The sequence below is a fragment of the Parus major genome, chromosome 4 (assembly GCF_001522545.3).
Source record: "Parus major isolate Abel chromosome 4, Parus_major1.1, whole genome shotgun sequence".
Taxonomy (NCBI): Eukaryota; Metazoa; Chordata; class Aves; order Passeriformes; family Paridae; genus Parus; species Parus major.
In genome coordinates, this window is record NC_031771.1 from 31,011,513 (window position 1) to 31,083,601 (window position 72,089).

The following is a 72,089-nucleotide window of genomic DNA, read 5'->3' on the forward strand; positions in this document are numbered from 1 at the left end:
TTTGTGGACATCTGCAATTCCAGTTTCCAATTAAAGAACATATATCAATTCTACATATCATCCTGTCGTGTATTCAGAAACAAGAATTCATGCTGGAACTTAGTAAACAATAATAAAACAAACAGCATGCTAGGGTTGTAAAAATCCATTCAGGATCATGTTTAGTCTCAATATATGGAAAATGTGCATATATATTAAATAAATACTTACTTACACCTGATCAATACCAAAAAATAATTTTCAAAATTTCATTAGAATTAGGACAAAAACTGTAGATTCACAAAATTATAATGGAATTTCATTGGATTTTTTGTTGTTTTGTTTTTGTATTTTATTTATTTTTATTTTTAAATTTTTGGTTTTGGGTTTTCTTTGGTTTGGGTTTGGGGTTTTTGGGGTTTTTTGTTTGGGTTTGTTTGTTTGTTTGTTTGTTGGGGATTGGTTTGGGGTTTTTTTTGGTACAAACATATAATCATATTTATAGACTTAAATTTGCTACACGGCAAAAAATAAAAAAGAAATTTATGGCAGAATTTGCGTTGGCCACAAGTGAATTTTAAGAAGACCCCAACTCAGAAAGCCTCTATTCCTGCAAATGAGGATTGATAGGTGTTTTACTCTCAGGCCCCAAGTCAAGGAACCAATAACCTGGGATATGCTCTGGCATATATTCACCTCAATTCAGATATATTTAAACCACAGCAAATAAAGGCATAATAACACCTGAATTTACAAACTTAGCTCATTTAAAAATAGGTTTAATATTGGAGCTGGAGAAAATGTTTACCAAAGTTACCATGTTCAAATAGGGAACACTATGCAAAATTGTCACTATTTTTGAAGTGGTTTCACAGCAGAGAAAGGTATTAGTGCTTACAACAAAGCTGCCTTCCAGGCAAAAGCCAGGGCATTAGTATTCAATAAAGAAAAAAATAAAAGGTGCGGATGGATTCATTTAGGCAGAGAGTAAGAGGCTGAGATGGGCATAGCTCAAAGAAGTGGTACAGGTGTGTGCTATACTAAAAGTGATTTTGTACTCTGCATTTGCAGATCTTGTGCCAAGTGCTTGTATTACTGATATGGAATATATAGAGTGGTGTAAATGTGTGAGAAAGGACTCTGTTTAAAATTTTGGCTCCTATAATGAAAGTCTCAGAGACTTCCCAGGGCATTTGGGCCACACAAAGCTGATGTTTCATATTTACATCAGAGGCTGTTATGCCCTGAGTGCTTTCTATGATGTTTTTAATGAAGAGAACAGACAAAGGCAGCACTGTAAGTCAAATTCCCCTAAAGACAATGTAACTAGGCCAGCTGACACACTGAGGCCTTGCTGAATAGAGACAAGTGCTGCTCATCCCCCTCTACACACTAAAAGCTGTGTCAAATACCTAAAAGCTTTATAATGCCCTTGCAGTCTTAAAATAGCTCGTGTCTGTGCATGCACTGTGTGCTTGTCTTTGATCAGATAGACCCTTCAGAAGGTCCAGCTGCTGGAAGATGACATGTACTTTATTTGCAAACTGTGCTTAGTTTTCCCCAAAAGCTCAAAAACTTCATGAAATGTAGTGTACTTCCAAAGAAATAACTGGAACCACTTCCTCATAGAAACTTGTCTTCCTGATCCTGACTGCAAAATATCTAGTGCGTAATCCTGACCCTGAAGCTGCTATTCCCCTTCTAAGGGATTTGGGAGAAAACTGGGTGAAATGTTAGAGAAATCGAACAACAGACTGCCAGGGATCTCCTGTGTCTGTGTCCATGTGTTGTGTGCATATGTGCAGTTCTGTTTCAGCTGTTCTGAACTGATTAATGAGTTTTCTCAGTTACTAGACAAAATTATCACTCCAGGACTAAAGATGCTGGTTCATTTCTGTAGGAAACAAAATGTGTCACTGAGACTTACCAGAGTAAATGCAGCAGAGTGCAGCAAGGAGTGCACCCCACTGAGTTCACTCTCGGCATTTCCTAAAGAGCATGTATTGTAAAAATAGAAATGTACTTTCAACTACCCTGGGTTCTGGTAAGTTCCTGAAGGGTGGGGACTGTGCTTCCACTGTTTTTGCCATCAGCTTATTTCAAGAACATACATTCAGAGCAGGAACTCTGAAACTAACTCCTTAATTCAAAGTGCACAACTCTTACAGGGCTCATGGCAACATGTTGTACATCCTTAGTTGTAATGAGCAAGGTGCTGATTTAAAATTGTGTTATGATTTCTATGATTTCAATGTAATCCAAAATGCTATACTCCAGTTTTCATGGTCTGGCCTGTGCCACACCACGGGATCACAAGTTCCTAGCTGACCCTAGATCTGAATGTAGGACTTCTGCTGACAGCTGCAAAATCTGGTGTAACATATGATAGGACTAAAGACAGAGGGTAGATTTAAAGTGACAGAAGTTAGGTTTAGATTAGATGTTTGGAGGAAATTCCAACCCAGACCATCCTATTATTCTATATTATCTATATTATTCTATAAATTCCTTGATTAGAGCATAAGCAATAAAGGGTAGTGAGTATAACCAATGCAACTGAAAAATCTGATTTGTTTCTGTGGCAGTGACCTAACAGAGTGGTACAGAAATGAATCAATACTAAAAACCTGCCTGTTTATGTATGTATTATTGCATAGAGGATATGTTTTACTAATATCCTTGGCACAATGATAAAGAGTTTTAAACTGCAAAAGGGAACTATATATTCAACAACATAGATATAAAAAGGAATGGGAAAGTTTCTTTTAAAAGCCTTGGGACAGAGCTGTAAATATGAATAACATCAGCAGGTTAGATGCATTTTAGAATCCAGATTATTGCTGTGCCATGCCTTAACCAAGCAACTTTAAACAATGGAGTTTAGAATCTTAGAGTTGTTTGAGTTGGAAGGGACGGGAGTTTCAAAGTCTGGAGTTGTTGTAATCAGAAATGGCTTTTTAAAAATTTTTTTAGAAGTTGTATATAATCTATCAATTTTACTGGGTTTCACAATGTACCCTAAAGCTCCACTTTTTTATGTAAGCTACTGGTTATATCCTTCTTCATCAAGGTCTATTTTACTATTTTTGCTAGTAGTCTTAAAATTTTCTTCACTACCAAACTCAGATATGACAGGGCTTGTGTTCAAGTAAAGCAATTTCAAAGAGAAAACAGCATTATTAACCTCTGACCAATGTGTAGCACTAGAGTAACAAAGATATTTGTAGTTGTATTAGTCTAATTTATTTCTACAGTAATTGAATTCTTAAATTTTCACACTGACAGAGGGTAAGACCTATGCCAACATTTAATCTGAGATTTTCAGAAAAATTGAGGCTAAATTTAAACTTTGATGTATCTTATGACATTCCAATTCATACCAAATATTCACAGCAGTCAAAAATAGCTCCCTAGGACTACAACAGGACAAGTTCCATAGCAGCTGTCAGTATTGCATAGCCTAAAAGGGTTTGGCAAGGTGACTGTTCATCACCTCTAGATTGGCACATATTAAGACTCCTGACAGTGAAATACACTCAATTTCACTAGCTGACAGCATGCTCCTGGTATATATCAGCAGAAAAACATGAGTAATATGTAGAGACTTTTCAAAGATTGGCATGGTTTATATTTTCCTTAGTATGTAGTTATTATTTTAAAAGAGGTAAAATGCTGGAAAGGACTCAGCAAAACAGACCAGAATGGAAAAAATTATTAAAAAGGACAATAATTTGATAAAGGAAATTACTGAAATTGGATATTTACCATTGAGAGAAAAATCTCTGGGGATATGGGATAAACTACTCTGCCTAGGGTTAGGGTTATGCTAAGGCCTGGGTTCAGAAAGCCCAGAGCTCAAGAAACATTACAGCTGAAAAAGGCATGCCAAGGGGAACACAGGACTGCCACAACATGGATGGAGAATCTAGGTGGAGACTTGGAGAGTCTTTTGCAGGTGCAGTGTGTCTGGAGCTCTGGGCTTTGTGGTCTTCTAAACCCTAACCCTAGGCGTAACTCTAACCCTAGCTATAACCCTAACCTTATGTATAACCTTAACCGTAGGCTGAGCAGTAAAATTAGTATTGGCTGTGGCTGGTGCCAAGAAAGTATTGCAGGGAGGCATGTGCTGGCAGTCTTTTTTTCCCCTTGGCATGCCTTTTGTTACTGCAGTATTCTTGGAGATCTGTGCATTGTGGTTTTCTGAACCCTAAACCTAGGTGTAACACTAGACAGAGCAGTAAAAGCTGCAAGGATGTGTGGCTGGTGCCAAGGAGAAAGATGTGGAGGGAGCCACGATGTGTCAATCCTGTGTTCCCCTTGGCGCTTCTTTTGCTGCTGCAGTGTGTCTGGAGCTCTGGGCATTGTTGTCTTCTGAACCCTAATCCTAGCCATAAACGTAACCCTAGGTATAACCCTAACCCTAGGCTGAACAGTAAAAACTAGTATTTGCTAAGGCTGGTACCAAGAAGAAAGTAGTGGGAGGAGGCATGTTGTGTCAATCCTGTTTTCCCCTTGGCATGCTTTATGTAGCTGCAGTTTTCCTGGAGCTCTGGGATGTGTGATTTTCTGAGCCCTAAACCTAGGCCTAACCCTAACCCTAGACATAGACCTAAGCCTAGACAGAGCTGTAAAATTCTCATGGTGTGAGGCTGGTGCCGAGCATAAAGGTGTGGACAGACCCATAATGTGGCAGCCCTGTGTTCCCCTTGGCAAGGCTTTTGCAGCTATAATATGTCTAGAGCTCTGGGCTTTGTGGTCTTCTGAACCCTAACCACAGGCGTAATCCTAATCCGTGGCAGAGCAGTAAAACTAGTATTGGCTAGTGATGGTGACTAGTATTGGCACAGATGCTGATGCCAAGAAGAAAATAGTGCAGGGAGGCATGTTGTGACAGTCTTGTGTTCCCCTTGGCATGCATTTTGCAGCTGCAGTGTGACTGGAGCTCTGGGCTTTGTGGTTTTCTGAACCCTAACCCTAGGTGTAACCCTAACCCTAGGCGTAACCCTAACTCTAGGGGAAACCTTAGAAGTAGCCTTGGCTGAGTCTGGTCCAAAGCAGAAGGGTATGGAGGGAGCCATGTTGAGGATGTCTGATGTTCCCCTTGGCACGCCTATTTTTAGTACTCTGTAGTAAAAATACTTTAGACCAGCCTCAACCAAGGTTTTTTTAAATACACAGGAAGTATTTAAGGGGGTGTCTAGGGCATGTAGGAAAAAAATATGGAGGTGAAAGCTCAATTTGAAATTTTTTTGGCAACTTTTGTAAAGGGTAAGATAAATTGTTTTTATAAATACATCAATGGGAAATGGAAGGACCCAACCAACCTTTTTTCTCTATTGGATAAAGGTGGGAACTTAGTAATTGGAGATGAGGAAAAGGTACAAGTGCTTAATGCTTCCTTTGCCTTGGTCTTTAGTGGGAGAATGGCTTGTCCCCAGGACAATGGTCCTCCTGGGTTGGCAGGTGGTGTCAGGGAGAAGGATGTTTCCCCTGCTATCCAGGAGGAGGCAGTCAGAGAGCTGCTGAGCAGCTTGCATGTTCACAAATCTAGGGGCCTGGATGAGATCCATCCATCCCATGGTGATGTGGGACCTAGCAGATGGGCTTACAAAGCCACTCTCCACCATTTACCAATAGTCCTGGTTCATTGGTGAGGTTCCAGATCTGGAAGCTGGCCAATGTGATGTCCATCCAAAAAAGGGTGGGAAATAAAAAATAAGGCTGGGAAAGAGGATTTTGGTAACTATAGGCCAGTTAGCCTGACCTCAGCACCTGGTAATGTAATGGAGCAGTTTATACTGAGTGCCATCATGCAGCACTTACAGGATGGCCAGTGTATCAGACCCAGCCAGCACGGGTTTAGGCTGGGTAGGTCATGTTTGACCAAGCTGGTCTCTTTTGATGACCAGGTGACCCATCTGGTGGATGCAGCAAAGGCTGTGGATGTTGCCTGTTTGGACTTCAGCAAGGCCTTTGACACTGTCTCCCATGCCGTACTCCTGGAACAGCTGGCAGCCCTTGGCTTGGGCAGGAGCACTCTGTGCTGGGTTAGGAACTGCCTGGATGGCTGGGCCCAGAGTGTGGTGGTGAATGGTGCTGCATCCAGCTGGGGGCCAGTCAGCAGAGGTGTCCCTCAGGGGTCTGTACTGGGGTCTGTTCTGTTCAATATTTTTATTGATGACATGGATGAGGGCACTGAGTCTTTCATTAGTAAATTTACAGATGACACTTAGCTGGGAGTGTGTCGATCTGTTGGAAGGTAGGAGGGATCTGCAAAGAGAATTGGAACAATTGGATGGATGGGCGGAATTTTAATAAATCCAAGGGCCAAGTCCTGCATTTTGGCCACAATAACCTTTGCAACATTATAGGCTGGGGACAGTGTGGCTGGACAGTGCCCAGGCAGAAAAGGACCTGGGGGTGCTGCTGACAGCCAGCTGAACATGAGCCAGCAGTGTGCCCTGGTGGCCAAGAAGGCCAATGGCATCCTGGCCTGGATCAGGAATGGTGTGGCCAGCAGGAGCAGGGAGGTCATTCTTCCTCTGTACTCGGCACTGGTGAGGTCACACCTGGAGAGCTGTGTCCAGCTCTGGGCCCTCAGTTTGGGAAGGACGTTGAGATGCTTGAGCATGTCCAGAAGAGGCAATGAGGTTGGTGAGGGGCTTGGAACACAAACCCTGTGAGGAGCAGCTGAGGGAGCTGGGGTTGTTCAGCCTGGAGAAAAGGAGACTCAGAGGTGACCTTATCACTCTCTACAACTCCCTGAAAGGTGGTTGTGATCAGGTGGGGGTTGATCTCTTTCTCCAGGCAGCAACTGACAGAATGAGAGGACACAGTCTCAAGCTGCACCAAGGGAAATATAGGTTGGATATTAGAAAAAGTTTTTTACTGAAAGAGTGATCAAGTACTGGAATTGTCTGCCTGGGGAGGTGGTGGAATCACCACCCCCGGATGTGTTTAAAAAAGAATGGATCACCCAGTCATGGGTGACCAGTCACGGTCACCCAGTGCCATGGTTTATTTGAGGTGTTAGGGAATGGACTGTACTCGATGGTCTTGAAAGTCTCTTCCAACCTAGTGATTCTGTGATTAGAATAATAAGGCACAGTGTGAACTGTGAACAGAATCCTGTCTTCCAACAATGCTGTGATACTTCCCCCCATGACAGTAGAAGAGCACAAGCATAAAATCACTACACTGTATTTATCAAGAGCACCCTGACAAAACAGTGTAATACCTCAAGGGAAATTGTACACGGGTACACAGAGACTCAGATTCTATTCAGAATACTGATAAACTGCACTGCTTAAATTAGAGTCTACAACTATTTTAGCAATCAGGAAATTTGTTGTGAAAACCTTGGCCTGCACATTGCAGCAATATGAAATTCAGGAAGATTTTCCAAATTAAATGATTGGATTAGGTTACTCACCCTCAGAAAAAACAAGCCAGTGAAGCAATAGTACCACAGGAGAAAATTATGGTGGCAGATAAATAATTACCATCATTCAATAGTGTAATATTATAGCACAGAAAGAAGACATTCTTCTAAGGTGTGTTAACAGAGCTGCTATATATAATATATGTCTGAAAATTTCAGAGACTGGGAAAAAAAACTCCTTTTCTATAACAGCTCTGGCTTTGCTCAGTATTGAATAAGAGTCAGTCTTCTGTGCAGTGAAAATGTGTTCCTCTGTTGTACAAGTGTCATACAACTAAACTATATACTGAAATGTTATGGAAAATTTACAGTAAAGCTAAACTGAAGTTTTCCTAATGGGGAAATTCCTACTTTTCAGGATATAACCCCAGGAGGTCCACTTATTTGTAAGGACTGGATGACATTTTTTATTCAGGCAACAGCACTATATTAATGGGAGAAGTTACTCTGTGTAATAAGGACTGAACTATAGTCCAGAACAGTCACTTCCCCAGAGGGGCACACAGTAGCAATATTTTTAATACCATATAGATTATCATCACAATGCATTAAATAGCTAGTGATGGACTGCTTTATCCATAGAAAAACTGTAAATAGGACAGCTGGAAGCTGACTGTCAGTGAGTCAGGAGTCACAGAAAACTTCATAGTGAAAGACAATTAGAGTCCCTGGCTCTTAATTTAGCCCTTATTAATGAATCACATCATAAATTGCCTTAAAAATGAAATTTTAAAATCAAATATAACTGCTAATGTGTATCTCATTTTATGTTGCAAATGAACTACATGAGTCTAAAGCAACAAGGTTGCAGTTTAGGTGCAGTTTAGGTGAAAAACAGGCTGTGATACAGAAAGGCTGAAGTTATCTTTAAATACTTTCAGATGACTCAGATTGTTAATTGAATGAGTGTTTTGCTGCACATAATTGACAGGACTTTTTCAGAATAATAAAAATAAAGCATTTGAGAGTTCCGTAAAATGACCCCCTCTGGAGAACAGACCTAGCTTTTAATAAATGTCTTTGGGGGTTCTTGATAATCAATGGAAATGGGACTTTGGGGACTAACCTCTCTCTTTTTTGCTACTGACAGTGTAAATGTCATGCATGCTGCAATGACGTGTACAGAGAATTATGCTAGTGTCTGACACACTTTCCTAATAGGAGCTAAGCACGTGGATGAGAAATGTTTTGCTTTCTCAGTCCCAGGGAGAGTAATTATTTCTCACTTCCTGGTCAAAATATAATCTTAAATCTGACCTCCTCAAAGCAGTGACAAAAAAGCCATTATAGCTAGCTTCTCCATAAATGACATTCAGACAAGGCTTCTTTTGGATCAGGTCATCTTTCCTTCAACAGACAAGTCAGCCCTCATGGGATATCTCCAATGCCACTATGTACACAATTGTATTTGAGCATTATTCAGTATTAGATAAACAGGATTCTAGTTAAAGTAAGGGGCAGTGATAAATGAATTGAGCCTGAGGGCCAGCTCCCCTCACCAGATGAAGTACAGGCAGTGAAAACCAAAAAATTCTTCCTATAATTCATTAAGAGTAGGGGACAAAGTTTTCATTGTTTTGCTCATTTTGCATGCTGCTGGAAAGGAGAAGATCACTTCCTACACAAGAGATTCAACAGAGATGACCTTTCTGATATGAAGTTTCCCTCTGCATTTAACAGGATTGGGAACCCCAGAGTATCAGTGGATCTGCTCCATTTTGGGTGTGGCTGCAGTAAATGACGATATGAGAAAAGACTCATACAAAAAAAGAATTTTTCTGGGATTTAAGGTATGTATCTAAAGCAGTTTAGGACTCCTGTCTGATATTCTCATAGGCATGTCCACAAGACACAGGTACACTTTAGATGTTGTGCTTATTTCCTATACCCAAATATAATTCTGCTACTCCTGTAGTGTAGGTACTCTGCCTCATCTGAAAGGATGGCTCACAACTTTAAAGGGCATTATTACCTCAGAAGTATAAACTTCATTATACCTACAGGGACAGTGCCAGAGATATGTGTATTTCTTTTATGAGGTTAATGGTTTCTGTAGTGATTATAAGTACCTAGTACAGCTGGAACAACAAGTACCTAATTGAAAATACACTTCCTGATTAGAGATTCTCATTAGTACACAGGAATCTCAAGTGCAGTGAAGCCAAGCAAGATAGTTGTGAGTTCCTTAAAAAAATAACAACAACAATCTTTTGAATAGCTCAGCTGTCATAGGATCTAGTTTCTCTATGGTTTATGAACTGCATTTCTACAGTTCATTTTCACAACACTGCCCATGCTCATGCCAAGCAGATCCTAATTGTGCTGTATGTAAGAGGCTGCACAGCTGAGGTTATTCCCACAGCAGTAGTCAGTCTACTGCATACAGGTATCACAAATTATTTCACACTTTCTTCACAGTCAGAATGTTGTGTTCCACAGTACTGGATATTCTTTTTAAAGCTTCACTTCATTAAGTGGTTAATAATCTTGTAAAAACAAAACTGCTATCTTCACATCTGTAAGGACCGCAAAAGTAGTACTACTCAGGAACTGCTGTAGGAACTAGGAGAAAGTACCAAAACAATACATATTTAATTTTCAATTTCATTACTTTTGAAAGAAGTGTACTGATGACACCTTTAAATAGAACATTTTCACTCTCTAAAATGAAGTACATTACGTGCATATATTGCTAATTCCCAACAGGTGCCTGCCAGTTTGATGGAATGAAAGAATTAAGTCTATATTTAGTTTGGAATAAATATAAAATGTTAGTACATCCATTCATAACTGAAAGAGAACAGTGGGGCTCTTTTGCCATTCAAAAAAACCAGTCATCAATGTTTGCAGATTTTCCAACACCTTATTTACTTGCCTCATTAAAGAGGACATCTGCTTTTGCAAATGATATTTAACCCTGTGACTGAACAGGTGGAAAGAAGAGTTAAAGAAGGAGGGAGAAGAAAGTCTTCCTTTCTCTCTCCCTCTCTCTCCTTTGTACTGATTCCCAACATATCTGGATTAGCAATGGTCTGATGGCAGTTCATACAGGTTGCCAAAGGCAAAGGAACAGAAAGGAGAACAGGGCTCTAAAACTACGCTTACAATACACTGATAACTTAAAAAAATCTGAAATGACTGGAGAAGGCAGCAGCCTTTAAATGGGATGTCTTGGCAACAACTTGTCCATAAACTACCAGTAGGTATGACCCACCTAATAGGATACTTATCATGCACTGTCTTCCTCACACATTTCTATTTAACATATACAATTACTTGTTTAAAATTTACACATTTTCCTTAGTAAAAGGCACTGTATGGCTCTACTGCTCAAGAAAGATGCCTGGGAAGCTGCTTTCTTTCCTCTAAATCTTCATTGTTACAACCTTTAAAAATGCTCCATGGGGAAACTGGCTGCTGTCTCCCCATTAGAGATATCCTCCAACATCTGCCTGCAGGGCTGGATGTTTTGTCAAGCTTCTGCCCATCCCTTTCCCTAGTCAGGCTATGGCTTTTCTCAGCCTTGTAACCTTTACATGTGCTGAGAACATCAAGCCCATCGCATTAGTGTAATATATCTTCTAGTAGAAATTAGACTCGACTAAACACCTAATACTGAGGGATAGTTTGTTCTTCTATTGATACCTAATCTTTCTGTGACTATCTAACAGTCTGCATTTTATTTCTAAAGTAAATTGGCCAGCTTTAGCTTCCTTCTGTTTATCCCTTTATACTATCTCTGTCATTATTTAAGTACAATAAACTTCTATCAGCTGTCTTCCCTTGTATGCCCTGGTTCACTGTGTCCAAGTTATCACCTAAATATTTTACGGCAAATTAAATAAATGAAATTCAATTAGTATTTATGGAACATATCACTCAGAAGACCTCAGAATACTCTTATGAATCATGTTATATTTACCAATGTCTTTTTGAAATTGAAGATCTCAGAACTGGATGCACTAATTCTTTCTACAGTTTCTGCAACCTTCCTGAAGTGTGATGTCAAGGCTTCATGATTAAGCATCTAATGATCAAGATAGAACCCATAACTTTCATGTAGTTTACAAGTCATGCTTGTTTAGAGAAACAGACAGCTCTACAATTTGATGTGATGATGTATACATGGCACAGACAGGGATAACCGAGCCAGTCTTAGTCTAGGCTGGGTAACAGTGAAACTGTAAAGAGAGTTGCTCTGCCTAACCATACTTATTTGTCTTTTGAAATCATGATATGGCAACTTCACAGCTTTTACTAAATGATCTGGATAGACTACATTTGGCTTTTCCAGTCTGACTTGATTTTGAAATTTGAATGTTAGAAATAATACTGCCACCACCTTATGCACATTCAGTGAGGGGCAGAAATACTGTGTCTCACATCACTCTGACTCTTTAATTTAGGGATAGGCAGATGAAGGATTATAGAGATGTTTTATCTATACCTTAAAATGAGGCCAAAATGCCCATAAAACGTTAACACTACATGGAAAATAACGCATTTCTCAATAGGAAAATTTAAGTATGCATAAAGAAGTTCCCTGTAAAGAATTGAGTCTTTCACCATAGCTTTGACAAAGGTAGTCACTAAAATCAATCAAATAAATCAATCACCATGTGAATGGTATGATTAAAATAGAGAGATGTCATAGGAACTTGAGAAACTACAAACAAAGCCTTTCAGTGCCTGCCTTTTTTTTTTCCTAAGTTCGTTCCTTTTTACCTTGTCTTCAATGGTTTCTTTGTTTTAGTATCTTTGCAATCCACAGTTCTTTTGTGTTCAGTGTGAGAGATTTACAGCTGCTATATATAAGAATTAAATGCTAAAGCTGCACAATAAGGTCCATTGTTAGAAGAAATTCAGATTTGTACTTCAAAACTAAATCATCAGTGCAGAGGTAGACATTAAGATCAATTATCTGATTGTATGTTGATTTTTTCATTAAATATTCAGCTCTGGCCAAATCCCCTCTTGGACTCCTTCATTACAAATTCTAATTAGTGAGATATTTAATGGCCTAATGAGAATAAGAATAACATTCGGTGATAGAGCTGTTGAGGGACTTATGCAATTCTCACCTAACACGATTCATGATTTCCATCTTGAAATTCTTTCTCCTCCCTACAGACCTTCGTCTTGGAAAGCTGAGGAAAGTCTCCATTCTTGACTAAGCTACCTAACTTAATGATGGTTTCCTGATTAGATCATTGCAGGATCTGCAAAATTTCGTGTTTGTATTGTTTTTTATGGTAAATCTCTTGCATTAAAACACCAAAACCAGACCGTTGAATTGATGTGTGGGGACACATCTGTGAGAAAGGAACTTCAGCTGGAATAAGAATTGTGTACAAGTTTTATACATCTCAATGACATTTACATCGCAGGCTCAGCTGTTAATGTGATGAAATGTCATTGCTGTGTTTTGAAAGGAAGAACTGAAAGTGCCTTAGGTTGTTTCTTGTTTTTTTTAAATAACTTAGGTCTCCAGCTTTCAGATATAGGATGTTAGGTTTGAGGAGAAATGCCTCTCTCATATCCTTGCATAAGGCTTTAGGGTTACCCACTATGCCTCTAATTTCCTAATTGCTTATATCCTGCTATAAATCCCTTCCTCAGGGACCTCATTTCAAGGCATATAGGGATCATGGGAATGTGATTTAGTTTGAGAAACTGGACTGTGACTGACAGGCACCTAAAAAGTCTAAGTATCTAATAATATGAAATTTGAGCAGTGAGTACTGAGCACTTTGCTTGACTCCAAAATTAATTTGTCCTCCTTTTAATGAATATGTAATTACTGATATACTGCTCAGCACAGTGTTGTAGGGAAGATTTTGCCCTTCATGGACCCACAGAAATTGTCTTTTGCTGTTCTATAAAATACTGGTTTGTGGAGCAGGAGAATTTTCTCCTATAACTCTAGTAAGTCTTCTTGGAAACTTACAGATGATTCTGAAAAATAGTGTTACTGAAAATATTCTATTCATTTTACTGTATAATATGCTGTATTCAAAGTCAAGAACAAATGAAAATGAGATGAACTTCTGTGAAAAAAGTAGATATATAGTGTGCTATTAATTTTATAGCAATAAATACACACAGTTTTCTTTTAAAAAAGGTGATTATTTTCTTGGATACATAGTTTTATCAATTTTTCAAGTTTTCTGTCTAATTTCTTTGTTTTTAAAAAAAAAGTTGAAACTTTAATTTGACAAATGTAACAACATTTCTTAAAATATTCCCCTTTTCTATTATCCAGTGACCGTCAAAGCTTCAGGAATATGATATCACTAAACATAATAATGCCACTATGTTTTTAATATTATACTGAAGGAATGGAACTGCATAAGACAGTACTAGTACTGCATGCTTCAACTTAATTTCAAATTATACTGACATTTAATTAACTCCAAGTTATTCCTGGAATATGAAATAATTAAGTAGTTCAAAATACTTAATTTATATCATATTTAAACAAAACAACTCCTCCTCTGTAGTTTAAATGAAGATGCTGAAAATAAGAAAAACCTGTAAGAAAGATTCAGATATTAAAAAATGTAATAGGAAATAAAAAGTTTTAAAAAATTGAAAGGAAATAGTTTGTAGAGTACTTCATAATTTTCTCTTACTATACATATTGACAGGAATAAATAAAAACTTCAGTGCTACACATCAGGAAATTTTAATGTGTCAGTCCTTAGAGATGAGTCCATCTAACTGAATGAAGAAAGTTTTGGAATTTAATGACTAAAAGTCAGATTTTTTAGAAAGGAAAACTTTCATCTCATGTAAATAAGTATCAGAAAATAAAGGTATTAATTTCTAAACTTCTAATTTCCCCTATTTTGGCACATTGAAAATTTCCATTTTTAAGACGGAAACAGTTGCCAAGACTGTCATTTGTTGAGGGATCACAGCAGATAGGTAAGGTCAAAGATTAAAAAATTTCATCAGCACCACTGTCCATAATTTTCCAAGTCACCAAGGACAGTCAGAAACTATGTTTAGGCTGTGCTGTGTTGAGAAGATAACAGAGTAGGGATTTTTAAAAGGTACCGTAGGGCCAAGGTATTAACAATCTTGATCAAATTGTGCATCAGCTGCACATGTGACCCAGTCTGTCCTGTGCTTTTTAAGGAAGATAGGTAACACATGTTATGCTCTGAAGCTGTATATAATTTTCTTTAGATTTCTGGTAACTGGTTTAATTCGTTAGAAATCTCAGAAAAATATTTTTCTTCCCCCCTTGCTTTTTCTTTTTTCTGTAGGAACAAAGGCATTTTTTAAAAATTCAGTTTCTACTTTTGAAAATTGTGATGAGCCATTTTGCAAGTACAGCCTAATATAAGAACTACAGTTCACAAAAGTGATTTTTATAGGCATCTTTTCCTTTTCTGTAGTGAAAACTTAAATAAGTTACCTCAGACTTGTTTCTTACTTTAGTAACAAAGACTGATGATTTTAGGTAAGGTGAAATAAGAAGCCTTCTCTATTTCAAATTAAAATAGCTCAATTTTTAATGTTTTATATCTGTCTGCTGATGAAAAATAAAGAACATTACATTTTAAATAAATTGCTTTCAACATAACAGCAACTTTTTGGCATGCAATTAGTATTGCTGCAACTAGTTGATCATTAAAATACATAGTGATTCAATTATATTTCTTTTGTACTTATATTGATTACATTAGATTAAAGTCAGACTGTATTTCTCTTCTGGAGTACACAATGTAGTCAGGTCACTGTCATGACCTAGTCATCATTTTATGTTTATGTCATTTAGTATTTGTTTGACATGTTTGTACCTTCTTGCTGTCAAAGTTTAAAGATGTTCTGCTAACCTTTCTGTTGGTATTTCAATTGAGGAATTCAGACACACTTCATCCAAACAAAAAGAGCCTATAGACCTGTATAAGGTCAACAGAGGAAATAGAATCTCCATGAAAGCAATTCTTTCTGAAAGCCTGAGCTTAGCTTACAGCAAAAGTCCTGTTTCTGCTCAGTTTATGTGCTTGGAATAAGCCCTATTTTTTGGAGCAATGTGCAGTCTGAATCTAACAGAAAGTCAAATCATTCTGAGTTGGCTTATTTTAACTGTAGCTCAATTAACAACTTAGCTATAAAAATATATAATGGATAGCTTATTAATTTTAATAATTGGTGACTGAAATACAAAAATCTATTTCATTTTTGTTAAGAATTCATTCTATTGTTTTCAAATTAAAACACTGGAAAACCCCACAATGGTCTTACTGTAGAAACATACCAGGGAAAATCTGTAGAAGTAGATTTAATGAAATCCTTTGGCCTGAGAGAAACAATGCAGCATTAGTTTCCATAATGACTGCTCTTTTCTGAATTCACTAGTGTTTAAACGTACCTCTGGGGCTCTGGAAACAGGATCAATACCCAACCTAATGAAGTAACTGAAGTCTGCATGTAGGATGAGATTTACCTCTAGAGTTGAAGAGCTGGCCAAAGGTCTCTTTTGTTTAGATGGAACCAAGAGTTTTTTCTGACCCTCCACACTGTATTAATCTAACCTTGAGGAAAACCTTTCTGCAGTCTTCACATTTCACAAGAGGTATGTATATTTTACTAAAAAAGCCTCAGGTGAACTCTTTTAAGATTGTATTTCAGGATTTAAATTTTATTTTCATATTAAAATAATTGATAAATTTAAATTGAATTAAAACAAATAGAAAACTCTTTTCTGACAGTGTGCAGTAAAGTTAAAACAGATCAGGATAATCATGAACCGTGTTTGCTAATATCTAGTAGCAGTATCTTGTCAATATCTGCCCCATTGAATGAATTCAGTGCTAATCGTACATAAGAATACAGAAATTACCACTGAACAACAGCTTATTTTCTCTCTTTAATGCCCAAAAAATGCTCAAAAAAACTAAAACACCTTACTTCATGGATATGGCTATCAGATGCCCTTGAACTGCACCATAAGGAAAAAATCCACAACCAACTAACCAACCAACCAACCAACAAATCAGCCAACCAACCCATTCTGTAAAAAGTCTTTCAAGTGATGGCTCCCTTCACTGTCAAAGTGACAATGGATAAGAAATGGCAATGGCTATTGCATTTGTATTTGTTTGGTTTGCCTCACTTTTCTAACACAAGAGGACCTTCGTTATTGTGTTGAGCAATCCACCAGAAGCCGTGGTACAACTGTTCCAAAGTGCTGCAGAACTTTTCTTCTGCTGCTAAATGAAGCACTCATCTTGGCTGTGGCCAATATAATGTTTGTCTGATTGCTTGGCCCCTGACTGAGGCATACATTTTCCATTAAATTCCACTGATGGAAGAGAAGGCATAAAACACTTTTTCCCTTCATCCACTGCAAACTAGCTAAGGCAGGACTCGGCTCACTCAGCCATGTACATTCCAGCCTAGCATGGAATTATCTCAGCTTGATTCCATTACTTTGCATGGGATAGTTGTCTTGAGTGTGTAGCTTGAAAAACATGGTTGCATATCTAGAAATACTTTTAAACTCAATATAAAGTATATATTTTATTAAATTAGACTTGTAAAAAAATCTATAGCTGACAGAAGGGATAATCTATCTGTATAGGCAAAATACTGCATACTTGCCTAAATACAATTTTAATGGTTTTCAGCAGTATATTTACAGTGCTAGTGTAAAACTCAGACTTAAAAGTAGGAGTAGATTGGTCCAAAACTAGGTTCAGAATAATGGACTGTGAAAACCATGAGCCATTATATCATGCTTCATGTAGCCATAAGGAAACAGGGAGAAAAAAAATAGAGAAGGAAAGGAGAAACTGGAAGAAAGTTATTTCTGGAATAAAGGAGTCCTTTGCAAAGCAAATACTGTTGCTGTTAAGGCAGCAGGAACATTTGCATTCATCATTTTTATTTAATCAAGGTCCTTGAGGTAGGTAAGAAAAGTAAAGAAATACACAAAAAGTGAGTAAGAGGAACATCTCTGTATCATGAGTGTATAATATTAAGGACATCAGCATAAATTGGAATAAAGGAGTAACTTTGGAGTAAGTTTATTTAGCAAAAAGGAAAGAAAGGGAGCATGAAAAAAAATGTGGCCTGAGGTTTTGTTACCCTTAAAGATAACTTTAACGTATATACATGAGCATGAGAAGAAAAGATGATAAGAAGGACTTCAAAGGGAGCTTAAAATGAACTGCAGTGGCTGTAAGTAAACACAACTATTATGAAAATTTCTTTGGAGATTTCAAAGATAAGTATGAGAAAATCATGCATCTTGTTTTCTATGTACTGAAACATTTTGCCATATAACAGATATGACAGACATCTGGTGTGACAAAGTGTTTGACAGCAGCTGAAAACAAGCTGACACTTGAACTGAAGGGCAAAATAATCACCTTATCTTGCTGCTTGAGCTTGTACAAGCTCTTTATTATGTTAGGGACTGAAAATTCTTGTTTGCTTGCTTGTTTGTTTTCTCAGTGAGAAATAGAGTGTGAAAAAATAGGTTAGAAGCAATGCCAAGTGCACAGGCTGTTCAGTCCTCACAGTCACATCTCATGTGGCTTTCAGGATTAGCTCTGCTTGCAGTGTATGAAAGACTAAGTGCCGCTACATCACAGCATAACTCAGGCTGCCAGCCACCATAACCCTGTACAATGAAGCAGTACTATTTACTATTTACACACCATTTTTAGATCAATTTCTTTGGAATCAGGAGAAAAACAGTGCCTTTAATAGAACCAAGATGAAATCTTGCTGCAGAAGTTTTCATGACTAGCCCTGTGCATTTTATTTTTGAGAAGATGGGTGACACTGTGAAATGCTGAGCAGGTTTGGGTAGACAAGTGCCATGTCTGACACCTGTCTAGAAAGTAATTTCCAGGAAGGTCTCCCCTGCTGAAATTTTCTAAGAATAAAATTCAAATAACTGTTTTAGCCCAATTTTCTGTTTAACTTTGTGACAGCAAGTATCATTAAGGTAGAGGAAAAACTTAAGTATTACCACATCAGACTACAGAGACCAAAAATGTCTGACTTTCCTTTTTTACGTGAAAATAAATTGAAAAATTACACAGAAATAAAAGGAATCACGGAAATGTAAAAGGTGTGCAAGGTAGAAGAGAATTAAAGTTTAATTTTGATAAGGCATGGTTATTTTGTTATTGACCCAGTCTTCAAATTGTGTGCACTGGCTGTATGACTCGTTAAAATGACATACTTTGCTCTCCATTTTTTTGCTAGATGGCTCCTGGATATTTGTCTTCCTGAAGTTTTGCTATGCCACCTGTTACCTGAATGTTTAAGTGCATCATGTTTCTCTTCCACAACAGCAGCTTGCAGTCTGCTAAGAAGGAGTAAGCAGTCTCAGTTTTCAAGATGGTACAAGTATTTTACTTGGTTCAGTTTCTAGAAAACGTATGACAAGTATGTCTTTTTGCCTCTCTTCTTTCTCCATTCAAGAAGAGGGAATAATCAAACTGCTAGGAATTTTCTCTGTGTTTTGTAAATATTCTAAATGTTTTCTTCTAGTACATATTGATATCCAATAAAAATAAATCATTTTTATAAATAATTAGGTACATATTCTGGATACAGTTTTTTTCAATTGAATTTCAAATTCAATTTTTGCTTTAACAGTTGAGTAGAATCAAAGACTCATAGCATATTCCTAAGATTGCCTTTAAAAATCTACAAATAGGAAAGTTAAAAGTTAGGGCACAAGCTTACTATTTTTATCTTATATCAGTTGCTTTACCCATTTTTGATATGATTTTTTAATGAAATTTCTAAGAGGCTGTTAAACGGTAGCTTCAGTGATACATAGAGTTGAAAAACAGGAAATCATTAATAAATAGCTGGAACTATAAGAAATAACATTGTCCTGAGAAAAACACGATTCCTCATAATAAAATATAATTTATTTAAATTATAACATTGTTAGTTGATACCAGCAGTGGAAAGAAATGATAGAACATTGTTAATACCTATGTTTTGTTTCTCTTTATCAAAGACACAAAAACACATTAGCTACGCTATTTCCGTGGTTCAGATACAAAATGTTATGGAATTTATGGGGCAGAAAATTATGCAGTAAAATGTTAGAATTGTTGTCTTCTGCCTCCTGTGCTCAAATCTGGTGCCAAGTTTTAGCTTTTAGTAATCAATTAGGCTTGAAAAGGCATTATTCGTATTTCTCTGATTGTTATATAGTTGATTTCTACTAATTCATTTTCAAATAAATGCTGTTGTTCTTTCTTCTATTCTGTTTGATGTTTTTGTTGTGCTGTATTTTTATGGTTCCAGGTCTACTTTGAACCTTGATCATACTCCCAGGCTTTTTTCTAAGTTTGTGAGGTTTTTTTCTTTCAAAAAGTTTCAAACTGCAAGCCCAAAGTGAACTCCTCTAGCAGCAAAAATAATTTTTTATTCCCATTCACTCCAAGTTGTCAGAAACACAATTTCTATCAATAAATTTCCTTCCAGTGTTTCCATTTTGTTTTGTCTTCTTTGCTGACATTGATTTTGAGAGAGAGGGAGAGATACCTCAGAAATTGGTTTAATTCTATAAGCATGCCATTTCCTCCAGCAGGACAATTTTGGCTCAGATGGAGATATGTTTTATGAATAGTTAGTGAAAGAGCATTTGCTTCATAGTGTCTTTAAGCAGAAGCAGAACTGTACCAAAAAAACCTAGAACAACCTGTACACCCCACCCTTTTTCATGTCAATCTGAAAAGCACCTGACAGGGAGCCAAGAATACAATAGGAGAAAATGGTAGTATTAGAAAAAAATGTATATATTTCATTGCTAGGGCTTTAGTTAAAGATGTTCTTTACAGTGCACAAAAATAGCTCCTCATTGAATTTATATAGTTCAAAATAAAATTTGAGCTGACTAGCGTCTCTAGTTAGTTGGCAGAGCAAAAGAGCTAGAAGACCCACAGCATTACAGGAGTATAAAAAGATCTCCCATCTATGAGACTTGCTGTTTGCTGGTCTTGTCACAAAATGTACTTGGAAAAAGGCTGTAATTCAATGATGTTGTAATTCCAGAGAATATGGCAAGGTGATCTCCCGCCTCCTAAGAACTTCTATGATGACCACTATGAAAAAGGCAGCAAGAGTTGCAGTGCTGTTTTGTGGGGAAAGAGCAATTCTATGTGGAAGTTGAATCTTTGGCTTTCAAGGCCATAAGTAATGCCATGCAGCTGAGAAAACAACTGCAGTACCCCAAGAGTGCAAAAACAGCAATTTTAGTTTTGGTCTATTTCCAGATGCCCAGGGGTACCAAAAGATTTCTGTACATTTTAAGCTACTCAGTCTGCAACTTCATTATGGTTTAAATAAGACAGAGCTGTAATTGTGGCAATGTCATATCAGAGATGTCATATTGGTTGCCCATGAATGCAGGAATCCAATCTTGCCATTGCAGATTGCATTCCCTACTTATTGCAAGTAAATAATTGCTTCCTCTTCTGCATTCTGATTCTCTAAGGTCTGTTGGGATTCAGTCCTTTCTTGTAATTTTTCATTTCCCTCACTAAATGATTTTCAAATGTAGTGCAGTACAGCATGCAAATACATGGGAAAAGTTGTTGTCAAATGACTATATTCACCAAGGAGAAAAGTCCACCATAAAATCACTCTGCAGGTTACTTTATTTTTAATATTTCTCCCTGTAAATATAGTGCCCCAAGACACTGAGGCAGCTGGAAGTAATGAAATGTATTTTTCATACTCTCACTTTTCATTTCAATGTATCAAGCAGCTCCTTAAACTGCTATTTTAAACTATTATGTCTTATTTTAGAAAGCCTTTATAATAATGGTGAATAATTAGAACTTAAAGTGCTTGCTATTTGTAAATGAAAATAAATGCTCAGCCCTTTTTGGAAAAGCCATTTAAAGCATTCTTTTTAAAAAGTCATCAGTTTTGGTTTGTACTACGGCTTTCTTTTATTTTACTCAAAGTATATTCCCATAATTCAAAATGATGAATTATTCAAAGGGCTACTGTAGGAGAAGTAGTGTTATGCAAAGAGGATGTATATATGAAAGAACAGGAAAATAATTTTCCATCTCTATTTTATTCTTTCTTGCTAATGGATGAACAGAGAAATGAAGGGCCAGATGCTATTATGCTCTTACTCTCTACTATCCATGTAATTTTGGGCATTTGTAACATCTTGGGGTGTAAGAAGTGCCAAAGGTCATAGACCAAAGTTAAAAAAACAAAACAAAATAAACCCAAATTAAGAAAAACAATAAAATGTGAAGTGAAAATGGTCTTTAGAAGAAAGGTCACCAGGAGACAAATTATCCATTGGTAATTTGAATAAATGTATGGAGATAGTAAAGAACAGATTCAAATGTGCCATTGGCATAGCTCGCCAAATAAACACAGACCATGTCACATTTAGTGGGAAGAGGCTTGATTCTGATCTGAGAAATAAGCCAGCAGGAACATACAAAACTTTCAGCAGTATCTGCTGAAATCCTAGGATAGATTCCATGCCCTTGGCCTCAGTGCTGCTAGTTCTAGAAGCAGGTGTTGCCACACACAAACTGGAGGCCTGTTTGAAGTCTGTTTTTTTACAGGACAGTCAAGCAACTGATACCATGACCAAAGTCATCACTTTATTAAGTAAAAATTTGAATATTTCATTCTGTCTGGGTGACTCCAGTGGCTTGTACCAGGACAGCACTACGATTCAGAGCTTTTAGAAGAAACTTATGCATATCCAGATATCAACACAGTCTTCAGAGATGTATGGGAACTAAACTAAATCATAGGCTATTAATTATTACGGGAAGCCTCCCATAATTCCCTAAAATAAGATAGCCTTTAACTAAATATGGCCCAACAAAAACAAGAGTGATAATCAGAGATAGTCACTTATGTAAAATTTAGAGAAATGCACTTTTTTTTTTTAAACCTAAGAATAGTAAATGTTCTGAAATCTAGACTAAAAGCCATGTGAAAGCCAACAATCTGCATTTGACCTTGCTCACATATTCCTTGTCTATAGAATTAGTATCTTGGTGGCATGCAGTAAATCATAAAAATTCTGAAAATAAAAATCAGGTTTAGGTTTACAATGGAAGTTATTTTAAGATATCCAGTGAAAAACCATAGTGTGGAATGACTGCATACACAATTTATATCATATTTGTAAGGAAATTTTAGTGGCATAGTTTTACATTTTCCATGTCTCTTTATTTTAAAGAAGCTTGTAGTTAACATATGAGCAGATCATTGCTGAAGCAGAAATTTTCTTCCAAGAACCAGTGGAAGAGATGTTATGGTACAGGAGAGTTATGAAGCAGTGTATAAATGGTACAGTAGGAGGAATAAAGTTGTCACTGTAAGATTTATGGTTCTAATTCAGGAGAAGTTAAGGCTTGTAAAAGCCAAATTAAAATACTCACCTATGTCCAGTGCAGCATTAGACAGCTAAGTTCTCCAAGGATAGAGAAGCAACTCAGATTCAGTCTTCACCAGCTGTACTTTCAGCACATTGGCTTCTGTAAATCTCTTCAGTTTTTCACTTTTCTGAATTATAGGAGGTCAAATGCCAAAAAATGGTTTGTGAATTGCTCATGGTGTGGCAGTGGCCAGTATTACCACGTCTAAATTCAACTGGTGACTCTTAACACATGCTACTTAACTTTGTTGGTTTGTTTGTTTGTTCACTGGCTGCACAACAATAGATCTAAAGAAAAGATGTAAGTATGTATATATATAGGATTTGGTCTTCAAAAATGCGTGGCTGTGTAGATAGGTTACCTTAGCTATACTATTTTTTTCTTAAAAGGAATTCACTGGGTAGGTAGACAGGTTTCAAAGCAGGAAAAAAGTAAACTAAAAACCATGGTAATTTGTAGCTCATTTCTGCACTTATAGAATGACAGTCTTTTCCTAATACAGAACACGAATGGGATTTTTTTCTCCAGATGTACCTTACTGAGTAGAGCTCTGAGATAAAGAGATTTATTTTTATGGGGTGCCAAAGACACATTCTAGCTTCCTCAATGGGCCCACAGTACTTCAGCTAGACATTAAAAGCACAGTTGTAGTAAGAAACTGCTTTGCTTTTTATCATCTTAGTTATTGTATTTTTAAGGTACACAGTTTAGCTCTGCTAGTCTCCTTAAAGACAAGTAAAGAATATAAAAAATAATAAGATAAAAACACAGCTGCATGAAAATACACAACAAAAGCAAAAATCAGAAATTCTAAAAATGAAAGTACACCTAGAGACACTACCAGCTGTAAGTCCTACACAAAATAAGAGTGTACAGTTATTTCTCAGAAAACTACTGTGAAAACATGTTTCATCAATGGACATTTTAAAGGATTTGCAAGTTGTTAAAGATCACGAGTAATAATCACAGTTGGAATTACTTGTGCATTTGGAAGTAATTTGTCTGTCTTAAAATTGTTTAAATTCTCTCCAAGAATTGTTTTTTTAACCAATTTTGCACATTCATAGTAAGACGTGATGTAAAAGTTAAAAAAAAAAAATTGAATAGTTTAATCCCCCCTGCACAAAAATTATTGCCTTCTATATTTCCTATCAATGAAATTTATTATATGCAAAACATGGGATAATAATAAGCTTAACAATTCTAATCTTGAAAGTTAGAAGACAATATAGATTTACAAGAGCAAATACTATATAAATTTCATATAAATTTGGGTTCTGGTATTGATGCAATATAATTTTAATATTTTAGTATTGTTTTAGGTAAGTTGATTTAGAATCCTTTGTATAAATATTTAAGTGCATTTAAATATGATTTACATTTACGTGGCATTCTGGGTTTTATTTTTACAAACTTTAAGAAACATTTTGAAATCTCACCTTTTTTTTTTATTATTAAATCAGTGCAAGATTATCCCAATGAAAATGCTGAACTTAAGTAATAGGATAAAAGGAGTAATTTCTTGTTTTACCTCTGCTATTACTTTTATGCAGGCAGTTTTCTATAGAGTGGAAAACTCAAGATAACTTGGCAATGAATGTAGACAGGTGCCTAAAAAGAAAGACAAAAATATCCCATGACTGCTTATAAAACTTTGGATGTGGTAAGGTTTTGGAAAACATTTTAGAAGTTTAAAATTAATTCTTTCTATATTTTCCTTAAGCTTAGACAAATTTCAACCATTCTTATGAAGTTCTTTTTTACACATTCTTTGTTTAAGTGTTAATTAGACACTTATTCACAGTTTATAGTTACGGGGAAATGACAACTAAGCAGTTTCACTGCTTCAGAAACTTTCAGCCAGTGACAATATTACACATAAAAACTCTACAGAGAGAACACATCTGTTATACAACTGCCATTAATACTGGTACCATTACTAGCAACATCCAGTTGAATGCCCAAGATAGATCACATTACCATTCATTCATCCATCTCAGATATATAGGCTAAACCCAAGACTGACAAATCAAATAATCAGCAATTTAATAAGGACTTCCAGACCCAAACCCATTAAGATTGTTAAAAATGGAAATGTCTCGTAACCTTGCTGTGACATTGTAATGACTGAAGCAGCTACACATCATTGTAATCAAACATTTTCGGTGCTTTTTTCTTCAATCATTGAACTTCCAACTATCTAATTTAAGTGGATGGGACCTGCTGTAGATATGTCAAGCTATTCATTATTTGAATAATGTCCAAAAGGTATAATTTTAATAGTAAGAAGTAGAATATTCACAACTGATTCTGCTATTCCCCCAGACTTTTGCCAGCACATCTTATGGTAAATACATGTGTAGTGGTTTCGGTTCACCAATTTGAGTTTCCTGGCTAATGCACCAAATAATGTAACGGGTTTAGCTCTGGCTAAAATCGCCAGTGCACCTACTAGAACTATTTAGCAATTTCCTGCTATGAGATATGAATTAGGAGGAGGGTAAAGTGGGTTCAAAACTTTATTAACAGAACTAAAAGAATAATAAAAATCAGAATAAAACAGTCAGATTACTTTTCCTCCCCCTGCCCGACTTCTTTTCTTTTCCAACTGACAACAAAGAGACAAAACCTGGGATTTTCAATCAGTTACCACCTCTACAATAGTAATTCATCAGTTCTTGTAGGGAGAGGAGTTTTCACTTAACATGCCATGGAGTCTTCTCCACAAGAGTTTTCTCATGGCTTTTTAATTTCCACAAAGCAGCTGTCTGGAAAATCTGCAATTGTGAAGCTCCTCCCATTTTCACAGCCTTCCCACAGCTGAGTTAATGGGACATGTCAGCTTATGGGGTACTATATTTAAGGAGGAGCTGTTCAAAAGCAAATGTTCTCTTCATCTATCTCTGCGATCATCTTTATCTCTGGGAACAGAGGTCTTCTCTCCCTGGGGGCAAAGGATCTTCGGTCTCATCTCTCTGTTCAAGCTTCCCATGGGATCACAGCTACTTCAGCATCTGCTTTGCCTCATTACGGATGCCTCTGGTCATGTCTACAGTTTGAACACTCCATCCCCCCATACTTTTTAATGAATTAAAGAGATATTTTAGTGTATCATAGTTCATCTCCATGGCCTTACCAAAAGACCTCTCAGCCCAATACTAAGGCTCATTCTCCTCATTCTCCTTCCATCTCGGACTTGACTCCTACTTAACTGAACTTGGTGTCTTCATGTTGTCCTCTACATGTCTTCACTTTGTCCTTTTCTCTCACTCAACAGAGGATCAAGGTTTTGCAAGTTTCATCTGTGCAGTGAAAGAGTTAATATCTTGCCCAGGCCCTGCAGATGGTCATGATGGTTTCTGCCGGGCAGCGGCTGAAGCAGATTTCAGGCCATGCTGGGGTTGTGCCAAGATCTCAGGGGGCCTGGCCAGAATGGCAGTGTCCATTCTGGCTGCATGACTGATCTCTGGCCTCCGCTTCCTTCAATTTCAGCTGCAGGCCAATGGTTTCCCCTCATTCTGCCCGGCAGTCGCCTGGCCGTGCAGGCCGCGGCAGAGAGGGCCTGGCCTGGCCTGGAGCCACTCCCAGAGCCCGGCACACCCCAGCTCAGTTTGGGCCACCAGCAGAGCAGAGCTTATTGTCAAGACAAGATGTTGTAGCTGCAGCCCAGCCCAGCCTTGGCCAGACCCCTGCAGCCTCCCATCCCCTGCCCAGCCACCGCTGCAGCCTAGCCCAGCTTCACCGGGCCACACAGGCCACAGTGGAGTGAGGCCAGCCCAATTGGCGCCCAGTTACCTCTTCAAAGCCAGAACCAAGAGAGATGGGCTTGCCTGCCTTTAAAATGTCAATCGCACTGAGGCGGACCCAGCTTCTAAATGGTTTAATGGGTTATCAATTCTCAAAGCTAGCCAACTATTGGTTTTTGCTAGGCACAGAGGAAGCTCTTAGCAGCTTCTCTCAAAAAGATCACTTCAGTGGGTGTCTTCTTCACTCCTCACTAAATATCAATTAAGATAAAACCAGCATAACATGACATTGTTCAAAAATCATTGAGGTGAAGATTAGCATCATCTAGTTTCCAAGTTTCTGAGATTTGGGTATATATGTTAGGTAGGAAACATCATTCTTCTGAAAACTTTCTAAATGTATGTGGAAAAGTGCCTTAATGCTTTTCCTTTTTGATTGAAAATAAATTTAGTTTTCTCTAATCTGTAGGTTGAGCAGATTATTGGCTCAGAGAATAAAATGGCATTTTAAAAAGAAAATAAATTAATATAAAAATAATATCAATAAGAAATATAAGAAGAGTGAGTGATCACCCAATTCATTTCTGCAAAAAAATACTCTATTTCTGACAGGCTGTCCAATTCTGCAAGTGTATAATTTCTTTGAAAGACTTTGCCTTTTGAAAGGTGCTAGCCGCAGCAAGATATTCACCTTAACAACATTCCATTTTAAGATTGAGAATACACAAGAAAATCTGATGTCAATTTTTTTTACATCATTTATAACTATAGCTAGGAGATCTATTTTCAGAGAACAGGTTTGACAGCCATTTCCCTTATTTTTATCTGCAGTTTGGTGAATACACTTTGGTTTATGGTTACTAGTCATCATTTTTGGAAGAACATTGAACATCATCATATTACTGGAAACACACTGCCTTAATTTTGCTTTTATCAAATGAACTAAATTATTTGTTAGTGTTATTTTGTGCAGAATAGCCAGAAACAAAACTGAAAATATAAATTTCATTCATGGAAACTGAAATGAGAATGGCAGGATTTGGGTAGAGATTTGAGACAACAGAAATGACACAAGAGAATCAAGACCAATTTCTCCAAAGTCCCCCTTGTTTGTTTGTCCTAGTCAGAGACTAGGAAATATTGATGTAAATTTTTTATCACAGGTGGCCATTCATCCATTTCTGGCAAGAAGATATATCAAAGAACAAAAAGTACAGCAGTAGCTAAAGCACAGATAATGTGATGGAAAAATACAAGCAGAGTGTGCAGTTAAATATAAATGAATGAGGCAACTCTCTGCAGAACTGAGTAGCCAACTGGGTTATCCCACTAGTGCCACTGTACCACAACATCTTTTTAGTTGTGCTTCTGTTTTTGGGTTAGCACTGAAGCTGTGCACTTATTCTATGGCCTTGGAACAACTGGCTATTACAATGGGCTTGGAACAACTCCAGAGAATGACCAAATCCTTAAATTCTGAAAGAGGACCAAAATGAGACATATTTACATTCATAAGTATCCACCTACAATAACATTTTGAACAAAACTAAGTGCTTATTGTGAAGTAGGACTAGGGCTAGCACAAAATGAGAGGCCAAGGACATGTTTGTCACATTGAAGGGTCTGACACAAAGGCAGGCAGGCACTTCAGTCTTGCCAGGCAACAACTTTGAGGGCTCTCAGGAATTTTTGTGAAGTGAAAAGATCAGGATTTCCCAGTGTATAGGGAAAAAGGCATGTAAAACTTATGAGGTAGTGACAAAGAGAGAGTGAAAAAGTCCTTTATCAACATCTACTTGTCTGCCAGTTCAGAGAGAAAACTGAGCATATAGGTGTGGTACGCATTTTACCCAGGAAAGAGAAGTCACAAGAAATAGTTTCCCTTCTCCCATTCCTCTTGTTCTCAGCCATACTCAGACCTTCACCCACCTTCCTATTCATTCTCCCAAAACTATATTATTTTGGGGCACTGTAAAACAAATCACTTAGCTGATCTAAATAAACAAATTGATTTTTTGTTGTCGTCGTTTTCAAGCAGGGATAATTTAAATTGCACTTTATATTACAATACCTGACAAGTTGTATTAGTAAATACATACACATACATTAGTAAAACATACACATCAATACAGTGAACAGCTGTTGAGAGTAGCAATGATGGAACAGGTTTCCAAGACAAGAGGTAGATGTTCCACCTCTGAAAACATTCCAGGTCAGGTTGGATGGAGCTTTAGTTAATGGTGTCCCTTCCCATCACAGAAGAGTTGGACAAAATGAACTGTAAAGGCCCCTTTCTACCCAAATCATTCTGTAATTCCATGACAAAAAGAAGAATAGGGAGGGCAGAAATTTTTCAAGCTATCTTCATTGCTGAAGGTTAAAATGCTCCATTTTTAATGCTTTCAATGCTATATGGCAGCTATCAATAAAGAGGTAATATTTTAATAGCTTACAATATGCAGATGACCCATGAAAACCTGAGTATTAAATCTTTGAATAAACAGACCCAAATGAAGTAAATTGCAGCAGAGAAACATCAGTGCTGAAATGCATTATATTTTAACTTTTGTACCAAATAGAGCACAGTTTGAGATTCCTTTGTCTTAATACCTGATACTGCACATAGTATACATACTTCTGAGTAGGTTCCCAAAGTTAATCTCTTTACTAAGAGAAATTATTAAGAAAAAATATGACATGCTCCCAATCATTAATTTTAATTTACCTCCAATTAATTTTTCTCTGGAACGAATTTTCATCATGTGAAATAATTGTAGTATGTTGGCATTTAACCATGTCTTTAACTACAAATTTAATAAACATAAATCATATTATCCACTATCAAATTGGACAAATTTTCTTTCTGCAAAACACAGTGTTTACATGAATCTAACAAATTGTATTTGAATAGTTTTGACTTTACAGAATTTCACTGTACAATCAAGTTGAGCTAATGAAATGAAAAATATGTTTTAAAATAGATGCTGCATTCATAGAGCAATTTAATAATGTTTCCCAGTCACACATGTAACCTGCCTAGGCAAATATTTTTAAAATACTTATATATATTTAAAAATTCATACTGAGAACTACAACATTGAAGCAAAACATTGCAGGAAACAATCTCTACATTTAATGGTAGTTATACGCAAGACAGGCAAACAAAAGTCTGGTACGAGTAGTTATGACTAAATTTTTCCTGTCAAATTCCTGGGCTGTCTAGCATTAGTGCTTTAATAATTCCTGCTATGCAAGCATGAGCAATGAAAGTGTGTATGAGCAATGCAATGGGTGTTGACAACTTATGCCATGGCCACCAGTCTGCCCACAACTTCCCTCTAGTGCCTCCATACAGAGAGTGAATGATGTGGGGGACCAAAGCTACCACTCTGTTTCCAGCTACATTTCACACTTCACACTCAAAGGAGCCCTTTCCTGTGTATGTGCAGTTTGTCCCTGACAGGTGCAAAAGAAATGAAAGTTCAGTGTTGTATTTGCCCTGGGTTTTTGTTTCATGAATTACTGCCTTTGAAAAAATAATATTGATAAAACCTAATGATCTTTAGGAAAAAAAAAAAAAGAGCTTTTGCTGTGGCCCAAACACCCAAACAATAATGCTTTCTATCATCACTATTACCTCCAGCAGGAAGCCAGGCACTTGGACAGATTGTTCTGTAACATATTTACTTTAATTAAATATCATTTAAACAAAGAAAAAGAGTAAAAAAGTGATGGGTGGGCCCACATACATTATATATAAATAGTTCCTCAGTTTCTAATGTCTAATGAAGTGATTAAATGTTCTTACTGTGAATGACTGGTCCTTTTTTATTCTGAAATAAACCATAGTACTTGTACTTCAGTTTTCCATGTATGTATTTAAGTCTGAAAGCGCAGAAGGCAGTAATAGATGGGGCAGAATCTCATGCTTCTTGACTTATGACCTCAGTGCCTTGCAGTCTGCCTTCTTTAAGATTTTTTTAAGTACAGGAGATGTTTCATAAGATTTTTGAGTCACTCTTCAATTCCAAAGTGTATTCCTACGGGAAATATTTGCACGCTCCTCTATGAGTGAGACTCAGTTTGCAGACTCCACATGAGACTAACAGGAAAGACTGTTAACACTGGATCTATTCTTTGTATTTACAGTGTTCAGAACTGCGTGGATGATTTAGAAGAACATCTGCAGTTTCACTAAAGCACAGACTTCATTTAGATAGAAAAATTTTCAGTTATTCATCACAGTCACCATTTTGGATTCATCATGTGCACTCTGTACTGCTGCAGTTTCAACAAATTCACAAATTTATGAGAGGAATGGAACACCTCTCTTGTGAGGAATGGCTAGAATTGGAGTTGTTCAGCTTAGAGAAGGGAGGGGTCCCAGGAAACCTTTTTATGGCCTTCCAATACCTTGAAGGGACTTAAATTAAAGATAGGGACAGACCTTTTAGTTATGCCTATAGGACATAAGGACAAAAGATACTTACTTTAAACTGAAAAAGGGTAGGTTCAGACTAGATATAAGGAAGAATTTTTTTACCATGAGGATGGTAAAACACTAGAACAGGTTGTCAGAAGAGGTTGTAGATGTCCCATCCTTGGAAATAACCCCTTTGAACTTTTTTTTTAAACAAGACTCTTTTGAATGATATTTTATAGCACAATGCCCCTAACAGTTGCACTAGTACAATATACACAGCAGTATCAATGAACAACAGTAAAGAAACTATGGCTGCTCAGAGAGGTGACAGATGCCCCACTCTATGAAAACATTCTAGGTCAGGTGGAACAGGGCTTTAAGCAACATAATTCTTTTGAAGATGTCCCTGCATATTGCAAGGGGTTGAACTAGATGGCCTTTAATGGTCACTTCCAGCCCAAACTACTCTATGATTCTATGAAGTTCAATTCAAATCAGGAGACATGGCAAGATTTTGTTTATGTCTCTCAATCTACATGTTGTGCTGTGAAAATTTTATTTCAGGAGCATTTGAGTAATTTTTTATTTATTTTTTTAATTGAGGATGACATCTTGTAGGTACAGGAAAAAACAGGAAGAAAACTAGGAAAAATCACTTTGGAAGAAATGAGAACAGTGTGTACATTGCAGACTGGGAGAGGAAGGCAGAATGAGAGGGAAAAGAAATGCAGACTTCCAAAACCTTCCACCCACCCAAACAGCCTAATATGTATCTCACACCCTGACACCTTTGCTACACCATGCACAGTCAACCCTACCAACTCCTTCTAGGAATTAATTGAATCCACATTTTCTGACTTTGAAGCCAGTATACTAAATTCTATGTAAAGAGTGGAAATCTAAAAAACTGTGTATTAATGTAATAATTACACTAAGTGCCCATGACCTGAGTATTACCAAAAGACTAAGCTCACTTAGAGAACATGATGTCAGCTCTAGGGTCCTTGTCAGCTTTAGCTGGAAAATTATCATGGAGCTAGGACAGCATATTGGGTCAATCCTGGATCCATGGAAAATTACATGCGTAGGCTTTCAGGGAGCCATGGAGCTGAATTAATACTGCCTAAGGCATGTTGGACCCTCCAGTTTGATTTTGCAACTTATTGAGGCCTTCACAAGTCCTTTTCAGCTTTATATGGTTGATGTCATCTCAACATCCTTAGGCCTCTATACTATAACTCTATACTTAGGCCTCAAAAAAAACTACCAGCTCTGTACATATTTTCCATTAATCTCTGAACTTTTGAATCTCTGAATTTCTTTAAAGATTTAGCAGAAAATAATTGGGTAAACCACTGGCATTCTTCCCTCTCATAAAGAACAGGCACAAAGATTCTCTGAAATGTTTGTCGTGCGTTCAGTGAAAGCTAAAGGGTATTCAAGCGTAGACTTCCTCAAGTTGGTATGACTAAGGTAGACCCACTTACGTCATGTCAGCAGCAGTTCTAAGACTTGTCTATCATTGTGCCAAGAATGTGTTTAGTCATTGTAACCCCTTCAGGACTTTCTTTTGGGAGCTTAGACAGATCTCTTCATTTATTTTTTTTATTTCACCTCTGAGAGCACATATGGTGTCAAATCTGGGGGAAAGACCATTATTTCTGGGCAGCAAAATAAGTGTGCAACTAGAAAAAGGTCATAAAAGCTCACTGGCTGTGAGTAAAGCATTTACTAAAGCTTTTTTCACCAACTATACATTCCATGAGCTCATAGGTAACCTAACAGTTGACTGAAAATTAACTCAGAAGGAATTTATTTAGATGATGAAGTCTTAGCATATGTCTATAGCATTCTTTAGAGCAAAAATTAGCATCCACTGTAAAAATCACACTAATGCCCTTCTTTAAATTGAGTATTAAGATATTTCAGCACATCGTTTTCCACTTGGCTTCAAGAAAACTGTCCTTCACTGTAATCATCCTACTGGTTTAAATGACTTTATTAATGGAGACTTTGGACACTTTATTAATGGAAACTAATGGACACTGATGAATGACAGTGAGTGCCAACTTTCCTAGGTGTCACTGACAATATTCAACGTGAATTAGGCTTTTGGAAGAATATTTTCTGAAAGTGTGTTAATATAGATGGTGTAAAGTCTAACAAAGTACTTTTTGTACTTGTACTTTTCAAATTACCAGCATCTTTTCCCTTGTCTATCTTTTCTATCCTCTGAGTTTGAGGGTCATTCAAAAATGGGGCATATTCATGCCAACTTTTATATTCATGTCCTGCTTTTAAGAAGTGAAATGTTTCAAGTAGTTTAAAGTAGATATGAACTCTATTGCTGAAGCAGACGTTGTAACAACTTGTTACAGGGACAGTTGATGCCTTAGTGAATACACTTACGTGGGTGCTCCTAGAAGCCAGTCCCAAATGCCTCATTTGGAAGCTTCACATTGCAAAAAAGATGTGGCACTTGATGCACAGTCATTTCTTGAATGTATAATATCTATCTTATGTGTGATCATATTTATGTACCCACACAGAATCTCACTCTCAGATATTTGTTCCTCTTCTTGTTCTGCAGAGACTGTGGCTCATCACTGCCTTGTAATCATACATGTAGCTTGTAGGTGCAAAGCACCGGAGAATATGCATGGAACAACTCAAATCTTGAAGGTAAAATATAGGTTTTTTAAAAAGTGATATATTTTTGAAAATTTCACACTATCTGAAATTATACCAGGGACTGTAACTTCTGCAGATGTTGGACGATTGGTAAGAAAACTGTTTTCTGTCTTCATATTCTGATCTTCTGAGTAAAAGAATCCTTTCTATGATTCAGCTGCATAGAGACAGTGATTTCCATCTTCAGAAACACTCTCGGCTCTCCATATTTAAACAACACATTGTAATAACCACAAATAATTCAATGTACATGGCTGATTCAGTTCATGTGGGTCTTGGTACCCTGTGATACTTTAACAATGCAGGTTGCACAAGCCCTTTCAAAACTGTAGGCCAGAGCCTCGCACTATGGTCTAATATGTATTTAATCTCTAGAAGCATAGTAGTTACAGACAAGTAGGAACTGAGTTACAGGTGAGTAAGCCAATGAATTTATAGGTGTTTCACAGATTCTCAAGAGACAATGATTTGTCAATCTTTCTGTCTCACTTGAAATATTACAATAGTTTGTTAGCAACAAGTGTAGCTGGGAGTAGTAAGAAAGTATTACTCTAGTATAGATAGAGAATCTAGCTGTGCACTTCAATGTACACTAAATTCAAATGCAATGAGGTTAAACCCAAAGCAGCTTAGTGGATATTAGAGAATGACCTGAGGATGGGTTGCCAGTAAAATAAAGACAACATTATACCTAGACTGTGTAAACTGGAGATTCTTTCAAGTCTTCTAACGCAGAAGACAAAAGAGAAATGGTGAGAGGTACAATAACCCCATCATTTCTGAATGGCCACAGACTCAGTGCAGTCAGAGTTTTATGTGGTCTTGTTGAGTTCTTTTGAGTAATTTTCTCAGATGAAGCTCTATTTTTTTTACCATTACTCTTTAAATTCTGACTACATCTCTCACAACATTTATTTCACAGCTGAGGGAGTCTGCATGATTACATACTTTCATATTTCAGGAACTACAAAACAATTGTCATGAATCTCTACTGTGACAGCCAAAGTCTGTCTTTATGCTGAAAGAAATTATGATTTTTTCTAAAGCATCCTTTTCAAACCACCTTCACCAAAGTCATGCAAAACATCTTTCAAAGATGTAGCAGAAAATAATACACTCATAAATAAAACTCACATCTTCATGCTTTAAAGCAGGTTATAGATGATGACTATAACATTAACAGTGTTGAAAACATTAAGCATAGGGTTTTATAGAAATAACAAAGTTTGACATATGTAATCTTTGATACAAATGTAATACATCAACACAATATAGGCAGCTATAAATTGAGATAATTTACAAGAAATGTTAACCCATGTATAGATGAAGCATTATCCAGAATACCAATCCACTTGCCTAGTATGTGCATTGAGTCTACATTGATTCACAGTCACACTCGAAACATGTAGATTTTTTTATGTCATCATACAATTACTTTGGCTCATTATTAGGTAGTGATTGCACAACCTCATTTATTAATTCCCAATGCTGTGTTCAGCACTGTCAGTTCTATTTGGATCTTACTACAACAGGGAACCACAACATTTTCTGAATGAACTTAGAGGGGGAAAAGATTTTCTTAGATTGTCAGAATGCTTTCCTTTATACTGATGACTATTTGCAATGACATTTTAATGAGAACTTCTTGCATCTCAAAGCCAAATAATCAATAAAGGGAAAACCATATCGAGTATTATTGAAATTAAGAGCTAAATGAACACCTTAGATTATTAAAATTGCTCTTTATAATTTTAGATTTACATATAAATATATATTTAGGTCTGACATTAGAAAATGCACCCTGAGCTAAGTTGCAGCCATACCATCCTGCTGTTTCCTACCCAGTCTATACACTGATGTCATGAGAAAGGACAAATGTTAGGGTTCTCCCAGCAAGGCTGCAGCTATCTAGGCTGTGGTCATGTCTCCAGCTGTTGAGATACCAGCACTGAACCCAGTGCATGGTAAGTCTGTTTGTGCCCTCTAGTACCATGTACCCTCTGTCTGTGCTCTCAGCCATACCTGAACCTAATTTAGAGTTGTTGCCTGGGTGAGAGTAACAGTCCAGCCATGGCAACATGAAGCCTGGGACAACTGTGATGGCAGTGTAGTTAAGGGAGGTAAATTATTCATGCAGAGGTGTTAGAATGCAGTGAGATCTGTTTTTCACATTCTTAGAATGCATTTTCTAATCTTCCTAAAATGATTCATATTTTCTGATGTAAGTTGTAAAGAGTAAAAGCATTGGAACAATGAGTGTCTGGGAAAAAAAATAGAATGAGAAACATCCTCTAAAAAGTAACTTGGGAGAAAGATTTGTGACTCGGCCATTTTACACATTGAGGAAGATACATTTCTACTACTCTACTAGTTTGAATGGGGTATAAGAAATGACATGTCACTTTTGTCATGAGTCTATCCCATGCCCATAAAATATGTATGAATGAAAATGAAATCCTTACATAGCTGTATAACATAGCTCAGACTGACAGGCTAACATAGTCCTAAGAAACAGCCTTGGCTGTCAGAAGGGTGAGGGAAAGCTCTCCCATTTATGGAACCACAACCAGCTCTGCTACAGCTAAGTAAACGTTCATTTCTCATGCTGTATATTAAGCATTGTCTGTGACCCAGTTTTGACAGTATTGGTCTTTTCTACAGCACAGCATGGCTTCAAATCTCTTGCTGCATAGGACACCAGACAATTCAACATGATAAAAAAATATTATAGTGGAAGTTACCTCATATTGCCTTTCCATGGTCCATCTGTCCTGCACTTCTGGTTGAAGTACTCAGGAGTTGTCTTTGGCATGAACACCAAGTGTTCCTTACTGAACTAAAAATAAGTATTTCTGTAAACAAAACATAAATGCTTTCATTAGAGTGATCTTTTCATTAATACAGTCTTTCATTTCCAAAATTTTACAACCATTCTCTTTTGACTCAGCAGCCATCTTCCAACTACTAACAGGATTGATAAAATCATTTGCAGTTGGAACAAAACCACAAATTTTTACTTTCCTTGAAAAACCATGAAAATTACGAAGCTACTTTTCAGAGATGCTAAAATTTGATAAATTGAACTTTCAGTGTACACTTGGAAGACCAAACTCTTGACATGACAAATAATGGGAAAAGGGATAACTATGCTCTTTCTCTAAGCACCTCAAGTATATATATATATATTTCATTTCCTGCATAAAGAACCTGATGTCAACTGTGCGGTCTCCATAAGTTTAAAGGACATTTGTAGTATATGAATTTTTCTATAGCTTGCTTATTGAAGAGAGGGGATATTTTCAGAGCCTACTACTTGCCTGTAAGGTTATTAGTAATGATAACATGCTAGTGTCCAACAAACTGGACTCCAAGGAATGGAAAAAAAATAAAAAATTAACAAGTGTTGTTTGGTAGTATCTTCATTTCTTTTTCCCTCAGAGATTCCTAAATAATACTTTTTTTAAAAACCTTTTAATATTTATGTAATATTGAAAAAAGATTCCATCATTTCCCTGGGTTTTTTTATGGTGCTTCAACAGTTCAAATCATCTGCCAGGATATTAATTTTACTGCAGGAAAATAGTGCATAGGTTTATTTCTGGTTACTTTGGCTTTTTTCAGAGTATGTTTTCTACAGATCTTAATAGCTTATGACCAACAATTGAATCATAAAAGCAATTTTAGGTAGGTGGGCAGATGGTAAATGGATCCTTCACGAATGTTCCAGAGCCCTTAATGAATAAAATAAGTACATAAACACACATAATGTTTGATGTTATTTCATATTGTATCAGATTTCATAGAATATTAATGATTTCTAAAGCACATTCTATTTTCAAATAAGTAGGGAATCATCATAAGTGCATTAAATAGGAAACAATAATTTAATAGCTATGTGGTCACAATTTGCAAATGCAGTCATATTTTGTAATTTAGTCAAGGTGAAAAGTCTTTTACCACACTTTCATAGAATATAGGTTATATATGTAACTAAAACAGGCATAGCTCTGGCTTACAAAAGATATTATTAATATTTTATAGTGGTTTTATTTACTAATGGATTTTTTTATTTGCTAAATGAGAAGTAGTTTTTATTCCAAGGTAATTAAAAAAAAAATAAAAAATAAAATCCCTAAAAGCCATAAGAATGTAGGGGAATTCTTCCAGTATCTCCATTTAAAGATATAAACAGAAAGAGTGTTTAAACCCCAAGATTCAAAAGCATATACCAAGTCTTATGTTTCAGAGAGTGAGATAATTGTATCCAGTTGTTTTGATTAAAGACTTATTAAGTACTGTTAGTAATGGAATCTCAAATACACATCTATATAGATATATTTTGATTGAAGTGCTTCTTCTGTATACATACACACACACAATCCTTTTTCACTGTTTTCTCTATTAAAGAAAGTACCTTCAATTAGTTTTAAATTGCTTCTGGATTAGGTTTAGCATATTTTAAAGGAATGTTTTCAGCTCCACTTTTGACTTAAAACTACCATGACTTCTATTTTTACTAACCAGATAGTTTAATACATCATAAAATGATTGCAGAAACAGTATTTGTTCTGTTGGCTCATAAATCTTTTGTAACATGACCTTTGCTTAGTGATTTTGTTAAACTGTCCAAAAAGGTACGCTATATAGTGCATACTCTATTACCATGTGGATACTTTCTTGCATTAATATCCCTTTGCCCTGAAGTATTGCCATCACTATCATGTAGGATGGTTTTGAAAAATTTAGGTTTGTCAAAGCATTTAACACAATTTCTCCTGGGAGCTCCACTTCTGAACCATGTTAACATTGTGAGAAATCTCAGCTCAAGGAAGATGGGTAGGTTCGAGCGCAAGGTTCTCATATTTATTCCATTCCCAAAACAGAAAGGCAAAACCAAGGCAAAAGTAAAATATAGAAAACACACTTAACCAACTAAAAAATTAATTTCAAATGGATTAAAAATAGGACATACTACTTAAAATATGTTCTTAAAGCTGATGAAAAGTCCAGACCTCTCTGGAGTTAAGTACTTAAAAAGATCCCCTAAAATTAAGTGTATATTAACTTAATTTATTAAAATATTGTGAATAAACTGAATCTACAATAGGATGTATTTGGTTCTCCTCTCTATCTAATTTTTAATTTACCACAAGGCTTTTGGCACCCCTATGATACCACAAGTGTAAATTGACATGACCCAAGGAATTATTTCAGGGTTATTATATTGCATCCAAATGACAGTGCAGACCCACAGACTGTTGTAGTGGTGCTACTGATGGAGTGGGTTTTGTAGGTACGACGGTAGGATGAAAGGAAGGAGAAAGTAAAACAGCTTCCAAAGGTAAAATCACTTCTAAATTCCCATTGTGAACATCAGAGTTTTTGGAATAATGAGCTGCTGGGTCCACACAATAAAAAAAGATGGGGGGTGTGGAGGGGGACAGGTTCAACAATACAGTGAATTGATACCTCTTAAAATGTCACAGGTTCAGGGAACTGTATCCCAGAAAGTCACACTGGTGCTCCATTATGGGGTTAGGGGAGATGGGCAGAAGATGCTGTGCTTGCACAACATCCTCTTTGGAAATTTTCAATGCTGTAAGAAGAGGAGCCCTGAACCACCCAACTGTGACTGAAAAATAATCTCTGCTTGGAAAGGCAGACCAACCTAAGTTTTTAATGCTGCCAAAAGCTCTGGTTTCCTCTGTGTAGGTGATAAATCATCTCCATAACTATAACTCTTTCTGCACCTAGGAAAAACTCAGCTTCGTCCTTCAGGTGGACTGGGACTAAGTTTTTGAGTACCTCTGTTCCTATAAAGTTCAGAAAAAAATGACAATGGCCAACTTTTCCTTTGTCCTATGAAATCCCTGCTAATGTTTACATGGGCCAATTTGCAGAAAAGGCACACTACAAAACTGTTTGGTCCTTTCTTGGTTATTTGAGTGTTAAAGTAACAGGCAATGGCAGTGTCCATGCACCATTGTACCTTTGCATTGTTCTTCCATGGATAGGTTCCAAGAGAAAATACTCCTCATCTTCTATTCTAAACCAGTTTTATCTTTGCAGCTACAAATATATATATAGGTATATTTGTGACTACATTTTTTATCTGCTACATCCTGCCTACTCACACAGCATGGTATATGTTCTTGCTAATCTACCTTGCTAATGGAGGTATTATGATCCGGCAAGGAATTTCATGGCTAAAGTATTCATGTTTTTGATGGTTAGCAGAGGACTTGGGTCAAAGGAATTTACTAATTTTCTTATTCAGAATGTATAAAACTATAAGATTTTGACTCAAGTACATAGTACATGGCATTTCTGAAAAACAGAAGTCTTGGAGATTATGTCCATCTCATTGCAAATATTGCGTAATACCTAAGTTTAAATTGAGTATACTTTTCTCCTTACTTTTGAAAGTCCAAGCAAACATCAGTGGTGTATTTAAACACTTCAATGAGGAAGGCCCAGGCTGTAACCTTGATTATTTATGTCATTTAGTTAATTATGGTCATATATGAGCTGTTCTGTACAGCCTTAAATTCCCAACCATGAGAATAAAATCAAACAGCTGACTTCTATCAGCAGCTGTCTCTTGGTTCACTTCAAAGGAACAAGTAATTCAGAGGGTGAGGAAAAGGCCAGAATTTATTCTTCTCAATATAAAACACCCATTTCTGTCAGTATAAAAGAAAAATTTAATGAAATGCCACCTTGTTACATATTCTGTCTGCTACCAATATTTTCGTAAAATGCCCATAAATCTGTTTATAGTGCATTCTGCTATCAGCCACAAGTATATGTCCTGTGAGCCACTGAAGTAATTTAAGAAATATCCTGAATCACAAGTTTACAGAGCACATAGAACATAGCTATCAGACTGTAATAAAAAAAGTTGAAACTGTTTTGAATCTTTACCATCAAGAAGTTAGTTGACTCTCCTTTATGGGAGGAAATAGGAGCTTTCTCAATATTCTTCTTACTCAGAGTCTCACATATATGTGATACATTAGGTGGCATTCCTGTTATGAAACTCCCTCAGACAAGCTATATTGCAGCAGTAAATTCTAGATCTAGCCCACAACGTTGGAAAACATTCCTGAACAGATGGTTTCATTCAATAAAACATCAAAGTACCATAGTAAATAATGCTGTGGAATTTTTTTGCCAGTCATTTTGCAGTGCCACATTAAACATTTCCAGAGGCAGCTGAAAGTGAAAGGGACAGAAACATTTGGCAGTGAACAGAGTGCCATAGGGCTGTTTGACTGGTGATGCTGAGACCAGAAAAAGAATTGAGTATCTGAGTGGCACTTCTTGGGATGGTTTTTGACTTGTAAGGAGCAGGGAGTTCAGGGCAGTTAGGAGGTCATCTGCTATTTCCCTTCCTCTTCCCCACTGCAAAGAATTTTTGGTGCCTCATGCTTGTTTCCTCTGTTGACTTCTTTCTCTCTGAGGTTGGAGAAGAGAAACTTGATGTGACATTTGCTCGCCTCACTTGAGTGTCTCCTCCTTTTGGAGTCAGCACGTTCTACTACCTCAGGCATCAGCAGAACACAGTCTCCTCCAAAATAAAATTCTTGAAGATCTGAATCAAATATCACCAAAGTGGAGCCTGACTGTGGAATTAGCTGGCTTGCCCGTGCTGTCTATGTGTCTCATAGTTGTTATACTAAAAGTAGAATAGCTATCAGTACTTTGAGAGTAGACTGTATCTAAAGACAAAGGCAGCACATAGAGGGAATTATCTAGAAAACAATCCACAGGCTTCAGTGTCCGCCAGTTAAGTCAAAAGGCATGAAACAGTACATGGCAGTAAGCCTCAGAAAAAAACATAAAATCAGTGCTTGGTTTGTAGTATCCTGCCAAGTTTTTTTTTACATCTAAAAGTGCATTTTAGGAGGGACCACAATTCTCAGATAATTCTGTGAATTAAAGGTTAGGATGCAACTCTACAAGAAAATATCTCTTTATATTCTTGCAATGGGCACAGTATTTCATCGATTAAATATGCAAGCAATTTAGCAGTTGTAGAACTTCAATCATAAAACCAAAATCAGCTAACGCAAAACATAGTAGCAGTGCCTTGGAATTTTCTGAAGAAAATTTGAAATGTAAAGCTCCTTCCCATTAATATACAAGTTGAAGGAAGTTTTCTTTCTTCCCTCTCTTCTTTGTCCCAAGGAACAGAAAAAAAAAATTCAATCAGTTGCCAACATAAACTAGCTTTGCTATGGCAGCATTCAAAGCTCTATCTTCTGTTGTATCCATTGGACAGTTTTTTCACTGTCATCTCCAAAAAATACAATTCAGCTGCAGCTAGAGGTACAGCATCCCATCCCTGCCTGATTCCCAGTAGTTCCCGCACTGGATGTGAATTCTCATTATGTAACACACTCAAGCATGGGCCAAACAACTGCTTTTTACAGAGCAGCCTGCGTGTGAGTCAGCAACAAAGGCAAAGCCAGGTTAAGTGCAGAGACAGCGCATCACTGCTCCACATCCAGACCCCTAAGGATTTGGACACTGAGAGGCCTGGAAGCTGTAGCTCCTCAGCCATGCAGTTTGCCTGGTTTCCATGTCATCAGAATTCCAGTGGGCTAAAGATACAGAACTGTGATAAGAAGAAAGCAGGCAAATGAGAGAAGCATAAAATGATGCAAACAATTTTTTCAGCATTCTGGCTGTATCTCTCCAGGAAAAAAAAAAAAAAAAAGAGAGAGAGAAAATTAGGTATAAACACGACTTTTTTTCTTCTTTATTCATGACACATTTTAATGAGATTTGAAATGAGCACAGGAAGACAGAGCAAGATAACAAGGTTATCTTCAACTCTGAATCTTCACACTATTTATGATGCTAAATTTGCAGGCTATGCTGCTCACTTACATTTCCATAAAGTAGCATAATAAAAGAAAAAGAACAACTAGATAGTAGCAATTTTTCTTCTGAACTGTCCTTTCTGAAAAAATATATACAGTCCTCTGGGTTATGATATTCCTTTTACCTCTGCAGAATAATGTCCCTTTTGTATTTTATCCCTTCTTTGTGCAAAGATAAATAGAATGTATGTACATTCAGACTGCTACTCCCCTAAGTGATATGAGTCATTCACACAAGCATCTGTACCCCTTAAGGGACTGACAGTGCCTTTTCCTCTTAACTCATTAATTTTACTTTTCTGTTATACTGAAGAACTGCTAATAAAGTAACTTTTCTCAATTGATATTCAATCTCTTCTGTGCCCCTGCGGGCACCTCTTCTTCTTCAGGACTAAAAACACAATGTGTTGAACTCTCCCCACAGATGCCATGATGGAGGCATATATCTTGTAGCATTCACTCCATCTTCTTGAAATATTATCTGTTCTGCAGATTGCAAATTAGGACTAATGTCAGGGTGCAGTGTGTGCAACAGTAAGAAGTTTTAAATGCTTCCTACCACCATCCAACTTACACCTGTATCTGCAATAGTACAGCTACAAACTGGCTAGCTATTTTCTAAAGCAATTTTTCCCTAAAGCTCTTAGTTGTCGTTATTATATAAAATCACATGACTTCATTAGAATTTAGTTATCTTTCCTCGGTGTTCCCAAGTTAATCTTAGGAGCGGCTTTTAAGCTATGGCAAACTAGAAAAATACATTTCACCAGTTCTATTATAGCATTAAAAAAAAAAAATTAAAATGTAGGCACACAAAGGAGAGCATGCCCTTTTTAATTACATTTTTTGTTCTTTGCCCCTCTCACAAGGTTACTAACAATTCAGTTTTCTGGGCTCTTAATGTGAGGTGGAAGAAGTTACCAGCAGAAGAGTACAAAGTCTATTGTGTTTGACCCAGTTTACACAGGTATGATTTTATATCCCTAAGTCTTTCCTATGTTTATTAAAAATGTCAGCATTTTTGCAGGTGAGGGACAAGACAGCTAACACAAATATTAGTTGATTTAACAGTAAAGGGAGCTTGCAATCATTAATGAATGACATATGTATTCCAGAAGCTCCCTTGGCCCTTTCAGAAGAGATGTAAAGGTAGATTATATTATATTACTGAAAACATGACATAGATAATTGTAAGATTAATTGGAAACTCGAGTTCTCTCATCTCTGCTGAATGGAAAACATCCCAGTTGTTTCACCAGTCTTTGATCAGTATATCTGTCTTTGCAGAGACTAATAAGACAACAAAAAAGCAAGTAAAAGTTCATATTTTAAGTAGTTTCTCTAGTGTTTCTGACACTTGCGAAACAAAGGCAGTACTAAATATTGATAATCATGTCATTTCAAAGAGAAATAACCATTTCTTTCTCATGTATTACTCACCTCAATTAATCCCAAGACTAGTGCAGTGTGGAGGAATTCTTTTCTGTGGAGAATCATTTAAAGGTTTAAATAACTGAAGGTTCAGAAACTTCACGTACAGTAGCATGAATCATCATAGCAACACTTTAAAATACCACTTTCTTTGAAATCATTGCTTGCATTAAAAATAAGGCAATAAGCTACTTTACTGAATATAATGGTTTTTAAAAAGATGTAAACCGTGCTGATGGGATGTATCTGATTAATGAAAACTAGGTGAATGTAAAGTTCTGAGACTGTAACATGGCTGTACATGTCAGTGCAATATAGTCTGACAGCCTTTTAAATCTCAAGAGGTAAAAAAGAGCAAGGATTAGGAAGACTTGTTTAACACAGTAGGAGTACTTTCTGGTGAACTCATACTGAATCATTTTTCTTCCACTGTGTAGAAAGCGTGCAAAGAAATATTCTAAGCATTCTACATGTCCAGTCAAAATGGACCAAGAAAAAGACCCAATATGTTCTGAATGTCAGTAGCAGACACTACATGGTAGCATGGTACAGGCCTGTACATGCCCCCAAAGGACATCCCAGCAGGAGCCTCTAAGACTGAAGGGAAATGCCAGTTCTGTGAGCAGAGCGTACCAGCCTAGTCCACATTTTGAGCTCTATGCTTCTTTTAAGTGGCCTCACCAAGAACACATTTGTTAGGTAATCATATGGTCAGACTGAGGGTCAGCAGATGAGTTGTCAAGAGTGAATGCTTTGATCCAGCTATTTGCCTCCTCTTTCAAAGAACAGATACTATTCTCACTTCCTTAGCATCAGAAATAAAACTATTGCGTCCACATGGTATAACAAAATGAAGCCCACTAACATGCAATGTCCATGTCCATCCAAGACATGTTTGTTATCTTTTTCTCAGCTTAAGCAGTAAGGCCAGGCAGCCAGGGCTGCATCATTGAATAGGTAACTCAGTGTCCAGTGTTTATTGTTTGTGGTCAATTTAGAGAAAATAGCCTCTTCGGAATCATATACACTTTGTAATTATTCTAAGATTATATATAAAGAGGGGCACATACACAGATTATTAAGGTGACAATAGTATTTCAAGGTAATAAGTATTGTTATCTTCTGGAGGCTGTCTCTTATTCCTCGATGACCTCATCAACAAGCACTTGGATATCATCTCATAGGTAGCTCAGAGGATAAATAAGGCATATTTGTGTGAATATTACAATGATTGGTATTTTTTATTAGTACTCACTCAGAGGAAACAGACATGATGAAGAGAGTAGCATGATCCCTGGAAGAAAACACAAATGGTATTTCTCAAGTGAAGTTATATTAAAGCAAAACAACAAAACAATGACAATGAAACATAATTAATAAATGAAATGACAATGAAACAAAATTCTTAAAATGTATCTGGCACAAAGTAATTTGGTCCCAGATGTTCTTTTGCTTTGGAACCCAGAATAGAAAACATCACTTAAATTCATGATCAATAATCATCAGCTATCACACACTGAAACTCATGCTAAGAAACTAGACAAGGGGCTAAAATCCAGTGTTTAGGTTTTTATTTTGCCATCCAGGCTCAGATGATCAACGATTACTGTACATTAATAAGCAAAGAGCTATTAGAAGGGCACCACAAACAAATTATCTGACAGAGTTTTTTGCCTCATTCCTCCCCTCTGATTTTTTTACTCATCTCTATAAAGACTGCTGGAAAACACTGTTCATTAGCTTGTATTGTGTCAAACAGATTTAGATTTTTTTGTTCTACTCATAATCATTTGACTTCCCCCAAATTTCTTTAACAGTGTCACTTCAGGAATTAATTTAGTTTAGTTTTCTTTGTCTAACTATGACCAATCAATAACACTTCACTTAACACATTATGTGAGCATTGCATTTTGGTGCCCCTCTGTTTACAATACAGCTTCAGTTATTTGCCTTTCATTATGAATACAGCAAAAGTCTAGTGGCTTATATGCCTCTTTCTTATAAACTGTGTTTGGAAAGGAAACATTTGTTAAGAAGATACTTCCACCCTTATAGAAGTAAATATCGTTTGGTGTTTTGAGTCTTAGTTATGTCAGATATTTATTGCCTCTGTTGTTATGGCACAATCCAGGTGAAGAATGAGCAAGGTAAGTGTCAGTAGCATTTGAGGCATGGAAGTGCATATGTGCTCCATCCCTTATTAGAGCTCCATTCTTAGAGGCTGTAGAAAACACCTGTGGTAGTTGCTCTCTCATGAAGGGTTTTTCAGACCACCAGCTGAGAAAAGAGGGAAGTATTGCTACACTTTTGGGAAAAAGAAGCATTGGAAGATGAAGGCTAAAATTCATAATTGGCTTCAAATCATATTTGCCCTGAGGAAAGAATCAGGCAGAGATTCTTCCTTTATCACTAGCTGAGGTGGCTCCCAACCACTCTAAGTGCCAGGGTCAGGTCAGGTGAACTTCATCACCATTCATTGATGGGGCTCTTTGCTTTTGGGATCTCAGCAGGGGACACCCATCCCATTCTTGCTGAGCCTAGAGCTGGGTGATTTGGGCTGGACAAGGTCTCAGGCCCCTGCATATTGCAGAGGCTGAGAGGCCTGAGTGGGTTCAAGGGACAGACAAGTCAGATAGCCAGTATACAGATTACTGGTTGATGTACAGATACTTTAGTGGGCTCTTCACTGGGGCACAACATAACAATTCCCTGGTAAGATATAAACTGGTAAGTTTTATTTCTACTTTGAACCTTCACAAAGGTATGCATCTTTTCTATACGTAGTGCTTATGCTCTATACCTCAGACCCAGAAGTCTTAACAAAACCACCATCACATATCTCACAAAGAGAAGAGAAAGAGAAGGTAAGCTGACTTGACAGACATAAACTATTCAATCTTCAGTTTTGTAAATGTAGACCAGAAATTATATCAGCCCAGATATGCTATAATTAATAGCAAGCTAAAGTTACATCTAGTTTTATCTTTTTTCTATTAGGAAAAATGACAAGTTTTGAACAAAAGCACAAGAGGAAAGGAAAAGTGTGTGTGCATGTGTGTGTGAGAAACAGACTTCCAAACTCTCAAGCTCTCCAGTGCCTTTATAGAGCACTACAGCTATCAGCAATTTACCCTTGGAAAAGGAGCTGTCAAGTAAATGTTTTCTGCTCACATCATGTGGTAGGTAAAAATCCTGAGCTGATCTAGGTCTCATGATTGTGCAGTCAGGCCTCTTCCCTGCAATCAGTGTTGATGAAAAACTGATTTTTGTGGTACTGACAATCTGACGGTACTAAAGTAAAATCTCCTAGAGCCTCTAGTAATGAAAAATTATCTAACTGAAAGGAAGAAAGTACAAAAAGAATTACAGGCTTCTATTTGCCTTTAAAATTGTAGAAACTTTTTTTTTTTTTCTCAGTAAGTGAATAGTCCTTTTTATTTTTGCTTTCATTAAACATACTTTGAAGGACTACAATGTGCTTTATCACAGTGGAGCAGATTGCATCAGTTGCTTCTGAAGAAGGCAAAAAGCCTTGTCAATGGAGTGCGGAATAGAAGACAATCAAAGTGAAATCAGGTTAATGTGTCATTCACCTTATTGAATCAAACACATATTGACATATTCTACAATCTCTTCTTAAATTTTCATTTGGGATGTCCATGGACAATGTCCATGTCTTCTGAGTAGCAGCTATTCAGTTACATGTATCTGAGTGGTGGTATCTGTACAGAAATGTAAGAGATGTTTCTTGTTTTCTTTGGTTTTTTTCCTTTGGCCAGAACACTGCTGTTCCAATTTATGATGTTGTAGTGTGCTTGGCCAAGTGGAGATACAGTTCAAGGCTGGCTAGTTAAATTTATAGAGTGGGATAGTTGTTCCCTTATGTAGCAGTTTCTTAATAATTTCATTGCATCAACATGTGAACAAAACATCAGCTGGTTCTTTGTAATTATCACCTCCCTTACTCTCTTCTCTAGTTTTCTCTGATAAAACATGGAATGAATCTTTTATTCTGAAGTCCATTTCAATGTGTAACTGAATTTGCATCCCATCTCATCACATTTAAATTTCTAATTAATGATAATTAGTGAGTAAAAGAGGTAGACATTCTCCTAAAAAAATGAGTCATAATTCTTGAAGATCATCATGAGCTCCACAGGAGAAAAAAAATACAAATAATGATAAAAAACCTCATCTCCTTTTAATCCTTGAGTTTTTTAAAGTGGAAGTCAATTTTTCCTCCTACTTAGAGTATCACTGCTAGAGGAGATGGAAATAAGTGTCCTGCTTTCACTTACCAGAGATTTGTACTCAAAGCTCCTTTGATATCATTATATATTGAAAATGTGGAAGCAAGCTGTTTGCAATCTGTTGCAAAACTGGGGGAAAATTTTCAAGAAAATGGAGGGTTTTTCACTTTATGTGAAGGTCAGACAGATGCTGTATACTCTGTGGCAGAGATAGAGTGGGCAGAAATCACATTGTTCTCTCAAGGACAGCACTTCAGGGTTACAAACATAAGACCTGCTGAGAGTAAAAATGATGCTGGAATTTTAGCAAGTACTTTGGCTCCAGAGCCTAAGAGTGGATAGTGGAAATCACAGTCAATTTGTTTTTCAGGAAAAAAAAATTCCTTATTCATGGGATGAATCCACCAGCAGACCATGCATGAATTTATGCAAGAATACAGAAAGATGTTGAGAATATGTGAAACAAGAAAGTTTTAGCAATTGTGGGGAATTTTTTCCTGAGTTAAAGAAGCCTTACAAATTTATTTCAGAAAAAAAAAATTGCTGAGAGATACAGTGAATAAGAGTCTAAATTTACTGAACAAAGGCACCCAGAGGCTCCTATCTGGCAACATCTGGTCCAATTCTGAAGGAAAGAAAGGCCCCTCAGCTCAGGCAGCTCTGCTATTTCACTTTGTATTAAATGCAGCTGGCATATGGCAGGGTTAGTTATGATTCAGAGTAAGAGCCTTCAATTCTAGAATAAGGGTTCTGACCACTGAAAAAAATAATTTAAATACGTAATCTCACTGTCTTCACAAACCTGATGCCTTTGAATCTTGAAAAATCTTTGTCCTTGTAGTTTAAAAATGCAGCCAACAAATAGAAATCACATGGAACTAAAAGAATCAATAGAATAAATAAATTTTAAGAAGGAAAGAAATATATCCAGCTGTTAAAAACCCCACAAATGAAGTCAATTAAATAGTCAAAATTGAGGAAATAAAGCACCTTTGACTACCTCTGTGATTCTATGTGCCGTATGACCTTTCATTTTATTATAAAAATAACACATAAATACACAAATATCTTTTACATCATTGGTGTAAGTCACTGTTACACTGCTTATATATAATTTTCTCCAGAAGACAGGAATTATTAGCTCATTATCTCAATAGTTATTCCACATTAAATCCCATAATGAGTAACTCCAAATTTGAAGCCTGTATTACTTTAAGGAGTCTTTTGTGCATGCCTTACTGAGGAAAAATTTGTAAATTTATCACTTCAAAATAAAAGTATTTAAGATTAAAAGAATATATCAAATTTGAAATGTTGGAGGCTTGCTGCAGATGTTGCAGCACTGCTGCAATGTTGGCCCAGCATGGGCTGCAGCCTGGCCAAGCTGCACCACAAAAAGCAACCATTTCTTTCCAGATGTTTAGAAACCAGGCGCTTTTTCAAGCTCCTCTTCCTTTCTGAACATCATTTCACTGCCTTTTTTTCTAAACAGACATCCACCAGCTTATACATTCAGATGCACAGTCGCAGATGGTTCAGAGACCAATCTGCAATTTAGCATAAGAAAGTTGAGCTGATTTAATAATGAGCACGATGTAATGTAAGTGCAACCCACGCTGAGTGGATTAAGGAATGGCCAACTGACAGCCATCAAAAGCATCTGTCAGAGGGAACTGTCACAGAAGGAGGATTTTTTTTTCTCATAGCAGTACTCAGACTCTTCAATCCAACCCTTCTAAAAAAAATTCACACCCTGTACTTTTTGTGAATATTTAAAAACTGAAACCTGCACCAGAAGGAGGTCTAAGGTATAATTTAAATGTGAAACCTAAATTATGATACAAACTCCTAATCTTGTTAAGCTTTAAGAAAATCTCACCCTAGAGCATTCCAAGCCACATTTTAACTTCAAAGTTTCCAAGAAATGAATGATCTACCCTTTTTTCAGAATGGACTCTTTCTAAGCACTCTGATATCTATTTTTTATTTTAACTGCTCAAGCTCTAGAAGTCACATATTAAGACACATCATAGCAGCTATAAAGGACACTCAAAAATTTAGTTGCTGACACCACCTAGGCAAAACTGATTTAAAATTGTTTAATGCTCATGCTAGAGTTGCTCACTATCACGTGTAAAAGAAAAATTTGAACTTTAATGATTTGATATAATAAATTCCTAAGAGATTTTTCTGATATAAGCCTATCTCAATGATTAATTGAAGCTTGACTGTTTTAGAGGTTTACTTTAAGTAAGGTTACATATTAGCAGTAGATAAATTTTGGGGGTTTTTTTCGGTATCTGTGCAATTCTGTTTCACTTCCTATCCTAACTGGAACTGAGCAAATATTACTTCTCATGCCATTTAAGGGGTTTTGATTTTGGTTTTGTTTGCTCCTTTGTTTATTTTAAATTTTCTAAAGCTTTTCACACTGACATTGGAAAAAGGTTTCAAAGTAATAGTTCCTAATTCCATGGTAGCAAAATATTAGATACTTCTAATTTGTTTTCAGAGAGCATTTGTTCGACTCTTCTCCCTCATAAAAGACAAATAGCATCACAAACAATCTAATTCTGGGCACATTTTGCTGTTTATTATACCCATGACCTTCAGATATGGATGTTTGAGTTCAATAATTAATGTAATTACTACATAGGGATTTTTCCCTTATGATTATACTGGAATTTTATCTGAAGTACCTGAATGTAAGCCATTGCCAGAATACATTCTTCATAATGGTATATTATTTTCCAATAAACCTATATCTTAATTTTTTTTTTTATTTTTGTGTCTGTTATCTCTCTTAAATAAGGAAAGAATATCCAGTTATTGATATGTCTTTGTGTGTTTAATAGTAAACATCAGATGTATAATATATAATTTTTATTTTTATCACTTGAACTGTAGGTTTTTCATCCAGGATGCAATAGGGGTTTCAAAAATATGATTTACTGTCTTTCATTAATCTAAGGATCATAGGCACTTGTGCTTTTTCTCAGATATTCTGAAAATGCAGTTAATAAATATTTTAAGTACAGTTTTATCATGATGAATAAAATTAAATAAAGCTATCCCAAATAAGGCTTAGAACCAGAATTTAAGGCAGTATTATTACTTACACCATCCAGGGAGGAAAAAAACCCCAAAACATACAGTGAAGAAATCAGAGAAAATACAGAGAAAATAATTCACAGGATCTTAGAATCAAAGAATGGTTAGGGTTGGAATGGACTTTCAAGATATCTAGTTCTAACTCCCATGCCATGGGCAGGGACACTTTCCACTATATCAGGTTGCCCAGGGCTTCATCCAGCCTGGCCTTGAACACTTCCAGGGATGGGGTATCCACAGCTTCCCTGGGAAACCTGTGCCTCTCAACACTCTGAGTAAAGAATTTCTTGCTAACATCTAATCTAACCTAAACCCACCCTCTTTCAGTTTAAAATTATTGCCCCTTGTGCTGTTATTATCTGCCCATGGAAAAACTCCCTCATCCTCTGTTTGATAAACACACTTTAGGTTCTGGAAGGTGGCAATGAGGTCTCCTTGGAACCTTCTCTTCTCCAGGAGGAACAACCCCAACCCTCTGTTGCAGGACAGATTGGGAGCTTCAGATAAAATTTATTAGAATTCTCCCTCTGAATTACAAAGTGCAGAAAGGACCCCCTTATAAACTTCTCAGAAAGGAGCCTAGGGGCAAATGAAGCCAATCTTAGCCTCAGACTGTCAATGGTTTAAATCTAAGAAATTGTAGAGGTTTGCTTGAACCTTGCACAACTTTGTCATGCAGGATTAATAATTGTATCAAACCAGGCATATTTATAAAAGCACATTTATATAAATAATTTGTTATGATAAATGACTAGACAAAAATATCTTAATCAGAATTATTTACTAAACTTTATAAAACCTAAAAATACTAGTATAGTATAGTATAGTATAATATAGTATAGTATAGTATAGTATAAGATACTGCACTATATCAAAGCAATTATATTAAAGCAATGCCATTAAAGCTACTAAAAGAAACAATAATTGAAGTAGAGATTGATATACCTCACCCATACCACTGACCATGGGAAAAATCTCTTTCATTCAGCCTGTTTTCATAGAAGATATACTCCCACCTCTTATCACCTTTGTAGCTCTCCTCTGAACCTCTTTTAACAGGTCAATGTCCTTCTTGTGTTGAGGACCCCAACTCTGGATGTAGTGCTCCAGGTGAGGTCACAAGAGAGCAGAGCAGAAAAAAGAACCACCTCCGTCGATCTGGTGGTCACCCCTCTTTTGATGCAGTCCAAGATGCAGACGGCCTTCTGAGCTATGAGTGCACAATGTTGGCTCATGTCTAGATTTTCATCCAGGAGAACCCCAGCTCCTTCTCTGCAGAGCTGTTGATGATTTCTACTCCCTGTCACATCTCAGACTGCCTCAACCCAAGTACAGCCCCTTACAATCAGATTTGTTTGACTTCATGAGTCTCTCATGGGCCCACTTCTCAAATTTGTCCAGGTCCTTCTGGTTGGCATCCCATCCTTCTGTTGTGTTAACTGCACCACTCAGTTTCATGTCATCTGCAAACATACTGAGGGTGCACTTGATCCCACTGGCTGTGACATTGACAGAGATGTTGAAAAGCACTAGTCCAAAGACAGATCCCTGAGGGACACCTCTCATCACCGGCCTCTGCCTGGACATAGGTGAGGCTCACTGATTTTCCTGTCTCCCCTTTTTAAAAATGGGAGTGATGTTTCCCCGAAAAGCACAATGTTTATTGAGCATTTCATAAATGTTTCCCTTATATTTGTTCCATTCTTCCAGTGAAAACAGCTGCATGCAGCTTTTACTGAATAGCTTAATGATTCTATAATAAATAGTCTGTCTTCAGATTCTATGTAACTATAGAACAAAAAGAACAAAGTCCATAACAAAGGCAAGTCAGAAATACTTCGTAATTCACTCTATTAAAAGCAGCACAAACAGCAACACTTTGAGCAAGGTCTTACTGTGTCCAGGATCTTGCAAGTAGGTCACAGTTTGATACAACGAAAGTGTCTCTGTTCTTTGCCTGAGGCTTGACTCTGATTGTTGATTTAATGTCTTGTTCAAACTTCATGCTTACTATTTGGGAACTGGAAGCACAAGATGGGACCAGAGCTGAGAGACTTTTGACATTATTGACTAGTTTCCTTTGAGCTCAGTGCAGAAATCTACTTTCTGATCAGACTGCTTCTGATTTGAAATGGCAAAGTTTGTAATTTATTGCCAGGAATAATAACATTAATTAGCTTCAAAATTCTGACAGATATTTTTCTAGACTTCTTAACTTGTAGTAAATTGAAGATGAGACAAAGAGAGAGATAAAATAGATGCTTATTTTGTCCCTGGTTCAATATGTGGTGAGATTGTTTCATAGTTCCCCCACACTTATGAGCAGCCAGTGTTTCATTTTGGTGGCTGATCACTGGTATTTATGCAAAAGACCTCTACTGCACATGATGTTGCCATTCTTGCTGGCAAAGTTTAGAAAACAGTCTAATCCTATAAATCACATTTGTCATTTTTAGTGGTAGGATTATTCTGACCATAGGTCAGGCATGTGATTTTTGTCCAAATTCTAGTTCTCTTTTGTCCCTATTTTTGGGACTAGGATGTCTCTAGCCACTACCAATAGTGAGCTACAGATTACCCTGTAATTACTTCTAACTCCCAAGTATTTCAGTGATGCGTTTGGAAACATGGTATCTCAGCTTCTATGGCAGCCAGGCTAAGGATGGAGATGAGAGGCTCTCAATTTCAGAGCAGAGTCCCAAAGCTCTGAAACATTGTCTGCAACACTATCAATATTAAGGCCTACCCTTTAATCACATAAGCTGTGCATATGGCTCTCCAAGCTCTACTTCAGGAAAGTACAACCAAGTCCCAGTCCAGGAATGGTGCATATTTGTCAGACTGAAATATTTCTGCCAAGAATTTTTGTTTGTTTGCTTCACAACAACATCTAAGAGAAAGGAGTTAGGGTTCATTCCACAGAGGATGATGAATAAACACAGATGACCCATGCAGGCAATGTCTAAACTCCAGTTGCAGTGATGACCTGCTCATCACATCACTAGTGAATAAACCCCCAGTATTTACTTCAGGGTGACTTGAGCTGTTCTCTTGGCTGTCTTGCCTATGTCTATATCTCACACCAAGGGAGGTCAGACACTTGGAAGCAGATAGCTAAACTCAGATGTTTTAATCCTGTCCCTCCCAGAGTAACCTCATGAAACAGAAAGGAAACAGCTGTAAAGAAGCATCCATGGTAGAAAATGACCACAAGCCAGTTTGATGTGTTTGAGACAAGCTATGTCAGCAGCAATAAAACTGCAGCCCCCATTGCTGCCCAGTCAGCAGGCTTCGTCCATAGGCTAACCTCAAGGGAACTGACTCTGAGGAAGCAGTTTCATTTTCCTTCCTCTGTCCCATTGAGACTGCCAAACCCAGCCCAACTGTGAGAATGTCTTCATGACTCAGACAATTTTCATCAAAAAGGAACCGGATTTATTATGCTCATTTGGTTATTGCTATCATAAAAAACTGAAGAAACAATGAATCAAATCTAGGCCTGGCATAAGTACAGACTGCCCCAAAATAACTGCTTGGCTTCCCTCTGCAATTCAGTATGCATCCATTCATCAGTAGGCTTTGTCTGGTAGCCAGTTTGGAGCTCATGGGCTGTGTTACAGGCCAAACCAATTTTGATTATTTATTTTTGCAAATCAGTTGCTGTGAAAAAAAAAAAAAGTAATTCACTAAAGCCACAGTGTTCTACAAATACTCCAGATATACCCTGGTCATTAATCCTACAAACATAATAAAAGCCACAACAGAAAAGAAAAACAAACAAAATCATATTGCCTAGAAAACAGCTTTTTAAAATCAAGCACTACTACTAACTCAGTGGTCAGGTTTTATTTTTAATACTTTTCTGTTCTTTGAAACTGAGAAGAATGAAGATCTATAAAATATGATATCCAGGAGCATTCTTTCTTGTCTATATTAGAAGAAATAACTTTCTTGCTTTTGTGTCTGTGTGCATAAATTTACAGTATTATGTGATTTTCCAAAAAGAAGCTCCATTAGTTCAGTAATATCTCTCCTCTTTCTATAAAACCTGGATAAAAGCATTCTCTGGGAATATTACATGAATTAGAATGAGATGAAAATAATTTATAAAATGAAATGTTTATTCTCTGACTTCACAGTGTTCATACATATCTAGCCATTATTTTTTTCAGAAACTACATGTTTTTAGCCAATCCATCTTTTCCACTTGAATCTAAAATTATTGTTTCTTCTCACTCAAAAACATTTGACAATAACCAGTGCTGCCAATTTTGGTCTCCTTGATTTTCCTAAAACCTAGCACAGTTAGATGTGTCTAAATATACATGTGTTTGGTCAGACATATTGCTGTTTTAAGTTACAAACAGGTGTTACAAACAAGACTAGAATTTTCTCATGTTTCCCCCATTACTGAATCATCTCCTTTCTTATTTGCCTTGTTCTATATTTACAAAACTTTTATGTATATATTGCTCAGCCTCTTTAAAACACACAAGTTCATTGTTGGCGTAAGCATGTGTTCCCCTGCAATTTCACACATTAAGTCGAAGCACACACCCTACCTTGGAGACCACCAAAACCACCACAGATCTAGGCCTTGATCTTCCTTTGGTCAAGGATGCAGACTGCACTCATCAATCAAATTTTTGACTTACAGGACAATTGGGTAGGTAAGGCATGAGTAGCCATTACACTTGTTTTGTTAAGGCAGGCAGGCTGTTTGCAGGGTAGTAAGAAAAGTCTTATCTGGGGAAGGAAAAACTTTGCAGGAAGACAGGATTTGCCACCATTCAACAGATTAAAGGAAATCAACTCTAGGTAGTAATAATTACTAGCAGTAATAAGTACTGACAGTGTCCTGTCTCCTTTTAGCACAAGAATGTTAAATTTATGTTTTGGACAAGTAATATTTTAGTAATTAAATAACAAAAATAATGGCAAACAGTTAAATTCTCTCCAGTTTCAATTTGCATCTCTCTGTCCAGAAATTCAAGAATGAATTCAGCAATGAAATCAGAGTTTTTAAAAAGTTATATTGGTTTATGTGCTGAACTTCACCTTCCTTTGCCTTTCTTTGCCTTTACAGAATGCACAGAGGTGTCTGGTAGATCCAGATTCAGAGAGTGGATCTGGAGTTGACTAGCAGCAAACTCTGAGGGTAGGAAAGGACACATAAATACTCCTGCTTTTTTTTTTTTTTTTTTTTTTTTTTTTTTTTTTTTTTTTTTTGGTAGCTACATGGCTAAGGATCCATTAACTCTGCCTAGAAGCAGTTTTGCAAGTGTCTGGAGGGAAAAACACTTAGTTTTACATAACTAGTTTGATTATGTGAATTTCATGCCCTGGACATATATACTCAAATAATAGTATGGTACCATTTATTGCACATATATCAATGCATAAATACAAAAACACAACTATATGTTAAATACAGATTCTTAAATAGAGCTGATATCTCCTGGAACATAATAAAATAATTACCACAGTGCACCATAATACTAGCCCTGGCAATGTTTGGGCTTTCAACCATGTCTTTCCTTCAGATTATATGCTGAAGGATTCTAGTACTTATATTTATCTTGGGTTTTGGGTTTTTTTATGTTTCTGAAAATGTTAGCTGGAAAAATCAGGCTTTTAAGAGCATGGAAGCCCAGAGTTACATATAGAAGCCATTAACAGCGCAACATTTTGTTGCCACAGATCTCAATCACCCCTTTGTAGAACACGGATTGGGTCCTGGTATCTTATTTATTCCACACATATAACTGCCACACCAAAGATCAATGTATTTCATGACTCAGTAATGATTAAATGCAGTTCCCAAAATCTGAAGATTAAAAATGCACATTTCATTAATTTCTTTAATAAGTTGATATTTTGGTAATGGTTGCAGACATAGTGGCTGAATGTCAAATATGAGATGATATAAAAAGAATCTATGAAATTTAAACTCTATTGATAACTGAGTTATGTTAAGAACAAATCTATGCACAATAATCATCTTGCATTCATCTATTAGCCTGTCCATGGATCAGTGTGGCACTCAAGACTGCCTTTGATTTTCCTCCACAGAACATTTTTCATTCATGAAGCAGTACAATCTTATTAAAAATTAATTTAGAAGCATGTTTAAAAATTAAACTTATTTATGAGTTAGGGCTGCAATGATACAGATCTTAGAGAATAAGTTTTGCTAAGTTGGAAAAAATGAATGTGAAGATCTCTGCTTCTACCTGTTCAGCTGTAAATATTTCTGGTGACACTATCAGCAGACTAGCAGATCTCTTGAACTGAACAAATTACTGCTTTGCTCTTCTTCCTGCTGTGTTTGCCAAGAACCACCTGTGCAGCAAAACAATTACTTTTTGTCACTTTACCCTCAAGACTTGGGGATTATCTGGTATTCTAAAAGTTATTTCTTCGGTAGTTGCATAAATAGGTAAGTGGGAAAAAAAGGAAAAAATAAACAAACCAAAAAACCCCAAGCCTTGCTTCCCCTCCCAGTGGGTTCTTAGCTTTTCTCCATCAGAAACCAGAAGGCTGAACAGAAAGCAGAACAATGTCGAACTAACCTGAGAAGCTTCCAGCTCTTTGTCATCCTTTGAACAGATGATTTTCAAGCTTAGTTTGATTTGGTAAGGATGGCCCACAACAACAGAAGTGGTTGTTTGTGCCAAGTTATGTCATTTACAATTAGCTTGAAATGAGCTGCCTAGACAAAACCAGGCTTTGTTTTTGAATTTGGATTACCCAACATGTAGGACTTTACTTAAGGTGACTTGCACAGAATACCAAGGAAAATAAAAAAGGTACAGATTTTTATTAGCTGCAACCAGTGACAAAATTTTACCACTGAGATATATAAATTTAACTGAGATGTATATATAACATGATAACTTCAGGAATATGGGTAATATGTGAATTTTAGGATTGTTTACACCAGCAGCATAACACAAGGGAGCGCGGAGCAAGGGCTGATATCCCCATGATGATCATACAAAGGAAATGGTTCTTTGTAAGGAAAAAACATAAAAACCATTTCAAACTGGAGATTTAGCTGGATTTGATTATTCTGTGTAAATTAAGAATTACAGTAACTTTATACTATATTTATACTTTACATTACTTTAAATATGTTAACTCACAAGATTACTTCTGTGGGTCTACATACTCTTAACAATACATGTTCAAAAGTATTACAGCAACATTATTATATGAAATATGCATGATAATCATGTAAATGCAGATATTTGAGATTTTTTTGTTGCTTTTTGTGTCAGGCTGGAATACAGGAAGATTTATCTCATAGGGATTTTTTTAAAGTAATTTTGATTCCAATCCCATCCAAAAGTTGTGAGGTTAAAGATGATTTGGGAAGGGTGGGAAAATGAGAACAGAACCGTCATAACAGTCTTATACTGGAATACTCAATTCAGAACTATCTGAAAGAACAAATAATGTCTCATGAGATACAAGAATAAATTTCCAATTTTAATTCCTTACAAGAATGATGAGAAAGAGACATATGGTGTCTTCCCTCTGGGCAACATATTCTAGCGATTAGAACAAAATCTTTTCTGGTTTAATCAAGCTTTTTTCTCTAAAAAGTGTAACAGTTCTTAATGAAGGGTGGACCTTACACCACTGTGGCACGTACTGGTTTAATTTAACCTTAACATGATTTGAGATGCTCTTCATGTTTCCAAATGAGAAATACCAAAACCTGAGATTTTTCTCCCCAGTGTCTTCCTACAACCGTCTTTTTTTTTTTTCCCTAAGCTAGAGAGAGCAAGTCCTGACCATAATGATCTCAGGTGACACCATGCCAAATCCTTTCCCAATGTATCTGAGGTGACATGACAGTACATTACACAGTGAAGTAGAAGTTACCACCATTGTGACCTGATGAAACCTAAAAAGAATGCTTTAGCTTTTATATTATAGATTATTCTGACTTTTAGCTAGATAAAAGTAGAATACTTTTATCCAGCATTTTCATTTGCTGTTATCCAGAGAATAATAGGATGACAAAATTACGCCCTAGAATTTTTGCATACCACCAGCAGACAAGATATAAAGATATAAAAATATTCTCTGTGGGGATTTTGATATACAAGGCATCTATGAAAGGATTCAAATGCATTGTGAAGTAGAAGGATTTATATTTCAATTTTTGCATAAATTGATTGTACATAGGAAAAAAACAACTTAGTCTTAAATCAAAAAAGCTATATTTTAATCTAATGTGGACATTTTTCAAAACCAACTCATATTAGTTGAAGGTTGAGCCCTTCAGACATTATCCACCATAGTTAACCTCACAGGCTTTAATGGGATCATTTGAATATGATGACTATTTTAAGGTGAACGGGGGGGGAAGGAACATGTCTCAGATATACACAATAAACTGGACACAAGCAGAATACTTTAGAATAATTTTGTTTTCCTAATATAAAACATTTTTATATTATCTGGAAATTTTGATTTTATCAGTACTGTTGAACCAGGAAATATATTTAGAACCCTCTATTTCTGACGTCATCCACACTGATTTCCCACCAACGTGATTTCATATACTTTAATTGTATTATTTTTGTTTTTCCTCATTGCAGACAGCCAGATCTAAACCCTTATTATCCCTTCAAATAAATTGCTCATTATTTTAACAGCTTCCTGCAGTCAGAGTTTCTCAGCATGTATCACATTTCTTTTTCTTAAGATAGAAATGTAAAGCAGCTGGGGGTCTGCCTAATTTAACGTCCAGATTTGCTTAGAGGAAGCAAAGATGATTTTATGTTTCTCTGTTCACTGATGATATGTGGTCTTTTAGCTTCTTCAACTATATTTAGAAGGACTTATCAGGCAGCATAAGGCCAAGTCTCAAACAAGGTAATCAAAGTTACTCATGACCTGCTGGGGAGCTTCAGCCACCCCAACACCTCCTGGGAAAGCAGCAGACCGAGCTGTGGGCAATTCAGAACACTCCTGGAATGCATGGAGGACAACTTCTTGAGCCAGCCAACAGACAGCTCAACAACCTCTGCCAGAGGGAACTCAGTGCGGGATCTGACCAACATAAGGCAGGTAATTGGGGACATCAAGACTGGAGGCATCCTGGGCTGTGGTGCTCGTGCATTGGTGGAGTTTGCAGTCCTGAGGGATATGGTTCAGAAAGGTGTGAAGTTAGACCCCTGTACTTTAGGAAAGCAAACTTCAACTTTTCAAGGATATAGTCATTAAGATCTGCTGGGAGACTTCTCTCAGGAACAAGGGAGTGGAAACAGCAGGTCTTTAAGGAAGTCTTCCACAGAGTGTAAGAATTGGCAATTCTCATGAGCAAAAAGTCAAGAGAGAGACCAGTATGGCTGAGTAGAGAACTGCTGGTCAAAGGAAAGAAAGAAATGCACAGGCAGGGGAAGCAAGAAAAGGTAGCCTGTAAGAGTATAGAGATGAATTTTGGTTGTATAGAGGTGGGGAAGACCAAGGACAAGCTAGAACTGAACATGGCAAGGGATTCAAAGGATAACAAGGGTTTCTATAGGTATGCTAACCATAAAAGGAAGGTGAAAGAAGGTGTAGTTCCTGAAAAACAACAGTAATAAACAGTAACAGTGGATTAGGAGAAGACTGAGGTAATCAATATTTTTATGTGAGACTTCCCACACCCCTTGAGAGGATGAACAGCAGGATGGAGACTGGGGGAGCAAAGTGCTTCCTGCTGTAAAGATCAATAAGTAAAGATCAGGTTTGTGACAACTTGAGGAACCTAAATGCACATAAATCTATGTACATAGAACTATGAGATGTAGCTCAGAATCCTGAGGGAAATGGCTGATGTTGCCAAGCCACTCTCCATGATATTTGAAAAGTCATGTCAGCCAGGTGAAGTCCTAAGCAACTGGAAAAAGGGAAACACTGTACCCATCTTTAAAAAAAGCTTGGATTTTAAATGTGTGAGTTATCAAGCTAATCCCTGAAAAGAGCTATGCACATACTTAATTTCAGCACAAGTAATCCTGCTTAATTAATGAGTATTTGAAATGATGATGAAATATTTCCACATCAGAAAGTTGAAGGCTGGATGGTGAATCACACAAAAATTTAGTATTTTATCCCCTATTTAGAAGATTGTATTGGTATCTTATTTCAAGTGTGAAAACAGAATTATAAATTAAAAAAAAAACACTGATAAAAAGGCAGGCCAGGACATTTGGAGAAGAATACAAAACCTGAAAATCTCTGCTCCTAACTACTTTATTTGGAAAACTAAAAATAAAAAGCAAATATAGATCTATATTACTTGAAAACATAAATTAAACTTTTGCATATTTCTTTTTGCATATTTCTATTTTTTGCAATGGTTGTATGGAATAACACAACCATTTCACTTATTAAGTATGTCACTTAACTTATACCAAAATCCTGAAAAAGACAAGGGTACATTTTTTTAGATGTAAATTGCCTACTTCCTAATTCTAGAACCTGTCTAGAAAAAGAAGGAATGATTTTGAATTTCTTAATAAGTGTCTACATGAACAATTTGTCTAAAATAACACCTTCACCTAAGCCAAATAATTTCTGGATTAAATGAAAGTGAAACACATCCTTTCTACAATTAGTATAGGACCTTCTCTTTTTAGTTCCCCATGAAGAATCTCTACTAAAAGAATCAGTACACACTATGGAATAGAATCTAATAAGTTCAACAAAGAAACAAGATTATTATGTCTTAACTGGTTTAAAGGGATTTGAAGGGCTCCTGCTGAGCACTTAATACTTTGGACTTAGTCTCCTACTGAGGTATTTTTGTCAGCCAAAGATAGAATGGGAAATGCATCAATGTTTAATTCTATTTTGGTCTCCTTGTTCCATCTCAGAGTGGGTTATGTGCAGAATTTCTTGTAGGAGATACTTTGGTGACATGGTGTATTGATACACTGATGCTATAGTGGACATGGCTGTATGTGTCTGTGAGAGATACACCCAGAGCAAAGGAAGATTAGGAAATTATCTCTTCTGCAAGAACCAAAATCTCCCCTATTGCCCAACTCTTGGTTTGCCCTCTGGCTTCTGCTTGGGCTCTGCACCTGGCTCTCTCCAGAGCAGTTCGTTTTAATAGTAAAATCCTCTGTAGTGTACAACAATTATTACAGTTTCACCTCATCTAGGTAGAAACTGTAATAATTTTTTTTAGAGTCTAAAAACCACCTTCACGAAACACCATGGGCAAAGTTTGATTCAAAGTTACTTGAATCAGCATAAAATCTTAAGATTCCGATAAGCTTTGAAAAGAGAAGCCAATCTGGTGTATCTAAACCTTCTCTGGCTTCTGAAATGGATCTGTGTGGGTGGTACACACTGAAGGATAAACCATACACTTGTGCAGATTAGGGGAGGGTACCGTAATGAAGTGGGAAACTTGAGGCTTTCCCAGAAGTCGTGTTGATCTGCTCCAATACCATTTCAGAGAGAAGTATGTGATTCTGGGTAGAACTGGGTAGAAAGCACTGGGTAGAAAGCCATTCTGAAGACAAAATGAACCAGGCAGATTATCCCAGAGGCATGACTTTAAACAAAGATAGGTTTTGCCAGCCAAACCAAGTGAAGAAAACAAATGAACTCAAACTGACAACCCTCATGATAGTAACTTCTAAGTTTTGAGAGTTAATCATGCTGCATTTTGACAGATCACTGATGAAATCTTTCAGATTTGCCTTGTCAGTCATTTATTAGAAGACATCTAATGAATAGCATATAAAGTAGGCTTGTTAAGTATAGTGCTTGCTGACAGTTCAATTTAAAAGTGAAGGGTATAGAAAATTCACTCCAGAGCAATTGTCAGTTTTTCCACAGGAAAAGTCTACTTTGTATTAACAGCATCTACAGGTCTGGTAGGGATGTTCTCCATCTGCATGACCCTGGCTGCCACAGGGATAAAACAATTTCTTTAGCAAAGAAATGGTTAAGCAGCCAGGCAAATATTACTGGAATTATGACATTACCATATTAATTTCCTTGCTTAGGAAAGATAATTAAAATATACATTCTGAGGTGTATCAGTTATATTTGAAACTGATTTTATTGCAATTTTTTATTTTACTTTCTTTACAATATGACCTATGAGACGAAATATTAATGTCATTAATTTAAGCTATCTCTTTTCCCAACATAATACAGCATGTAAATAGTAACATCTGGCATTAAACTTACAAAATAAAATGCATTTTTATGAGATGTTTCCTATTGAATTTGGAAACAAAGTATAACAAAACAAAAAAATCCTTGCAGAATGTTCAAACCTTTAAGGAAAGAGATTAAAGCAGATTCAAAGACACATTTATTTTTATATTGAAATATTTATCTTCTCACATCCAAATACCTAGGCCCATAAAAATACAGCATTGCTAAAAAGCTCAGTAGAACAAAATTACTGAAATACAAATAGAAAAGTTATGATAAGAAAAGGATAAAGCACCAATTTTTATTTTTTTATATATATTCTAAAGGACTATGGTTTTTGTGAAGCAACCTTACAGGTGGCTGTCATTTGCAGTCTTCCAATTTTTTGATCTATGTTTGTTTAAAAAATTAAAACTAAACTAGTTTTACAATTATATCTCTCAAAGAGGACAGGGACAAGTGGGGCAAGAGCAGATCAAATGTTTGCTGATGGGCAGGCCAAGCTAACACTAAAGAACTTTTGCCTCCTCTTCACAAGATCTTTTTCAATCCTTTTTGTTTTTTACCTGTTACTTAATAAACAAACTTATTATGGTTATGAACTCTGATATATTGCTGTTCCTCATGGCATGGGACCAGACTGGTGAAAGAAGACTGGAAGTAGAATAAAGGCACATAGGCTAAAGGGGGCAAATGAAAAACACAGAATGCATTTCAGCACAGCCTAAAATAGGCAGAAACATAACAGACCATGAGAAGTCATCATTGTAAAAGCACAATGATGGCCCTCCCCTGTTGTGTTTTTTAATAATCAGCTAAATTAAATAGTCTACAGCATCTTTCTAAGAGGATGAGCTGTGCAGTGATAGAAAGATGTGAAGAATACTAATTTTGTGGAAAGGATGAATCTTCGAAAGGTATCTCTTTCGTATGAGAAAGGAATAAAAAAGGAAGAAACTTTTAAAAGCCTGTAAGGATTTGAAACTACTGTTTCTAGTATTATGTTGAAAGATTCAACACATGCAAAGAGTCCTTGTTTCTAGCACTGATTCTAGTGGTGTTCAAAAATTAATTAAAGATTTTAATCATGTCGATGTTAATCGTGATTAGTAAAATAAAAATAAACAATAGATATAAAAGGTTTCATAGGCTTATGCCGTTTATATATAGATGTACTCAGGAAATTCTAAATCCAAGACTTTATGTAACTTTAGCCAGAAAGTTATGTCTGAAGTTTTAATATAGATTTTTCCCTGCAGACACAGGGATATGTTGCATGAAAAAAAAAGGATGCTGAGCAGTAAGGCAATAAATATTGCCATATAGAGAATCCAAAGAAATTTGAGCTGTTTCAATGCCCACAGCAGACTAAAGAGTGGTCCCCTGAAAAATTACAGCTATGAATACTCCATGACTTTGCAACCTCTACAACTAATAGTATTATGTACACTGCTGCCAAATTACACTTCCAAGTTTAAACAAAGGGTGACATTTTATATTCAGGAAGGATATGATGGAAATGTGGCAATCCAACATCATGGAAGCCTCTTCCTTCCTCCACACAATCTTTACTCATATAGAGAGAAAATGGTCTTTCTTCATAGCTCTACAAGAACTAAATATAGATGAAGTCATAGCTGTGACAAGAATTCAATATGTGTACCAATGAAAGATTAATTAATTTTAAGAGGTCTCTTAGCACAGAAACTCCTCAATTCGATAAAGAAATCCTAAAAAAAAAAATCCTCCCTCAAAATGCAGATGTTGACTCTGACTCTACCTTAATTCAAAGGAATCCATCAACACACAGCTGCTCCACCAAGAGTTAATGAATGCTGACCAGAGCAAGATTTCCTAAGAAAATGTCAAAAGACTGTTCAGGGACATCTATCTGATGGCTGAAGTCATCTGTTGTCTTCTGCAGGACTACCACGTCTGCCTACTGTCATAAAAAGAAACAGGTAAAGCACTGTAACAATCACTTATTTCCTTATAGTTAGAGCTGTTTGTGAAAATACTGTTCCTTAATCTACGAGAAATAAAGTAAATTCTCCACCATTTCAACAGCAGCGTCTATATCTGACTGCTATACAATTTAGAAGTTCATAGAGGTAATGGCCTGTATCATTTGCAAACCTATAAGATGAAAACAACAAGTTAAGAGAGATGTGTACTCAAGGGGGAAAAACTGCTGTTTAAAATGTTGTTTTAAAAAGAATAAGCAGTGTAAAACAAAGAAGGAGTCATACACACTTAATTGTACATGGAATTATTTGAAACACTTTGGAAGTTTCAATAAATATTCACTGAATTCAAATATTTCAAGAAAGAAAGTAATATGGAGAGCTGCTGATCTTGGAGAGGACCAGAAAATTAACTGTCTAAATTCTTAAAAAAAAATAAAAACCAACCCCATAAAAATTACTGTGCCCAGAGAAAGATAAAAACCAAATTGAATGGACATCAGCAGCCAATCTCGTAAGTATCCAAACAGTAATTTAAAAATCTAACAACTTCACTGCCTGAGGAGGCTGCCAAAGCACAAAGTCATTTGTTAGAACAAATACTTTAGACAGTTGGAAAGCCAGATCTGTGACAGCTGTGACAGTCCGATGACTTAAAAAAAAGGAACAAGAGAGATATGGCACTTAATCAAACTTGCCAAGAACAAAACACACTTCTCTACTTTGCTACTTTAAAAGGACTAAAGAGCCCTCAAGTTTAATACAGCAAATGCATTTTTCATCCTGAATTTTGTCATTCTGAGGGACAAACTTTCAGTCAAGTCTTTCCTTCTACAAATATTTGTTGCACCAAAAAGATAAAACTAAAATTATTGGCTGCTGATGCATTTCAGAATATCAAATAAACTGATGCAGTTGGGGTGGGGGTGGTTGTATCCCATCCCTTCTGAATCAACAAAAGGTCTGAAAATTCTCAACATCCCAGACTGGTGGGACAGCCAAACTCTTTACAGGTCCTTGAGAAACTTGCATGTTCTTAGACATTTGGCTACTGTGACTCAATCACAATATTTGGGATCAAAATAAATGACAGATTTGGGATCAGGGAGTTTATTTTGGTTATGACCCACTTCAGACAGGTAGAAACCATGGGAGTCACATAAGGATGAAAGAGATCTCCCTCCTGACCTGTATTTCCAGGACTTTGGCACTGACAGCACTGCAGTCTTCTGTGGTGAGCCTGCAGCACCCCACAGCTCAGCCTTCTGCAGACTGAAATGGCTCAGATCAGCTTAAAACCTTCAGTTCTGTACAGCAGTGCAAGGCATGTCTCACAGGTGCAGACTGAACAGTGTGATAAATATGGACATGGCCTGGGATGCCTACAGCCCTGGTCTTTGGGATACCTCGCAATCCCAAATAGCCAGGGTAGGCTGGTGAAGAAAAGGAGTATGGGACACATGCATATAAGCTATTGCAAACACAAGAAATATTACTCAGAATATTTCAATTATTACTTCTGGCTCTTGTATGCACATTTCAATTTCCATTTATTGATGGCAAATAATTACTGACACTTAGGAGAAATTTGTGCGAAGGAAAACTCTTGAAAAATACTCATTTGGGTCCTTAGGTTCATTGTGGAAGACTTTAATCATTGCTATCACCACTGTGAGGGCTATAAACAGTAAATCCAGTTAACAGGAGAATAGAAGAGGTCAGAACAATGAAAAAACATTTTCCTTTCATACTTACCTTCAAACTCTGACCTAGCAGTAACTTCAGGTCCATCAATTTACAATGGATACCATAAAAAAAGCTCCATCATATTTCAAATCATTCAGACATCAAAATACAGATGTATTTTGCAGAGTAAATTACTTTTTTGTCAGTCTCAGCCTGTGATCCCCTAGTTAGCAATAATGATAGTTACAGGATATTTTTCAAGACTTTGTGCCAAAAGTATAAAATTCATATATGTATGGCACTAAAAACACAACATCCCTTTCAGCTTTCACATTCTGCAAAGCTTCTTCATGTCTCCATCCTAGTTTGTATCTAGTCACATTATGGTCACAACAGCTCTGCCAGATAGTTCAATTATTTAAGGAAAGCCGTACCAGTGTGCCTACTTTTGATCAGATTTGTAATCCAGATTTTATTACTTTTTTAGAGGAAATATACAATCACCTAATTTCACTTTCAGCAGCTTCAGTCATTTGCAGACAACTGTTTTACTCGTGGATTATACCAAACCACTCAAACAAACAGGGCTCTATAGTTGAAATGTGGATATAGTTTTCATGTGGATATTTCCAAGTGGATAAACATGACACATTGTTTCTGGGTTCAGACCGGTTCCTGTCACCTTTCTGGTTTATGTATTTTCCTTTCAACAATGAAGTTCAGCTACTTTCACCATGTTGACTGTTTTTCATATTTTGTTGCCCACCAATGACAAATGCCGCTGAACTATGTCACCATAAAGTTGTCCATGTGGGTTTTGTAACAAAAGCAAAAAAGGTTCAGAGATAAATGATTTAGTCTCTACGGCTCTTAGAAGCTGGTCAGCCTTTGACTGCTGAAAGATTAAAGGAAATGCATCTTTCTCTGAGTAATGAGTGAGGAGGGAAGAATCTATTTCTTAAAACTAAAATGTTACCTAAACTATGGATCAGCTCCAATAGGGGTTTCAAGATGCAGCTTTGTAGGAATTTGATAGATTTCACATCATTGGCTGACCGATTTATTTTCTGCCAGCCAAAACAATGTTTGTAAACTGCACTACTTGGTGACTGATGATGCCAAGAGCAAACAATGAGCAGAGAATAAGAGAAGAGATGAAAAGAAGCTCTGCTGGCATAATGAGAAGAAATGGTCCTTCATCATCCTATCAGGCCTATGGCTCTGCAAGTTATAAATCACTGTCCTCTGCCTCACAGCCTGGGATAAGGACAGCAAAATAAATTCATTAAACTAAAGTGTTCAGAGTGCTGCATGTATTTTTATGTGGCAACAGGTTTGTTTTCCTGACAGCTTTACAGAAACGCTTCTTTTGTTGGACTTAATCCATGCAGATATAAACTGAGCTGAGTTCACGATATACATTAATATCTATGCAACAAGAAATGTGAAACACACTTTATTTGATAGTATAAATCAGTTTCAATACCAGTTTGAGCTAAACAGTACTTTTTCATCATATCTATGCCAGATTCAGAAGACAGGAGCACTCTACTAGGTCTCATTTCCTTTTGAATAATTCAAACCAAATGAAGATTGGTTTATGGTTTGCTGCAGTTTGAAACTCTCAAAGTAAGTTTAATAAGAGAGTTACTGACTTCAATTGTCTGTTTTGCAATCAGGATATTATTAAAACTAACTGTAAAGAGGGCTCTGAACCTTTGATTTATACTATTAGAGAAGAATTGCTCTTTGATGCGATTGATATAACAACATCATATATAGATACATATATAATTTTTTTACAGCCTCTAATAAAGTTTTTTAATTACTGATGATGATGAATGACTCTTCATTGAATGTTGTGTATCAAAACACTTATCCTTCCATGAACAGACCCTTTTTTGTATTATTTCTCATAGTTTCTGTGCATTCAGAATTGCAGTCTGTAAGTGAAAAGCAGTTTCAAGGTAAATAGTTTTGAAATTTCTCTTATTTATATTGCAATATGATTTGCATATACATCCATCAAGTAAACCTATAACTGCTTTTGCAAAATTTCTCAAGAAACTACCCTCATCATGATATAATGTATCTATCATACTTATCATTTCTCATTTCATATGTCAGGAAAGAATTAAACACTGCTGTAAGGCCATTTAGTTTTCTTGTGAAATAGCTTTCCTGTGTAAAGGTTTGATTTAATCTGAAACTAAAGACACAAGAAATTCAGTGTGCAACGTCATAAATTATTAACACTGATTAATGAAACCCCTCTGTCATTAAGCACTCATAGTAATATTTAAATTCAAATTAAAAGTTTTGAAAATTCAGTTAGTGTTTTCTTAAGAAAATAGATAACTAAATTGTTTATAATAAGGAATTGAGAAAGTTGGCAATAGGTTGTAAATCTCCTAAAACCACAAAACCATTGGAAAACACATTCTTATACATTGATTTGGAATATATTGAACTAATACTAACGTTTTATACTATGAGTATCCCTAAAACCTCTGCTGACCCACTCTGAATCATGCTGTAGGCTTCAGGAGCACACATAAAAAATACTAATCTTTCAGAAAAACTGTGCCAAATCACCCAAGGTTTTAGGAGGATTACATGGAAAAGATTCAGACTCTCATAAGCAGTCAATTTTTTACTGCATGCATGTCCTTTGAGTAGCTACTTCTTTATTTAGTTGCTTCAATTTTATTTTGTTCTAATTGGTTTAATTGAAATGGAAATAACATTGCTAATAAACTACTAGCTCTGGGCTTCAGATTACTTGTGTTCCCAGAGGACTTTTGAAGTTCAAATATGGGCACTTGTTCTGAAAAATCTCTAAATATGATGCACCAGAGGCCGCAAGGTCTGACGTGGAGCTGTTTGCACAAAGACTACATTATATGATACAAGTACCTGAGTTAAATGTTATTTCTGAAGGGAGGGTGTAAGACAAAAATGTACTTATCTACTAAACACTCCTCTGATGAGCTCTCCTCTGTATAAATGGGAGAGACAAACAGAAGGTTTAGTCCATAAGTGCAATTAGGTTAACTGATGGAAATCGTGCCTCTAGCAGACGTTCATTGTACATAGAGTGTAGAAGTGTGCCCTATAGTCCAGCACTACAGAGAAGCATTAATTCAACCACTTTCAAAGAATGAAATCATTTCAGAAAGCAAGCTGGTTATACAACTTCGTGATTAGTCACTACCTTGGGCAGTGCTAAAAATTTCCCTGGGTACAATGATGCCCCATAAAGTCCATAGGCCTATAGTGTGATGGCTAAAATCACTGGATGGAGAGGTTGGGCAAAAGGGGTGGTTCAGGGGAAAGGGAAGAGAGAGAAGGACATGGGCTATCAGCAGGTGCTAAGAAATCTAAACTGCTTAATCTCAATCTCTAACATACATGATCAGAGTGCCAACCAATAATCAGCAGGAGGAAAACTGATAGCATGGCCAAGTCTCTTTGAATTAACAGATTCACACTGGAAAGAAACACCTAAAAACCCAAGGAAAGTTTCAAATATGGGAATACTTATGAGACATTAGTAGGGATCTCACAGAAGCCAAAGTAAAACACTGTTAGAGCTCCTGTGAGATACAGATAATGGCAAACAGCATTAGATATTTCTATACCACTCCCTTTCTAATCCAAAAGTAAATGTTTGCCAGGATACTAGCAATCCAGAGATGATTTTAATCCAGAGAAAAGGACAACACTTTCATATAGTTATGTAAAAACATTTGCTTCCTCAACACTAGGAAAGATTGGGAGCAACATCAATGGGAAAATGTAAAAAGAGAAATGTATGTGAATCTCAATACAAGCTACTTACTTTGGGATATTGGAGGCCTGATTTTAATCAATAATAGTTCCCCCACCATGAAGGGACAAATGTAGCCCAAGCTCTTCTGATTCAGTACAAAGTAATGAACAGCTGATAGAAACACAATAAGCATGCATCATGAATTTAAAAGAAGAAAAATATTAAAACTAAAGCAAATTGAGAAGGGTGGAAAAAAATGAAAGGAAGTCTTATGAAAGCACAGACAACCAAAGAAACATCAGCAGTGACTTAGGATCTTTAGCAGGTGGTAGCAAGATGCTAATAATGACAGAGATCATGATAAGTAGTATGATAAAAGTGTTTAAAGTTCAAGTATGATAGCTGAAAACCATATTAAATTTTCCAACCATCCAAGTCTCATACTGCAAAATACTCACCCATTCCCCAGAGCCAGGAGTGCTGCACCTCCTCATTCTTCCTTGCAGCACAGGAGGTGCAAGCGGGTGCCCAGGCAGAGGGCTCCCACCATCACACAAAATCAATAGGGCATGGATGGGCTGTGAGCATAGCTAGGTGTAGTTTTCTCTGTCTGTGATCCTCTTTCCATGACTGGAAACTAAGCAAGTGGTTGTGTGATGGATCGGGAATAAGGGGTTTCTCTGCGGTAAATAATTTTGGTGTTTTTGTTGTGTTTCTGGTGTAATTTTATAACACAGAAATACCCTTAGGAACTATTCCCATTTTATTAAGATGTTCACATAAATATTGAAATATCTTGCTAAAAACGATGTGTCTGCATAGGAGTATAACTGCTGTGAGCAGAAAACCATATTAATGGCATCTGCTTATAGAGGTGTCGTTAGAAAATTATATATTCCTATAACAATGCATGAGATTAGAGAGCATATTTGAAATACCATCAAATTAGAGTGTTTTCTGCCTATGTGAATGGAATCTAAATTACTGAACAATCTAGTTGGCCTTTAAGTTATTGTAAACATCAAGACAGAGCAATTCTCTTGCTCTTCAGTAAAAAATAATAGCCTGGCAGGCTAGGACTCCATCACCTTTCCTGGACTGATTAAGAACT

At 36.6% G+C, this 72,089-nt stretch overlaps 1 long non-coding RNA gene across 1 annotated transcript; it reads left to right on the forward strand.

The window, feature by feature from the left end:
- The first annotated feature begins 15,633 nt into the window (after positions 1–15,633).
- On the forward strand, positions 15,634–19,669 carry LOC117244254. The gene is made up of 2 exons (XR_004496989.1): positions 15,634–16,007; positions 18,653–19,669. It is a non-coding gene; the product is annotated as an uncharacterized LOC117244254 (long non-coding RNA).
- The last annotated feature ends 52,420 nt before the right edge of the window (positions 19,670–72,089 follow it).